The sequence below is a fragment of the Numenius arquata genome, chromosome 3 (assembly GCF_964106895.1).
Source record: "Numenius arquata chromosome 3, bNumArq3.hap1.1, whole genome shotgun sequence".
In the NCBI taxonomy this organism is placed as follows: domain Eukaryota; kingdom Metazoa; phylum Chordata; class Aves; order Charadriiformes; family Scolopacidae; genus Numenius; species Numenius arquata.
In genome coordinates this window covers 29916215-29984516 of record NC_133578.1, presented here as the reverse complement: position 1 = coordinate 29984516, position 68302 = coordinate 29916215, and the positions used below count along the sequence as shown (strand labels likewise).

Genomic DNA, 68302 nt, shown 5'->3' with positions numbered 1-68302 from the left:
CGGGGCGGGCTGGCGGGGGGGGTGTCCCGGGAGGGCCTCGGTGTGCAAGGAGTTGGGATCCCTGCGGCAGACAAGGAGCCGGGGGCGGATGCGGGGCGGTCAGCGGTTTGGCAGCACCGCCACCTTCTCACTTCGCCGCCCTCCTCCGGGCCGGGCCGCGGGTCTCCGAGCGCCGGCGGGCGGGGGTCCGCCAGGACGCCCCCAACAGCCGGGGCCAGTCGGGGGGGGGGCCGGCGCCCGGCGCGGCGGGGGACCGCGGGCAGCTCAGCGTCCCGGCGGGGCGCCTCGGGGGGACTCGGTACCCCGGGCGGGGGCGGCCGGTGGGAGCCCCGGCGGGGGCGGGGCCAGCGGCGGCGGGGGCGTTCCCGGGGCGGGGAGGGGCGTGGCGCGGGGCGTGGCGCGGGCGCGGCGCGGAGCGGGGGCGCCCGCCCGCCCCAGAGCGCAGGTGGCGGCGGCGGCGGCACTGGCGGCCCCGGCGGGTCCCGCTCCCGGCCCGGCGGCAGCGGCGGCGGCGGTGGCGGCGGCGGCAGGTGGCCGGGGCATGCGGCGGTAGGACGCGCGGCGGCGATGGGCGGCCGGGGGCTGCCGGTGCCGCTGCTGCTGGGGCTGCCGCTGCTGCTGGGGCTGCCGGCGGCGGGGCGCGCCGCCTCCAAGGCGCTGGTGTGCCAGGAGATCACGGTGCCGATGTGCAAGGGCATCGGCTACAACCTCACCTACATGCCCAACCAGTTCAACCACGACACGCAGGACGAGGCCGGGCTGGAGGTGCACCAGTTCTGGCCGCTGGTGGAGATCCAGTGCTCCCCGGACCTGCGCTTCTTCCTCTGCAGCATGTACACCCCCATCTGCCTGCCCGACTACACCAAGCCGCTGCCCCCCTGCCGCTCCGTCTGCGAGCGGGCCAAGGCCGGCTGCTCGCCCATCATGCAGCAGTACGGCTTCGCCTGGCCCGAGAGGATGAGCTGCGACAGCCTGCCGGTGCTGGGGGACACCGAGGTGCTCTGCATGGGTTACAACCACACGGAAGCCACCACCCTGCCGCCTTTCTTCGGGAAGCCCACGCGCCCGGCCAAGGACACGGCCAAAAACCTGACGCCCCTCGGCGGGCAGCGCCCCTCGGGGCCGGACTGCAGCCGGACTTGCAAGTGCAAAGCGCCCCTGATCCCCATCTCCAAGGAGTCCCATCCGCTGTACAACCGCATCAGGACCGGGCAAGTACCCAACTGCGCCATCCCCTGCTACCAGCCCTACTTTACCCAGGATGAGAAGACCTTCGCCACCTTCTGGATCGGCCTCTGGTCCATTCTCTGCTTTCTCTCCACCTCCACCACCGTGGCCACCTTCCTCATCGACATGGAACGCTTCAAGTACCCCGAGCGCCCCATCATCTTCCTCTCTGCTTGCTACCTCTTCGTCTCTGTGGGCTACATCGTGCGGCTGGTGGCAGGGCATGCCAACGTGGCTTGCAACCCGGAGCACCACCACATCCACTATGAGACCACGGGTCCTGCCCTCTGCACTGTGGTTTTCCTTCTCCTCTACTTCTTCGGCATGGCCAGCTCTATCTGGTGGGTCATCCTGTCCCTCACCTGGTTCCTGGCAGCCGGCATGAAGTGGGGCAACGAGGCCATCGCTAGCTACGCACAGTACTTCCACCTGGCTGCCTGGCTTATCCCCAGCGCCAAATCCATCGCTGTACTGGCACTCAGCTCCGTGGACGGTGACCCGGTGGCTGGGGTTTGCTATGTGGGCAACCAGAGCCTGGAGAACCTGCGGGGCTTCGTGCTGGCACCGCTGGTGGTTTATCTCTTCACCGGCAGCCTCTTCCTGCTGGCCGGCTTCGTCTCGCTCTTTCGCATCCGCAGTGTGATCAAGCAGGGTGGCACCAAGACTGACAAGCTGGAGAAGCTGATGATCCGCATCGGCATCTTCACTGTGCTCTACACCGTACCTGCCACCATCGTCATTGCCTGCTACATCTACGAGCAGCACAACCGGGAGGCGTGGGAGCGGGCACAGAACTGCTCCTGCCCAGGGGACCCCCACCGCCCTAAGCCTGACTATGCCGTCTTCATGCTCAAGTACTTCATGTGCCTTGTGGTGGGCATCACCTCCGGCGTCTGGATCTGGTCTGGCAAGACGCTCGAGTCCTGGAGGCGCTTCACAGCTCGCTGCTGCCAGGCCAGGAAGCCGGCGGGCGCCTCCGTGTACGGTGAGGCCAGCCCGGCGCTGGCGGGCAGGACGGTGCTGCCCAGCATGGCCTCCTACCACAAGCAGGTCCCACTGTCCCACGTGTGACCGGAGGGAGCCTCGGTGACCCCAGCCACAGGGAGGAGAGGGTTGCAAAGACCCCAGGCCACTAAAGGGGGGGGTGGCAGCTGGGCCACCTCTGGCATCCTCAGCCCCATCATGGCAGTGCTGCCCGGGACCAAGCGTGTGTGCCCACAGGGCATGGAGCAGATGCAGCCCCAGGCAGGGCAGGAAGAGGTGCTGCCAGTGATGTGGGGGCAGAGGGACAGGGAGGCCTGGAGCTTGGCATGGCCATGTATGCCTCATTTGGGGTCCCATGCCCTGTTTTAGGTCCTGGGATGCTGCTGGCTGCAGGCCAGTCAGGTGGCAGGCAACCCTTGAGCACTGATTTGTGTCCCACAACGAGCCCCTGGGCAGGTCTTGGTGATGCTGGGGTGAAAGGCAGAGCTGCAGCAGGCAGGGAAGGTGGTGGTCTCTGAAGCCCCGGTGATGCGCAGGCACTGGCACCCAGCCGCTTGCCAGAGCCCAGGGGGCTGGGAGGGGGCCAGGGAGAGCTGGCATGGGCAGGCTGCCTCCCTGCTGTGCTGTGCCCGGGCCCTCTGGGCAGAGCGGGACAGTACCCCCAGGGCCCCCGGAGTGCTCGGGCACAGCTTTGTGTTGCAGAGGAGAGGGATGGGGGTCCTGGGGGACGATGCTGCCGCTGCTCCCCGCTCGGGCAGCAGCACACTGAGCAGGAGGGAGGGAACCGCACAGGCCGGGGGCTTTGCGGGTGGTGGCGGTGCAGGAGGAGGGGGCTGAGGAGAGGAATTGCCACTCAGCCCCCGAGGTGGGCAGGGACAGGGTCCCAGCTGTCTGCAGTGCAGGTGGGGACCTGGCAACCCCAGGGGTCCCTTCTCCCCTGGGCAAGTGCGTGTTAGCTCTTCCCGGGCAGGGGGCTTGGGGCCGGGCAGGGGCTGGGGCCAGTGGGGCTCAGCTGTGGGGCACGGACTGCCGGGTTCAACCCGCTGCTCTGCAACGGGCAGCCAGCTCGAGCAGCTCTCCCCGGAGAGCTGAGGGACTGCGTGGGTGACAAGGCTGCCGTCCCAGCACTGGCTTCGCAAGGAGCCCAGGGCACTGCTGGCTCTGGCACCGAGAGCAGCCTCTTCCTGGGCTGCCAAGTGCTCTGGGAAGGGGTCGATGCTCCAAGCGGGTTACCTGGGGGGAGGCAGGCATCCCTGCCGGCTGTGGCACAGAGTGCAGCGGCCGAGCGTGGCACAACCAGCTCTAAAAGGGTAGTTGGGTTTCTACAGCAGTGGGCAGTGTGTGTGTGGGGGGTGTGTGTGTGTTTCTGAGCCAGGCAGCCGCTGGGTTTTCCAGCCAGCTGGTTTCAGCACTTCTTGCTGCTTTTTTCAAGGCTGCACCTGTGTCGGAGACAGTGCCGGGTTCGAGAGTGAGCAGTTAATGCAGGAAAACAGCAGAGCGCTTGCACTCCCTTTCCTCCAGCTTCCCAAGCCTTTTTCGCTTCCCCAGGTCAGGCAGCAACAGAGCACTGACAGAACCGGTGCCTGGCATTAAGTGGTGGTGACAGCTGGGTTTCAACGAGTAGAGTGATGGTGGGGGGGAACCTGTTGTCAGCTTCATTGACCGCAGCCAGGGTGAGGGGCTCCGACTGCTGCATGGGATGGGGCACAGCTGGTGAGAGGTGGCTGCCTCTGGCTTCAGCCTGCTTGTGAAAGTACCCATTTTGTTTTGTTTTGTTTTGTTTTTTTCCCCTGCCCTAAGTGGTGATCACGTATGTAACCACCCAGCCATTACTCGAGTCCTTTTTGCCTTCCTTCAAGCGTGGCACCGTGACCTGGCTGCTCGAGCACTGGAGAACAACTGCTGGCTTTGCTCCCACCGGACTGGAAGGATCCGAGGTTGCTCTCAACACCCTTGGACCACTTCAGTCAAGAAGGTTTCCGCCTCGTTTTAAAACCAAAGCCTGGGAAGTGAGGGGGGACACTCGAGTGGCACATTTACTGATAAAGGCACTGCCAAGGTACCGCATGAGTGTCTCTGGGGCGTTCTGGCCAGAGGAGCCGGCGGTGCAGGGACGGAGGGCTCGGGGCTCGGCAGGGACTGCTCAGCCGCACATATCAGCACTCTTGCGACAGAGGGCTCGCTCCCTCCGGCGTGTTGCAGTCCTCCATTGTGGACAGAATTGCACCATGTTGTGTTACAAACTGTAAATAGTTGTATTATAGCCTGGTTTGTACATACAGAAGCCGTAGCGACCTTTGATACGGGTTTGGGACAGGTGTGTTCTCAGCAGCGAGGCAGGTCAGGCGCAGAGACGCTGTGGGTAGTCTCGTGTTGTAATCCAGGGCATTAAATGACTCCAGCCTGCTCCAATCCACGCCTCGCCGGACTCCTCTCTTTCTATAGTGCCTTTTGTAGATACAGCTAAACACACATCATGCAATACAATGAACAAGACCATGTAAAAGGTGGTGTTTTGTTGGTTTTGGTGTTTGTTTTTTTTTCCAAAGTGCAACTGGCTGTGTAAAGCTTTTTTTTTTTTTAAAAAAAAAAAAAAGAAATCCAAGATCAGATAGAAACTGTTGCCTATTGAAAAATGCAAGAGCATTTTCAGCTTTGATCTAACGGTAGGTTAATACAATCAACTTGTGTCTGAGCCTGGCTTCTCAGCAACAAGTGGCAGGCGGGGGAAAGGCGCCGTTGCCGTGTGCCCTGTATGCTGTAGCCAATTTACATGAGGGTTTTTTGCCTCTTCCGTTACTGATGCTGTTAAACGTTGTTTAAATAACTGTACTATATTTTGCGAAAAAGCTGAAGAAATTTTATTCAAAGAGAAGTATTGAAATTAGTTATTTATGAGGCCAAAAAAAAAAGTGTGTGTTGTTTTCTTTGCTTCTGATGGAATATTAATTACCATAAAAACTTAACTGGGGGCGGGGGCTGGGGGCAGGGAGGCATGTGCTGGAGGGCTGTGCTGGGCTCTTATCACTCGGGATCATGGGGGTCTGGTGAGGCAACTACACAGGAATAGCATGTCCTCTGTGCCCAAACCCCACGCAGCGCTGCCCTGGGCATAGGGGATGTCACGGACCCGTGCCCTGGGCCGCCATGGCGTCCCAGCCTGGGTGCAGCAGCCCAGTTCTGCACTGGTCTGGGTTTAATCCTCAGGGGCTGCCACCCCGGCTGGTGGCCATGACCTTGCCGACAGCACGTTTCCTTGCCAGACCAAGGTCAGTCCTGGCTGGTAGAGGAGGGTTAACTATCAACTTTTATTGGCGTTCTGCAGTTTGTACAGTATCAGTCCCTCGCCTTGCACTGAGATCAGGCCCTGAAGAGGTGCCCTTTGATACTTGTCAGGCCAAGCAGATGACAGCTCTTAGCTGAGAGGGATGCTGCACGCCTGTTTTGAGTGTCCCTGTTGCCATCTGCTGTGCGCTTGCTGGCGCTGGGAGGAGCACTTCAGCAAGGACAGCAAGGGGTTAAGGCTGGCTCCCTGGTGACTAATGGTGCAGGACTGTGCTATCTAGTTAGGTGTGTAGGCACACACCAGGTCCCAGTAGATAGGATCTCTTACCTGGAAGCAGCATTCCAGCACTCAGGGATAAACCGTCAGCCGCAGAGACTGAGTCACCCGATTCCTCACCGATCTGCCCCCTCCCATGCTCAAGTACAGGCAAAGCTACTGTCAGGGGCAACTGTTTTGGGGTGTGGAGGGGACATGCACCATCTCAGCATGAGGTTCTGACTGAGGCGCTGCAGACACTTGCTGCCTGCCTCTGGAAGCAACTCCAGCACCTTGCTGGCAGCCTTGTTGTCATCCTTGCCTGCCAGGAAGCCGCCATGTCCTCAGCACCTCAGTAAATAGGAGTTTGGCAGAGCTGCCACCCACTGCCTACCTCGAGCCACTCTTTTGAAGCAAGGGAAGGGCCGTTACTGCAGGCAGCTGTTTGTGAAGCACCTGCAGGATCTTGTTCCTGTGAGGACACACATGGTCACACGCAGCCCAGCCTGATGCACTGCTGTGTCACTCCCATCCTCTCCCTGTCCCATTTGGTCAGCTTAGGCCACCCTCGAGGCAGTCACTGGGGCTTCCTGAGGGGTTGAGCGGTGCAGTTTCAGGCTGGGTGGCATGGGGAATGACACTGTCTGACAGCACAGGACCTGTGGCTTCTCAAATAGGTTTTAATATCACAGAGCAGAAGCCAAAGTGGTTGTTTTACCTAAAAAAAACCAACAACAACCACCAAACAACCCTTGTTCACAAAGGCAGCCTGAGACTTTTCTAATCCTATGACAAACAAGCCCATGTTCAGCCAGTTAAATGCTCTGTCCCAAGCCAGTCAGTTGATGGGAGGATGGGGGGGGGGGGGCATTCATAAGTGCACTCCAGTCACTTTGGCAGCACTTTGTAATTCACTGTATATTGTCAAACAACTTATTTGGTGCGAGTGCAGTTTTCCCAGATAACGTTATGGAACATCAGTCCTATGTAACACCACTGCACTGTTGTGCTGTGGGAAACACCAGCGCAGGACGGGGGCAGCAGCCCGGCCGGTGCTGAGCTCTGAACAGGGCAGCTCACCCTGCCCCACGCACGCCTGCCAACCCTCTGGGCAAGCTCTTGCCTCAATTGCTCTTCTGTCCTCCTCTTCTGCTTGCTCAGGCTATGCTTGACGCCTATACTCTTACCCAGAAGCGATGGTCTTGACATTTATTCCATCCCTGAAGTGCCTGTCCTCTGAACTGGCAAACCCACACTGAAGTAGTGCTCATAAAATTCCCTTAGAAACAAAATACACAGTCCCTGTACACAGAGGGGAAGGGCTGCTGAAGCCCAAGGGCATCACGTAGCCCACAAACACATCCCTGACTTCCTGCCCCTGCTGACTGCTAAGACACTGCTCCCCTTGGGGCTCACATTATTCTTGCCGGGCCATAACATAACTGTTGTCTCTGCAAACAGTACTGGCTGCCAGATGGGGAGCGCTGCCCTGACGCCAAATGCAGGCAGAGGCCACCTCAACGTAGATTAAATATTATTCAGCTGTTGGGTTAAGAGAAACAAGGTACCTTGATCCTGTAGCTGGTTGTTCTTCCCTGGGAGCAGCGATAGGTAACCATCTCTGCAATTCCAGTAGTCTAACTATGATTGCAATTTTTCTTTTGCCTTTTTAAGAAAAGAGCTGCCAACATATAAAGAATAGCAAAAGTCACAGGGCACCTCCCCCACCCCGTTTATCTTCCAGCAGAACCACCCAAATGTAACTCCTTCTGAAACACTATCACTGCTCATCCCTTCAAAAGGGATGATGTATGCTTTACTTTTTATTGTTTACCTAAGAAATCCACTAGCTGTGTTTTCCAGAATCTAACTCTTTTAGGGGGACCAGAATGTTAAATGCTAAATGGAATTGCTATTTTTCCCTCTCTTAAGAAGCTGAGTTGTCATTGAGCCCTGTTTAGCAGCAACTGAACAGATCAAAATCCTATTGACAATGTGCTCTGGGCTATGCTACAGTAAACCTAAAGTCAGATAAGGTTCAAGGCACAATTAAGTTTGGCGTGGCTGTCTCCTGCAGGATGTATGGCAGAAGCAGCCATCAGCCTCAGTTGTCCTTCACCTGCCACCCACATCAGCAGGAAGAGCCTCCATGGCATTTGGCAGAAAAGGTGAATGACTGCCGAGTTTCTGCAGAGCCCCGCAGCTGAACGGCTGCATTGGCAGAGGCCGTGTACCAGCCCGCAGCAAAGTGCATCCAGACCCATCCCACAAAGTTGAAGGCACCTGGCAGCCTTAAGGAAAGGAAAGCTCTTTAGCAATCAGGTCACAAGTCAATCCAGGAGTTGGTCACCTGTATCTTCCAATTTAATGCTCCTCAAGGGAGGACTTAAAAACCATCAGATCACCTTCAGAGAGACTGGCCCTACTTAAAGGCCATTTAAGTGCAAAGAAGCTATCAGTGAGTGTTTATTTGACCGGCCTGAGTCAAATTCTAAATCCAAAGGACATGTGGGAATAGCCGGGCAGCTATGCAAGAATCTACCACACCTTTAGCCGAAGCAGGCGTCCCGGGCCCTGCCCCACGCTGCTGACCAAGCCGCTCACAGTTGCCGGATGACCTCTGCTGCCGGCTGCACAGACATTCTCAGGTCACTCTGATACAATGAAGGGGGAATGGATTAATGCACACCACTGGGTTTTTTCTTTCTTTTTGGTTTCTTCTTTCATACTTGGGAGAAGCTGCACAGCACCGAATACTTGTGAGGGGGAATGGTATCAGACAGCTGTACAGAACACACAATTCACCTTTAACTTTAATTAAAATAGAGTTTATTAGCTTTTCTTTTAATACAAACATGAGAAAGGAAAAACCACCTGAAGATGTAGCGTTATTTTCAAAATTGAATTGTGATCAATACCTGAAGTGCCAAGTTCCATGGATTTGGGAGCCAGGGGCTGGCATATTTGCATACCGCAAAAGGCTATATGCATCATTTTAACAGCTGAGTGCAGCCAAACCGATGATTACACTCAGACAGCCCCACTCGCAAAGGCATATGGACTTGCTGTTCAGTGTAAGTTTCTGGACCTTGGCTGGAAGAGGAAGTGCACAAAATCCGTGCCATTCAGAGGGAGATCTGCTCCTAGGACAAACCGCCTAGAATCTATTTGGATCCAAGAAGGGAAGATACTACAAAGACTTGTAACAGGAAGAGTCTAATAATACTTATCCTGTTTAGAGTTCAGTTTCAGAGCCTGAAAATAAGCTCCATTCCAAAGTCTCAGAAAGAACAAAACCCAAGCCTATAGAGCAGTTGCACAAGATAAAATTCACTTGGCAGAAAAAAAAGGTAAAATTAAAAAATGGGTTTTTTAGAAAGCTTTTTGATAATTCTCAATTGAACACAATATTTTTCAATCTACCTTGTCAGGTAGTCCAGGATTCTCAAACTCATTACTGTCTCATTATGAACGTAAATCCCTCCCAGGAAACAAAAACCCAAGGAGAGCCAGATGGATGCACAATATGAGCTTTAGGAACTCCACTGTATATAGCACAAGAGATCTGCAGTAGAACTCAGAGAAGCAGTGCTGCACACACGCCATTCACCACTGGGTTGCTACACTGTTTGGGATGGTGATGATGTTTCCAGACCAACTTTCTCATTCAATGCCTCAGAAAAATACACAGATGGCGTCTCTTCCAGAGCAATATAAGTATTAGAAAATGAGAGAAGCACCATAATTCACAAGAAATGCAGCATGGACCCTATACATTTTAATGATACATAGAACCATATCTCTGCCCCCAGTCAAAACATTCAAAGTCTTTTGACAATCTCTACTGGAGTGAAGTTGTGGGTGCAGAGTTGGAATTCCTTCCTGCTGGGCAGCTTCTTGCTTATGAACAGATCACCAATAATAGCAGCTTTTAGTAGCCAAACCAGGGAAAAGCTGTCAACACATGTCTATGCTACTGTTTTCAGCTCCAGAGTGGCTTTATACTTTAAGAGTCCCATGTTTTGTTTTTGCTTTTGTTTGTTAACACTGCATCGACCTGAAATACAAATGCAGCGAGACTCTGGATGACAGGAGAGAGGAGGGAAGAACATTGTAACTATAGTCATGTGGTTAGTGTTTAAATTCTAAAATTTAAAACTACTTATTATTAAAAACCTCAAGAGTTCACAGCTATAGGCCTACATAGTAAGCAAACATCTGTGGGGGAGAGAAGGAGAGAAGTTTGTTTTTGCACCTGTGGATACATTAGAAGGAGGAGAGAGTTGATTTGACAAAGGTCTTGTCTCTTGCACCAAGTATGCTCCTCAAGCTCTGGGCTCCCTTGGCTAGTTTAGCCTCCTCTCCTCCTCTTGTGGAAGACACCATCACCGCTGGCTTGTGTGCATGGAGTGGTGGTATTCCTCCGATTCATATGGATGCTGGTTCATGGTGCTGCACCTTGCTCTCTCCTCAGGAGAGGATGGCATTAGAACGGCGGATACCAACTAAGTTATCAGCACTGAAAGATCGTCTCATAGCAGCTTTTGACAAGTCTTTGTATTTGTCTTCACACAGCCGGGAGATAGCCTGGATACCATGTTCAGATACAAAATGAGAAGCACACATTAGAAAAGTTCGAACATTTCAAGGAAGCTTTTACAAGTGTAATATCAACAGAGCAGGCACTCTGTAGCAGTGATGCTACGAGCTTTTTTACCTAGAATGACAGTAAATAAGAACTACTTTGGAGAGAAAATAAAGGGGTCTGTCCCCATGCTAACAAGAACCCTATCTTCATTATTTTTCCAGTCTCACTGTCCAATGGAAAACTTGGATCCATTTCAGACTTACGCATCTGTAGAAGTTATGTTCAAAATTGCACCCAGTAGCTAGGTCGGGTATATGCAGCGGCACAAAATTTTTTAACAGTACAAAAATGCCCACAGCTGTTTCTATGAGAAAAAAGATTCAAACTGAAGAGGTTTCTGCTGGCTGCAGATGAGCCTAGGAAGTGAAGTTCTACTAGGATGTCCATTTTGCCTTTACCTTCTTTACACCCTCTCCCCCACCACACTCTTCCTGGGATCACTCACATGATCAGGTTCCTGAAGAGGACTGAGAAGGGAGGGCAGCCCAGTGCTGGATGGCATGGCAATAGCCACGGCACTTTAATAGATCTATTAAATATCAGCACATGTGGACAAACAGTATTTAACTGCTTTTCCACCCATTTACTCGCTTGCCTCTGCTCTGCTTATCTAGCTAGTCAAGCAGCCTTTATTCTGGTGCAGCTATTCTAGTAACAAGCCTAATTATTTAAATCCTAGTAACACATGATTGTCCAGAAAACACTGTCCCCTCCTCTGCAAGGCCTACTTCTGATTGGAGCCTTCAGGCATTATCAATGCAAATAAATAAGGGTACTGGTTAAAAAAGGCTGAATTTCAGTCCTGAACATTCACTTCCACTAATAATTTACCACCTATCACCAGATGATCTTTCAGAGTCCTGTGATCAGCTACAAGCCTACACTTCCCTTTAAGGCTGCACCCATTCAGCGCAGCCCAGTGTTTTGGAAGTTCAAAAGGTGAAAACCACTCTGAGCACGAAGAAACTTCTAAGTGTATTTTAAAATAATTATTTACATTTATTTCTGCTGACCTTCTGGAGGCATACATTTGGCTCAAGAGTGGCATTCTTTGAGCCACTGGCTGCATGAGCTCCTGGTGCAAGACCAGACAGACTCTCCATCCTGTTTTAATGGTAACACATCAATCATAAAAGCAACCTGTGTTGACATATTTAGCCCCAGTCACCCATATGGTGTAAATCAGTTTTCAATCTCTGGAATACTAATTCACTGCTTCACACAGGCTCCTATCAACTGCTCGTGTGCTTCTAACTGAAAGGTAGAATTAAAAATTTTAGCAAATGGTTTAAGTATTTATGATGTTTTAGAACTAAAAATCAAAATGTTCTATATACATGCATTAGTAAATGCATTATGGCAAATCACATACTGTACTGCAAATTACTCTGGTTTTAAATACCAAGCCCCAAAATGCTAGCAAAGAAGAAACAAAACAGGCCCACAATCTGTAAATCATCCACTTATGCCTGGGCACTGAGCAGTTCAGTAAACAATTTCATGTGGAATATGAACTGCCTTACAACCACATTTACAATTAGTGACAGTGTTAGCTTAAAGTACAAGTAACAAGGGTGAGACAAAGCAGAAGAATTGCACTGCTTAACTTTAAATATGTGAATTTGTAGGCATATCATACTTATCATTCTAAAGGACCAGGAGGGATCACACTTATCCCCAAAGTTCAGCCACTTCTGGGACAAAATAAAAAACCTGGCACTTGGCAGAATTATGGGGAATGGACAATAGAACAATATAAGCCAAGAATACCGTAGCACACCCCTCTTTGAAAGGGGCTATGGTATCAGTGTACACAGGGCCTGCAGTAATGTCTTTGTTGAAAGGTCAACAAAACAACATGCAGAGTCATCAATTAAATCTGGACAGATGAAAGAACAAGACATTTTGCCGGGGAACCCAGGTAATTTAGATATTTTCAAAATGTCTTACATATCTCCAACAACTAAGATGACTGACTCTGCAAAAGTTCAAGTTTTAAAATGAGCTTTCATACCAAAGGTGGCTGCAGGGACTCACAGAAAGGCAGCCTTTCCCATCAAGCAGAAAAGGCCAGTAGTATTTACACTCCTCTGGACATTCTGAAGGACTCCTAAGAAGCAGCTATTCCAAAAGTTTATCTTAAAGCATCATTTCTTTGGAAAGGTGAGGTTCTAGAGGTTGTGAAAAGAAACATATTATTTCTGCAGCTGTCCCCAGACAAATGATTTATTAAGCCATGAGAGCAGTAAGAGTGCTCCCTCTAAATCTAAAAGCAGCTGTGCAGTGGGATGCAGTGGGAAACCTTCAGCTGGTAGTATTTAGAAAGGTCTGTGTGTGACTGTCTCTAGGTGCTTGGAACACAGACTGTGACCAGGGAAGGACAGACAATCCATTACATATGACACTAATCCTTTCAATCTTAAGTAGCCTAGCTGAGCTACGGTTCCCAAAATAACATCCATTTTATTTTGCAATCTGCTAGACTTCCGTAATCCCTGTCCCTTCTTTTCCTCAGAATACTAGCTTAGCCTAGGCATGGTTTTAGAAGCACTAACTGTAGTTATAAAGGGGTTAAATTAGCCTGTAATACACTAATCTAAAAGCTTTTTAGTTTTTCTAACTGCCACTTAACATGATTAGCAACAGATGCTCTTACTACACATACAGACAGAGTCCCCTGCTCAGCCAATCTCAGACCATTACCTCCAGTTTCTGTGCTCTCTCTTTACTGAGAGGCTCCAGCAGAAAGCTCAGGTTATTGTCATCTGCTAGGGAGCGAAGGTCGAAGTAGTATTTGGCGTAAACACTGGCAGGAACATTGATATTAAACTGCAGTAGCTCCAAGAAGTGCCTTTCCATCTCGTTCCTAGGAGGTGTAAGGGACAGAAGACAAAAGAAAAAGAGACTGTTTTAGCTGGCTGAAAACACTGAAGAGACCTCAAGCTTGTTTTTAAAACCAGCAACTTTGAAATAGTCATCGAGAGCTCTGCATTATTAGTTTCGAGAGACAGGTCATTCACTAGTGCTCAAAACAAGGTGCAGCTTTTGAGTCCTGGCACCTCCGGCTTGGAGAGAAAGGTAGTGCCCTGTCGTGCACTCGCTCGGCTGACTGGGGAGGTTCATTCTTCAGAGTTCCATTAGTGCAGCTGTACAATTCATGCACCATTCTCACTCTCGTACGGCCCCACACTATAGTGATCAGATGAAAGGAATGATGTATGCTGTTTATTAGCTCTGAAGAACTTGCAGACATTTTCACCAGGCTGATAACAGGAAGGGGGTTTATTGAAGTAGAGGCAGACTAACAAAAGGAGTAGGCAGATCACCACGGCAACAAATGGATCTATGAAGAGCTGCTGCTATTATCTCACAGAAAAAAGCCTCTTGAAGCAACATGGATTCATCTCCAATAAATAAATAAATAAGCAGCATTAGGTGGGAGAAGGAATTTTCTCCTCAATAGCATTAGGCAGGATAACAAAGTACTATGTCAAAGGGCATTGTCCAGTTTTTACTCACTCGTCTATTTCCACTGGGCAGAATATTTGGAGGAAAGTGGGGAGAGCACCACGACATGAAAAAGGCCACTTCAGCTACTGTACCGTGGTTAGCTAAGTCAAAGACGTTCTACAGAGGAAAAACTATGTTCCACAAATTAACCTAAAAGAAACTGGTGGTACCCAAACCAAGCAATTCAGTTCAACACTAACTTAACGATTGCTCCTACTGGTAGCAGACCTGTCTCAACAGAATTTAGCAGCTGCATAGGCCAACTGTGAATACACCAGACGACAAGTTGCACAAATTCAGTGCCAAGGCTGTTCCTGCTTTTTGGGAGCTTTTAAAACGGATGTTTTACCTATCAGAGGGAGGGAAATAAATAAAAGAATCATTCAGGTTGTGTCCTGTATTGGATGGCAGGTCTCAATATGAATAGCAGCTTTGTGCTTGTTTCTAGCATAGTGGACTTGAGTATCATTGAACCTAGTGCCAAAATTAATTTCCTGTTCATATGGTCATAAGCCTATAGAAATGTAAATCAGATAATGTTTTGATGATCAGCTGATCAGAGCTTGATTTACCCTGTGAATAAATGCTCTTCACTGCCCCTTTTGTACTCACTACGCTAATACATTTTAATTGTGTAAAAATACAATTCTTCATTGGATTAACAAGTCTATTAACAGTGGTTTAAAACCTGGGAAAGGATAATGCCAATGTGTTTTCTGTGCCTTATTTACAAATATATGTAGCCAAAAGAACGAACAGCATGTGTCCCCTTACAAGCAATCATAACAAGATTAGCAGCTGCACAGTTAATTTTTCAGTGATTATGGATTCACTCTTATCAAAGCAAGCAAGTTTTGACAAAGGATGATTTCCAAATATCAGTATAATTTCCTTTGATTTTTTTCCCTGTTAGAAATAAGTAAAGCAAAACACCCCCAAAAAAACAAAAGAAAACACCCTTTCAATAAAAAGTCCACCTCACCTTGGTCAAATAAGAAAGTGCTTGTGATAGAAAAAATAATATGAACACTTAACCTATGTTGAGTAGGAAGAGTCTAAGGCAAATGAAGTCATCTGCTAGTCATGAGGCCTGGATCGCGTATCCTTAACAAACTTTAACCCACAAGCAGTTTCTGCGAGAGCCACACAGCTCACACTGCTAACAGAGTTGTGAGGTGGGGCTGCCAAATGAGGGTCTTTAAGGAGAAAGTGTTTGATGGGGACAAGGTGCACCTAAGCTGCCTTTGGAAGAGGTGTTTGACTTGTACACATACACATATATGCACACACACACCGATTTGCAAATTGGGTGAATTAAACCAGATAAGATATAAACTCTTTTGCCCAGTTCCAGAGTGGTGTAACTCCCATACTTGGCTTGCAGTGGCTCAACAAGAGTACCTATCAGGTTATTCTAGATACACAGAGCCAAGAGGAAAAATCACAGAAAGTTGACAAAGCTTGCCACCGGTCCTCGTAGACAGGCCTTTACTGCACAGGAATGGTCCACCCCAGGAGCAATACCTGGTAAAGTCCTGCCAAGCAATCTTTAGCTGGGGAGCTGCTGGGGTTTTGGATGGATTTTTTGGCAGCATCACCAGCCATCTCCAACGTTTGAATGCAACCATGCCTGAAATCCTTTGCCAATTGTTTTCTCTCAGTAATGCTTGTATTCAGAATGCCTGATACTCACCATCAAGTGACCAGTTAAAAAAAAAACATTGGAATTACTAAAGCTGACAATTAACTATAGTACCAACTATTAATTGAAAGTAGACTTATAAACTTAAAACTCAGTTTTGCTGAGTATTTTAAGCAGTTTTCTATGGTCTTGATTATGGTGATGTTATCCAAACCAGGAGCAGTGAAGCCTGCCAAGTTGCAGCAGTGCGGGGCCTGAGATGGACACCCCTGGGCCACTGTCAGAAAGGGGTTGTACAGTTTCTGTCCATACCTAAATTCAAAGGTCTAAGTCATTTCAAATGAGACGGGATTCCAAAAATCCCATCTTCAAATTGGAGAAAAAAAATAAGCCTAAATTCAGTCTATTTTCCTTACCACCATCACTGCTTTGAAAATATAAGTACTGACAATTTCAGGAGACCCAGCATCGGCAATAGAGAATAAACATCCTGCTTGTTACAGATATTTTCAGTGCTATCAATTTGATTTGTCCCAAATAGGGCTAGAAGAAGAGACATCAAAAAGAGCAAGATGTATACTCCAGCACTCCTAGCATCCCTGACCCCACTTCAGCCATCTCAGAGTTATTTGCAGCAACGCTTCAAGTATGTTCCTCAGATAGATGAGCACTCTGAGCCAGGTTGAGTGAAGATGTACATTGTATAAAATCACTAATTATGCCTTCCTGAAAGCAGGGCTAGCACAGCTCTGCATTTGAAGACAAAGAACTCCCAGGCAAGGGGTAGGTATAAAACAAGGTACTATGTTTGTTGTTGCTGTTTGCGAGGTGATATAACTTGAATAACAAAACCTGTTTTGGTGCAGATAACTCCCCCATTTTAGAAATGCTGCCCCCCACCTAAGAGGAAGAAAATGGGATATTACTCCTCCTAAAGAGTCCCAGATAAATAATTACTTACTGTACTTTAAACATTAGCTTTAGGCTGAATCCAGGGAAGAGAGTTTGTGGCAAGAACAGACTCTCATAGAGGTAGCCTCCCGGTGCTGTGTGCAAACCTCCACCACCTCCGTCTGCTCCTATACTAGAATTGACTGTTACTACACAGGCCTGGACACATGCTCAATTACAGCACAGCAGTGTGATAAAACTCAAACGCACAGAAATCATGTCATGAAGTTTATTAAGGCCAGAAAGCCTGATATTCTAGCACTGTGATAATAAGGAAAATAGGGGAACAAGCTGGCGAGTGGAATTAAAACAATAAGGTTGACATCTCAAGGCTCTCAGAGACAGAACTTTGTCATAAGGAATTTAACAGAATATCTAATGGGCCAAATCCACTTTACATAAACACGCTTCTGGCCCATAGTATGTGCCTGGAGTCACAAGGAGGAACATCCTCTGGAACTGCAGAAATTGTAGGACTTGGAGCCAAGTGCACCAAGAAAAGACAGCTAATTCAAAATTTCTGAAAAACTGAAATCTACATCCGAGAGAAGAATATATACAAGGAACAGCCTTACATAAACAAGTAGTAGTGAGATAGAGGATTTTATTCTCAGCACTGTAGGCAAGTCTAAGAACTCACCCAAAGAGGAGGAGCTGTAGCAGAAGCTGGATGTAACACAGGTAAACCACAGATGCCAACACAAGTGACATCTGTCTGCCAGCAGCAGTGGCTACAAATTCAGATCTTGAGACATTTAGGCCTTAGCTGGATACAAGAGCAGACACCTAAGTCACAAGTTATGGCTTACCTTGCAATTTTTCAAATTCTAAACCAGAAAAGGCAGGGAACAAGTTTAGTTAACTTTTTTTTCCTTCCCCAAAATACTTTTGATAAGGCTATAAATTAGGTACTTTACAGGTACACCAATGCCAAAAAAAAAAAAAAAAAAAAAATCTGTGGAAACAAGCAGCCAGTCCCCATGGTTCATGACTGGGGTAAGATGGTAAAGAAAACTAACTTCTAAATTACTCATCCAAGTCACTAAAAATACTAATACAGATTTGTCTCAAAGCAGGTTTATCCAAAGTTTCCTAGGTTAAAAAAGGGAATGAGGCTGAACATCAGATATACATCATGTACATAATATCATAGCACCAGAGACAGACTTTTTTTTTCAGTATGATCACAAAAATTGCCATTAAAAAAAACCAAGCCCACCCAAAACCATAAGCCATCCAAAACACCCACTGCTGAAGATTAGCCAAACCTTGCAACTTACATGTCCTCAACAGTTATGTCCTTCAATATTTGGCAATAATCCACATTCCACACAGCCTGATCATCCCAGACTTTAGAAGCCAGCAGAATAGCTCCTAGGACTATCCTCTTCCAGTTACTAGGGCATATGTCAATCTCTGCATAGGTTAAGAGCCTTTCCAAGTAAACCTATAAAAAGGAAAAAAAAAAAAGTTTTACATGTGTAGTTCAGATCTGGAGCTGAGTTCTGAGCAGCAAGTATGCCAGTCCAATACAACTATTTTATCCCTTTACCATCAAAGTGTGTCAAAATACATATTAGTGAGAATACTACTTACACTTTATAATCTAAACTTTCAGGAGCTACAGGTTCCATTCTATTATAACACAAAAACTGGACCACCAAGGTATACAATAAAGTTGTATACCGAAGAATCAGTTCAGAGCAATGAGCACTGCTGTTTCAGGGAGACACTGCTAGAGTTCTTTCTGTCAAAGTCACGCAGTCCCTGACGGGTCCTCTTTAGGGTCCATCTAGAATAGTAAATCACTCAACATCACACTACCCTTTCATCACATTTAAGTTTCAGCACTTGTAGCTTAACAGGAAGTGCTAAAGCCTGCACTGTGATCTCTAGTTGTGGGACGAAGATGCATTAATTGCCATCTTTCCACAATGAAAGCTGTGATAGTGCTATTTCTACTTCATCCTGTAAAGAGCAGACTTCAGTCCTTTACCTACAATGTTATCCTCCACTTTCATCTACATCACCAACTGCTTAGTGAAAGATACCCAAGTCCAAAGAGGTCTTACTCTTTTACTCATTCCTCCTGTGTAATCTCAAATCAGCCCAAAGATGCTGAATCAGTCCCTTCCTTAAAAGTCTTCTTCAATTTCACACTCCTATAATAATCCACATACTAATTCTATTCCCTAAACTAAGTCCAAGGTCCTAATGAAACCTCCAATAAAAACAATGCGTGCAGGAAGCTGTTGTAAGGGTCTAGGGCAGGTCTAAGGAAGGGCAGGATCAATCTTTATTACTAGGGTCTCCCCACACTTTCTTCCCATCCTTTGCTTATAGCCTTCAAGTGGACTAAAGCTGTTCCTATAATAGCAGAGCCATCTAGTGGTAAAATCCACTTTAAAAACTCCATTTCTGTTTTTTTTTGTAAATAGTTCAGCTGGCTAGACTGCCCGGGGTTAGCTATCATGTTCTGTCAAAGTCGCTTGCATGGCTTTGGAAAAGCAAAAACCTCAAACTACTTTCAGCATTTCAATAGCTCTAGCTATCTGGCCTTTAAATTACTTATTTCCTTATTAAAGGGAGTCCTTCAAGCTGAGATTGCCTAATTGCCACATTGTTTTTTGGTGACAGTTCTCTTCTGTTCTCCTTCAGACTGAAGCCACAACAAAGACTGAAGTCTAGTATGCAACAAAGTGCAGTTAAGAGATTGTCTACTGCAGCAATTATATAGGTTGTGGTTTTTTTTCTTTCCCTTCATATACATATATGTATATGCATGTGCGTGTGTGTCTATAATAAGGTCATCAGTATCATCGTCAATTTTTTATATCCATCTTGCTTTCTGAAATCAAACAACAAACTGTAATGAGATCATTTTCTTACTATTGTTCTTAAGTTCCAAGTACCTGCATGCCACCTGGGGAAAAAAGTTATAGCCTCTTTGGTTTAATAAATAAAAAAAAAAATCTGATAAAAAGGTGGTAGCGATTGAAGGACATAATAATGAGAAAGTTCATCTCCTGGAGTTCGTACAGTATTGATCCTCAATCTCTTAGGTGATGTTATTTGCACTGTTCTGGTTAACATTAACTCCAAACTTTCACTTTTCCCTCTACACAACTGAAATAAAAGATGTCTTTGTGTCTTATTATACCACACTGTTTACGATGTCCCAACTATTCTCAAGCTTCTTCAGCAAGTTATATATTTTGAAACAAACAATATTTGATTGGACAAGTGGTTAAGCATTACATAGTCATATATAGAAAAGGTAAGATCCTTTTTAGTTTAACCACTTCTGTGAGTACTTAGAAATCTTCAGTAATGAACTTACTTGTACAGCATCTTCATTATTAACAAGGTTTCATGAGATAGTGTAACTATTTAAATGTCAGTTCAGCCCAGCTCACTCACTGAAGGGAGGGAGCTTCCAAAAGCTCAAGTTTCAGTAATCAGGCATCTCTTACCAGTGTCACTATTGCACATTCAGCTGTCAGCTGTGCAGCACTGAAAAGCGTTCGAACAAACCGGTAGATGTGCTTGTGATCAGGGTCATGCTTGTAGTAGTCATCTGGAACTTCTTCCCGCTGAAAGAAATTTCTCTATATTACTGAAAATCTGTCTTTCTTAATACTGGCTTTAAAGAACAGCCACACATGGTTGTTTCTTCTCACTGAGTAGAAGTGTATACAACTCTTTCCTGTCACAGAGACACAACAAAATCATACACTGAAAGCAGCAAGCAGCCTTGAAATATTATGAATATTCCAAGCAAAACACAATAGCCTGAGCTGGTATCTTTGAACGCTTTTTTGATCTGTAAGGCTAATGAGAAAAAGAACAAACTACGATCATTATTACAGGTGCTAACAATTGTCCATGGAACATTTTACAGACTAAAAAAAGATTAAAAAAACCCAAAAGGTTTCTCCCTGCAAGAAAAATCACAGATATATACACACCAAGGAAGCACTGGCTCTTCAAAAGGCAAAATTAAGAGACTTCACAAGATTCCCCTTCCAGCTGAGGAAGAGCTGAAGAACACGTCAATAATTCTGTCAGACAGAACTGGATGGTAACTTATGCTATATTCATAGGACTGTTCTTGAGATATTCCAGAAAGACAACAAAGCTAATGAACAGCGAGATTTAGCTTTGACACGATGCTAAACTATCTCTAAATACAGGGGTGAAAAACTTAGAAATAAAGTCTGTAAAAGCAATCCTAAAATGAGTGTTTAGGAAATCGACCCGTCCCCCCAGCCATTCTGATATTCAGCACTCTTTCTGGAGCTTCTGAAACTTCAAGAGCTCCAACTTTACCCACTGGTTCTACAAGAGTGATACTGAATAGGTTTCTATCTACAGACCAAGTTAGACCTATAGCATGGTTAAGATACCAGATGAGGAGAGCATACCTGCTTGACATTAAACAAACAGTCATAAGGTAAGAAAAGCAGCAAGCATTTTCATGTGGTTTTGTAGTTTAAAATAGCCAGGTAGAAGTGTCAAGTAAAACGAAGAGGTAAGTTAACTTGAAAATGAAGAGGTAAGTTAACTTGCAGGCTCAGTACAAGTCAGCAGTGTGCCCTGGCAGCCAAGAGGGCAAACTGCATCCAACACAGCATAATCAGCTGGTCAAAAGAGGTGACTGTCCCACTGTATTCAGCATTGGTGTGGCCTCACCTGGAGGTCTGTGTGCAGTTCTGGGCCCCACAATTTAAGAAGGATGTGAAGGTCCTTGACTGCATCCAGAGGAGGGCAACAAAGCTGGTGAAAGTGCTGACAGGAATGTCCTGTGAGGAGGAGCTAAGGACTTTAGCCTTGTCTAGTTTGGAGAAGAGGAGGCTGAGGGGCCACCTCATTGCTCTCTGCAGCTTCCTGAGGAGTGGAAGTGGAGAGGGAAGTGCTCAGCTCTTCTCCTTAGTATCCAGTGACAGGACGTGTGGAAATGATTCAAAGCTGTGCCAGGGGAGGTTTAGACTGGACATTAGGAAGCATTTCTTTACCGAGAGGGTGGTCAAACACCGGAAGAGGCTTCCTAGAGAGATGGTCAATGCCCCAAGCCTGTAAGTGTTTAAGAGGCATTTGGACAATGCCCTTAACATCATGCTTTAACTTGGTCAGCCCTGAATTGGTCAGGCAGTTGGACTAGATGATCACTGTAGGTCCCTTCCAAGGGAAACAGTCTATTCTACTCTAACTTTGTACTCTCCACACAGCCTCCAAATACACCACTAACCAATGGAGGTTACCTCCTCAAGGTGAGCATGCAACATAAGGAATAACATGAGCAGAATCCCCCTAGCATATTTCCTGTGCTATGAGCAGTACAAAAGCACATCTGGAAGTGCCTTTCTGTTTACTCGAACTGAGGAAGAAAGGACTGAGACTGCTGTTTGTGACTAAGCCCTGTGATGCTAGTAACTTGAAGTATTTACTTCTGCTACAAGGGTCAATAGATCCTAGATTTGGGCTCCTTGTGATTGAATCTTTAGGGGACAAGGTGCTCAGAGATTTCTCCAAGGTAGTTAACCTTTTTAAAGCAACTGTGGGTACCAGGCCAAAACCTCATTGCTATAGAACCTAACAAGCCATTTGAATCTTTCCCCTCAGAAGTATGACATAGAGCCACTACTGTATTTCTGCCTATATACTGCGGTAAGATAAAAGAGACCTTTAAGCGTTCCCTAAAGGACACAGTGATTTTCCTCTTTTCATACTCATTGAATAGGAGGTAAGCCATATGAAACGATCAAATGATATCAGTTTGCAAAATAAAGAAAATAAATTGTCTAATGAAGTGGAGTTCATCTTATATAAATAATTTTCAATGTGAGACAACAGATTCAGGCAGTTAAAACAGTTTTGGACCAGACTTTCCTCTTGAAGCGCCACAGTCCGTACAAGAAGTCTTCTATATATCTATTCTCCTGAATAGTTCATTATTTTTACTGAGGAAAGAGTTGTATTTATTCAAGTGTACAATTCCTAGCACAATGGGTCGCTTAGGGATGAAACTTTAACAAACTTATAATATTTAATTGTTTATTAAAAGCTGTTTATTAATAAACCAAATCTGTGAGAGAGATTAAGCTGCATTCACTCAGGTAAGGCCCAGAGCAAACTGAATTTCTAAAGCCATTAGAGTTTTGCTAAACTGATTTCAAATGAAAAACAAAGGAAGTGGTTCTGTAGGACAGTCACTAAGCTAGTAGTGCTCAAACTGGACATAAAAAGCACAAGCTCCACTCTTGAGCTTGCCTGTACTACGAGGTTTTGCATCTTAAAGATTGTCTAAAAAGGTGTACCAGGAGCAGTCATGTTAGAATCACATGCTGAATGCTCCTAGCTGTTACTGCAGGCAACATTAAGCATATCTGCTTTAAAATTTTGCCTTTCAGCTTTTTCAAAGACCAGACTCACTGTCTCCTACTTTGTGTGATGCTTCACTTACTATGTTCTCTTGTTTGCAGTCATTTAAAAGGTTAGGCACGTATCTACTAATCATGTACTTCTACATAAATAGGAAAGACTTTTAATTAAAGTAGTGTTACTGTGGGGAAGAAAGGAGTCAGACAAGAAAGTTCTGATACAAAACATGCAAGAATAAGCATATGCTTGCTTTTTATTTATATTCAGACAAAGCACAGAAAACCAAACATACTTCACAACATTCAGAGAGGCTGGGTTCTGTTTGTGATCTAGCTGATATCAGAAGTCCAGAGGACACTGCCTGCACTGGACTCTGCACAGGCAGAGGACACTGCCTGTTTTATATATAAAGATACAATTTAAGATCAATTTGCTCGTGACCTGGTACAAAGACATTTTTATGACTTACACAATACAAATCAAGACCTTAAAAATACATACAATGATACACATTCAGAGGATCAAAAAGTTACACTTACTGTGAGAGGATGAGATTTTTCATCAAAAATATCCAATGATCTGTCAGAATCTCTACAAAGTAAAAAAAACTGTTTCAGCAACAACAGTTAATTGGCAATTATATGCTCCACTAAAAAGTATTATTCATTAAAGAGGATAAAGGGACATATTTTATAGTTCAGCTTTTCCTAGAATATGATATAAAGTTATACTGTATTTTTGCAAAGCATTTAATAATGAGACCTTACACCTTAACATTCAAGCAGCTAAATAATTAATAGCTACCCATATTCTTATATTATGCTTAGTACAGTTCTCCCTTAAAATGTGAAACAGTCTCACTAATAGCATTTATTTTAAAAAGGCAGCTGTAATTTTGAAGCCGATGCTGTAACTAGCTATAATGACATGGGTTATTTGTACAGGTGACAGAGTGTTCATTCACCCATCAAAAGTAATCTGCACCTCTGAATTCAGGAAAAGCTAAACAAAGTCCAAAGGCTGATTTGTGGTGAGCTAAGTGTATTTTCCTCAATCCCTCTGTTTCAACTTTTTATGCTTCATTCTTGATGAAGCATATGCCATTGGATGGGTACTGACCCTTCCATGTCAGCTCAAGAGGGGCTACAAAGAGGAAGCAGATACAACATAAAGTGACAGATTTTTAAACTCCTTTAAATTATACTAGCTGTTACTGAAGTGACCAAGACCATATCCCCAACTCAAAAAGAAAATCGTTATATTTCAGAAAAAAAAAAGTTCACTCACCTGTTCTTTATATGGTAGAATATTGCTAATGTTACACTAAAAAAGAGAAAGAAAAAAAAGAAAAGACTTAACAAAGCACATTCTGTGCACACTATTCCACTGTACAAGCTGTTGTTCAGGGCAAAATGCTCAGAATCCATTATGTATTTGCTTGTTCTTACATTCTTGAGTATTCTGTGCCTCATTTCTGATGTTTACCTGCCTGAACAGAAACTGACCAAACCAAATTTGCTAGCCAAACTACTTTTATATTCATTGTACAGATATTTGTATCACAAAATAAATATTATAATGCATTTTAAACACACACCTTCATTGCCTGATTAAGTGACATTTATTGAAGAAGCTCTGATCTGTTGCAAGCTGTACACCACAAAATGGCACAAGCACCATCTTTTAGGGTTTTTTTCCCCTAGAAAAGGAGGAGCAGCATGCTAGATACCTCTGTTTGAAACCAAATTTGAAAGTGACAAATCAACTTAGATGTCTATTTCCAAAGTCTACTAAGTGTTAAAACAGTAAAGCCTTCTGGGCCTGAATCTACTTTGCCTTACTTTCCCTTCAAGCACAGTGAAACACTCTTCTCAATTCTCAGTTGGTATCGTCTTTGCATAAAGAACTGTCTCTGTGGTACTCAGAACAACAGGTCAAACAGCCATTTCCACTGGAGAATCAAGAAGACTAAATGATTATCAAACTCACTTACTTGAAATAACAAATATACAAAGAAAAATTAAAAAAGGCTACAACTAAAACCAAAGCCAGCAACATACTTTTATCCACAACTAGAGGGCAGACTAATACCGCTGGCAAGAAGCAAACACAGTCCTACAAACTTTTCCTGCAACTCTATACAAAACCCATTTTCCCAGATCGAGCTTTCAGCATGAAGATCGAGCTCCTCACCCCCAACACACACATTTAAACTGAAAATGCTGACACACTTCTGTACTGCCCCAGATTCTCAAGTGCACAACGATAACTACTTTGTAATACAACAGTACATTAGCTCTGTAACTCAAAAAAAACCAAAACCAAAAACCAAGCCCAAACACCTCACTTTAGCAGTCATAATTAACCAGACCTCTATACCCCTTCCATGCCCAACCTGAATAAGCAGTGCTGAGCTTCTCTCATTCAAGAGTGCAACTGGCTTTAGAACAGACAAGACCTCCACAAAATCCCAAATAAACCTTGCAGTGCTACTAAGCCCCTTGTTGATGACAAATGGTTCTTACCACTTTATTGTGCTTCTAAGGTTAGGTTGACTGACGGTGCTGTCATCTATAAATATTGTTGAGCATGAGCTGTACTTTTTCGTAAGCTGCCCAGGAGAAACCTTAGGGGGTTGGGGGAAAGAGGAAAAAAACAAAAAAAAAAGATAAATACATTCAAGAAGGGGGATTCTTTAAGCTTTGGTTTACCACACTAAATACTGGCTTTACATCTCAAGTAATTACTGCAGAGGTCTTTGTAGATGATTGCTCTTGCTATGTAAGCTACCCTACAGCCATCAAGTTCCTGAGTTCCCTTTGTGCAAGACAGGTTTATAAATCACCCCTTGTGATATACAACATGATGTTTTTATGTAAGTAATTCTCAGCAGAAATAGCTGCAGCTAAAGCAGCAAGTCCTCAAATTTTCTGTTTTCCTCCATTCCATTCTTGCCAGTTCAGGTCTCAGTCTTCCCTCTCCGATGTACATTATTAGATTTCCCTGGGACTCCGTAATAATTTTCTCCCTTCTTTTCTATCCTATGCCTTTACATTTTCTGGTTATCCACTATCATTCCCTGTAAAGACAGTTTTGCATTTGTCTTATTGTATTTTAGAAAAAAATAAACCTCTTCCTGACATTGCTCACTTCACTCATGTCTTGTTTAGTGTCTGGAATCTGGAAATAAAGTAATATTATTACCCTGACTGTTACTATTTAGAGCTAGCAATATGTTCCATCATCTATCCTGATCCTTTAGATTTTATAGTGTAAGAAATCTGACAGTAAGTCAGACTTCTCTGAGCGTTTTGAGAGAATGCCTTGCACTAGACCTAGGACATCATAATTGAGGGAGAAGTTTTAATCAAGCAATTCAAGATTCATTAGTTTCTGCCAGATTCTTTTTAAATGCCTTTGTCTGAAAATCTGAAAATGTTGGCACCCTTCACAACTCAGTGGCTGCCTGGAAATATCTCCCTTTCTAGCTGAAATTTGCCAGTAAAAACAATCCAATTACACTTCGCCTTGGTGCTGGCAGACTAAAGCTGGAACTGTAAATGAAAAAGGAAGAAAAGAAGGAAAAAAAAAAAAGAACCACCCCCATAAAAAACACTAAAAACAACAGACTTGAAATATCATTATCTTACCAATAACTTATCAGTAGACCATTCTGCTAGACAGTATTTTTAAAAATTTGTGTTAATAACTTCCATTCTCAGCTTTACTAGTTAATAATTTTTTATCCACTTATTAATGAGATTGCATCTTTTTTGTATGCTTTTTTTTTTGGTTAAGTGAAGTGTCAAAACCAACTAATACTTGTGGAAGAAGTTTAGAGCATATTTTCAGATTTAAAACTAATGGATTATTTATCATGTTGATTATAATGTTTGTTTATAATTCTCTTTTCATGCTGGATATATTTCTTACAGTAAGCCCTGTAGTAATGCAAGTCATTTAAGACTTGTCATCTTGGCAGAGAAGTTATTCCAGTTTTATTGCTGCTTAAAAAAAAAACAATGTAGGCAGTTTAACTTATATTTTCTCCTTTACTGTTCTGAAACGCTCCAGACTGATACAACAAAAAAATCTATTCTTATTTTTTTGACATCAGCCATCCTATGCTCTGTGACACTGTGCCTGTTCATTTATTTTTTAAAGACAGGCAAAGATAATTCAGTTTTATCTTGCTAAGGAGGATCTGGAACATGTGTAAGACTATATCCCTAGAACTAATATAGTTGTTCCTCAAATTTGTCTTTGTCCCAATATGCTAATATTATCCATATAGCTCACTAAGAATTTGTTTTACTTACATGATTGATGTGGTTACTCTTCCTCTTCTCTCGCACTATAGAAAGAGGGAGAAAGAATGTGAACTGAAAGGTTTCTAAAATACAATCCCAATTTATGTTCAATAAAGTCATTCTATTAACCTAGTCTTCTGAAGTACATGAGTATTAAAAGTTTCAAATTTGACTTTAGATGTCTGGAAAAGTAGTTTGAGGAAAAAATGCTGAATTTTATCACGCTAGTAAACTATACACTAGTTCCAACTATCCACAGGTACATTTAGGAACTACTTCAACCCATTGCACTAAGGGAAAAATGTCTCAGCTTTGAAAAGATGCTATGCATCGTGAAAAACTGGTGATTTCAGGTAGTTCCAGTAGACAATGTCCAACACCCAACAGCAACTGCTTAGCAAACAGATGTAAAAACATCACACACTGAACCTGCCAAAGACACACAAGGAGGAAGGTGCCCGGCATTATATATGTGTTGTCTCTCCTATTCACAGCAGAAGGTAAAAAGGTATTTCATTATACAGAAGATGCTGGTACAAACTATGCCTATTTATCATGAAACTGCAACCATGTTATTTGATCATTTTAAACTGCGTTAGCCTTTCAAAAAAAATTGTAAGGTTTAAGTTCCAGCTGTAACAGCAGTAGTAAAACAGTGCTGTTAAAGGAGATGAGAGTTGCATACATGCAGAAAGCTATACAAATGTGACCAGCCTGGACAGATGACTTCTCCAAAATTTTGACCAGATCATTGCCACTTGTTAGCAGGACATGTTCTCTTACATATTTAGAAAAAATTAACAATTGGAAGAGTATACCCAAAATTTGTCTTTTTGCATGAATCAAAATTCATAATCCTGATAACATTTCAGTGAGAGAGAACTTATGGGATATTAATTCTACTAGTTCTATGAAAGGTTACCTAAAGAAGATCCAGTGAAATTAGAAAATAAATTCTTCTGCCTGACTTGCCCATAAAATTACCCTGTAAAAATCAATTCATCCAACTAATACAAACGTCAGAGAATAGTTATCTCACCTAGCAGACCATCTTTCTATACGGACACAAGTGTATACATTTCCATACACTACATTTGAAGAATACCAAATCACGTTTAAAAGCAATACTACCCCTAACATGGATGTTCATGTAGTTTGAATGTTACTTGCAGCAAGCCTGAAAGGCTGTGCAGTGAAGCTGCACCACAACATTGAAGAACTATATCAACTTGCTAACTGCAACTTAAGCAGCGCTCATCCAAGAGGTGTTTGAAATGTGCAGGATCCTCAGTCTGTTTGAAGCAGTCTTCATTTCTTTGGTATCACCTCTTCTGGAAAGTCATGATCATGCTAGTACTTGTTTCCACTACACACAGATTATCTAAGCATTGCGAAGCTGATACAACTGACAATTTTACTACTTGCTGTAAGACTCTAAATAGCAGGACTGCAACTGAGAGATCTGTCAAAATAATTCTACTTTTCTGTGGCAAAGCTATGCCAAGGTAGAAGATGCACTGCAGCTTTCCATCAACACATCTAATCTCAAGTGCAACACTGTCCTAGAAAAAACAGCACTTCAAACAAGAACCGACTATAAAAAAAACAGAAGCATTTTTAAAAGAACGTGTCAAACTTCTTTTTAATTGCAACTTAAAAATTTACTGTTGTCAGAATTCTTTTTTCTTTTTTATTTGTGCAATACGGAAATGCTTTCACTTTTGGATAGCATTTTGAAATGCACAAGTTATAGTAATTGTTCAAAATTGACTTCAGTAAACAAGGGATCTGCAAAGAAACTGAAAATCTCAATACACCCATGTAATTAAAACCAAGATTCAAGAATAATTATGCTACCAAAACTATTCAAACTGTTTAAAGCAATGTATTCAAAAGTAATTGATATAGACTTATAGGCTATAGGCTTATTATTCCTTACAGAAAACTGTCCTTCAGTAGTATTTTTTTTTGTTGTTTGTTTTTTTAAGATTTAAAGCAATATTAAAAACAGCCCTTGGTCATAAAAAACCCCTACCACTGCTTGAAGCTTGGATTACACTAGTGAAGAAAGCCTTGCTCCTTCAGACTACTAGGATCCAGACTCTGAAATCTCCTGATATTTAAGTGTTTAGTAGAACAAGTGATTTTAAGTGTTAAGTGAAACAGCCTACAAACCCATTTCTGTGTAAACATGCAAATTATTAATGCCTATGCTTTGAAAGAGTTAAAGCAATTTAAGTGTTCTTGAGTTGTATAATTAAAATAGGTAGTTATTTTTCCAGGTTTTCTCCTGCCTTTTTTTTTTAAATTGGAAAAAACTTAGCTTACCATCTGTTTGAGACTTGCTCAGGAAAATTGTGCTTGCTCTGGGATGATCAGATGGATTAGATTCCAAGGCTAAATCTGAAACAGAAAGGACAAAAAAAAAAAATAAAATAAAAGGGAGACACCTTTAACAGAAAATGATTACTGCAATGATTCCCACCAAGCCTTAAAATGTTCAAGCACAGTGACGGAGACAAGATCAGAAACATAGAATGGGCTGTCTCTCTAAAGCAAAACCTTACTTTTGCCAAGATAAATAAAAATCTGACATTTTCCCCTCTGAAAAAAAGCTGGTGGACTTAATCCTACTGTTATGAAGCTCTGAAGTAGTTTATGGTTTCCATCAAATCAAAACGAGGGAGATCTCAGAAAGCAACACACATCTTCAAAAGTCAGATGCCCGTCTGCATGTTAGGATAGCTGGATGTGTAGCTGTGCTCAGTAGAGGGCAGAAAGCTAGAACTTTATCAAGAGCATAATTTAAAAAAACAAACAAACAAACAAAAAAAAAGACACTGCTGATCTTTGTCTCTATACTTTAAGTAGCCAGCAGGAAACAATCTCTGTGGTCTTATAAAAGAACCTAATAAGTAACTTTTACAGTCCTGATAAATGTCAAAACATGGATCTTACACTATTCTTTTCTTTTGGAATTTCAAGTAAAACCCTGTACAGCCAATATATAATTATTGAAATGATTGCTTTAATCCTTTGTCACAGTGTGATGACATTAGATGAGGATATATTACTCCCTTAGATTGAGAAGGGAGTGATCACTAAAAAGTTTGTTGCTGAAACTGTAAACATCATGATGAAATTTTGAGCTGCATTAGCTTTGACAGAAGAAACAGCTGTTCTGAGGAAGTCACGCCACAGACACACTGACTTATGTGAACATACAAACAGAATAATATAGTACTGTGATCTTGTACATCCTGGAAAGAGCAAATTCACATCCATTTACATTTGTCATTCTGATCTTCCTGGGTGCTACTTAGGCCATGCTAACCACGAAAGCGTGCAAGCTTACAAATTGCACGTTAGTGTTTCAAGGTGGTATGTCAATTCAGTTGCTACACCCTTAACAGTCGTCTAAGAATCACCATCAACTTTTAATGAAAAAAATACAAATCTTAAGGGCTTTTTATGCTCTCAACCAACAGAACTATGGCTAAACAACAGCTAAAGTATGCAGAAGCTGTCTTGGTGCTGGAAGTCTTAACTATGTGAATGTTTCGTGCTATTGCACCTAATCCATAGCACAGCCCCAGCCCTCATGCGTCAGCGAGTGAACGTAATTGCAAAAGTACGTGTGTCCCCAAGACTTCTCATTCCAGATTCCCACTGGTACACAACACTGGTATCCAGACCTGGATGTTTTCCAAGTACTTGGCTTACAACATCACTGATCTTAGTCCAACAGTATTGCTCTGACACTCATCCAGGATGCAGACCACTGTAGTTTTAAATCTCTACTGTGTAAGGTAGCCAACGTCTATTTAGGAATACAAAGATTGTTCAATCAGGAATTTCCCCCCTCTCAAAAAGGCCAGAGTCAGCTATGAAAGCAGACTATCTCCAGCAGTTTTTAAAAGCTAACTTACAAAACCAGTATTTCTATTTTCACCTTACTGTGCTCATTCACTGCACACAGATACCTGAATTTAATCATGTAGTTAAAATGTAAGAAGTCCTGGTTTAGAAGCCCTAGAACGGTATTTGCCTTACAGCTCATATCTGAAGAACCACTAATACATGTTTGATTCTCTGAAAAAAAATCCAGCACACAATAATATGCCATACTGGCACATTTTAACTACCATTTATAAAAAAACAGCATAACTGTTTTGTTTTTTTTTTTCAATTTGTCCACATCGAGAATTTCCTAAGACTGATTTAGTAAAATCACCTTTAACAGAGTATCAAGACCAACTCTAGTTTCTAATGTTAGTGGTCTATTAAAAAAAAAAAAAAGCACAAACAAAGCCAACAAACTTCAACACAGACCAAGGAATTCACTAATAATGGCAAGTATTAAACAACCTGTTAGATTTGAGAAAGGAGTGATTCAGAAATGGAGGTATTTTGCTAGTCTATCAAATAACTTAAGTATCATCAATAGGCAGAACAAGACTGCAATATGCAGATTTAAAATACAGATTGTCAGTAGCAAGTTATGATGCAACAAAGAACTCGGAATTTATTTACTTACAGTTCAGCAGAAACTTTTAGAATAACTGGATGTCAGGTTAGAAAGGACCTCAGGAGCTCTCTAGTTCAACCTCTTGCTGAAAACAGGGTCAGCTACGAGGTAGAACTAGGCTGCTCAAGGCATTATCCAGTTGACTCTTGAAAATCTCCAGTGAAGGTCCACAGAACCCAGACAACCTTGCCCACCACGGGGGACTAATGCTTACAGAGCTAGGGGACTCATTATGGAATGGTAGGGAAGAGCATGTAGGACTGTACAAGCCTTGTGTAATATTTAGGGGACGGCAGCAAGGAAGACAGGGGGAACAAGCACAGGAAAAGAGGAAAAAGGGCTACTGAATTCAGTAATTCCTAATATAGGACTTTATGTTTCTCCTTGTTGAATTTCAAAGGGTTACTGCTGGCCCAATTATCCAGCCTATATAGGTCCCCCTGAATGAGCAGCCTTCAGCCAATTGACTGCTGCCCAGTTGGGTGTCATCTGCAACTTGGGCACACCCCATTGCCTCCCCCACATCCTTGATAAATGTTAAACAGGACAAGTGCTTTTTTTGAGGGAAGAGACAGTAAGGGATAATGCCCATCCTCCTTTACCCCATTAAAAAAATACACTAACACCTTGACTCCCCTGATGCTTTGATTTACTTTGAAGCTATATGACTTGTTGAAGCTCACTTCTTACATTATTTTTGCCTCTTCTTGTGCTCTGCCAGTCCCTATATATATCTATGCTTTTTAGATGTTAAAAATCATGTCTTGGGATAAAAGCACCACAAGAATTAAACACATGCAAATATAACCAACTTTTATCCCAGACAAAAAGGGTCTAAGATCCACAGTACTTCAGGATGCACCAAGAGACACAATATTGACGGCCATACAAGTCAAACTTGCTCCCCCTTAACCCAAGCAGACCCATACTTTTGAGGAACAGCAGTGAAGGGAAAATGGACTTTACTGGCTCCAGTTCCACAGTGGCTCTGCCAGACACAAGATGCTTTCTGCTGGATGAAGCCAGGAGTATCAGCACCTATAGCACATTAAATCCATAACAGATTATACAACCAGAGTTATGTTACGGTACTAATGAAGTCCAAGACACATGTGCAGCCCCCGCTACAAAGTCCCCACAAGAAGTGATCAAGACCAACTGTACCTAGACTTCTTATCCCAGAAAAATGTGGCATTACTAGCAACAGTACATCTGCTTTTGTCTTGCAAGAGACTGTGAAGAAAGAAAGATGCGTTTAGAAGACCACCTCCCTGTAGCCTTCCCTTTCTAAGCAGCCAGAGAATTTTGCCTGACCTTTCTATGCTGTTCTCCCTGACTGTTTCTTTTCCAAGCAATGGAAAAATCAGTCATATGATTTGCTTTTCCTAAACTGCCAGTGTTGCTCATGAAAGACCAAAAAGCAACAGCCATACAGCTGATGAAGGAAGCATAAGGCAAGAGGCAGATAAGAACCTGAGAAGAGGGAAACATGGCAAAAGAAAAGCCAGAGGAGGAGATCAATCTGTCTGCAAACAATTTGACTCCCAGACAAGCATAATTCCTAATACTTCCATCCTGGCAGCACTTACAAGTCCAAAAATCAAGATACCTAGCCCTGACAATAAGGGTAAATCTTGATTAGGAGCTACATCAGAAGATGCATGACAGAAAGCTCAAGCTTCACAGAAAGTTAACAGAAAAAGAGAGCAGCACGGTATGGCACAGGATGAACAGAAATAATGGGAACTAAAACATGCAGAAACAGGAATAAGAGAAATGAGAGCAGGAACAGAATGATATAAAAAGAAAACAAAATATTTTTGTTCTAGAGGGTATCAACTCAATAGAAGTCAAAACACATTTTCTATTGGACCCTCACACTTAATGATAAAGAGGTGAGAAGGGAAGATTCCCACTAGAAATTAAGTCTGTGGGAGCAGCACAGTAATGTTGCCATGCTAAAACTGCCCTCTACCTCTCTCTGAGAGCTGCGTATTAAAAATAGCCTGCCCCTTTTTCCTTTGCATCTCTCAGTGCCATTCACTCATGTTGTACTACCAAGGTTGTCAGATCAACCCTGCCTCCAACTGGAGCACAGACACCTGAACTTGCTTCCCTCTCTCACCATTCTCATTTTAAAGAATCCCTTGCAGCTTGCTTGCCCTTCAGACAATCCCAGCTACCTCTGCTGCTGCTGCTGCGCACTCCATGTGCCGATAAGAGCATACAGTCCCCCAAAGGGCAGCTCATATTACTTTTAAAAGCAAACCTCTGCCCCTAGCTCAAAATCTTATATCCTTTCCTCAACACAAAATCCACATAAAGGCTTCACTTTCTCTCATCTATTCCATCTAAGAACGCGTGTGGGTTTTAGGAATTTATAATGCTAGCTACTTAACTACTGTTTTACACACCTCCACAGGTGATTTCTAATTATTAAGAACACATTTCACACACTGCATCGTGCTACATATATTATCTCATGAATAACGCTGACAGTCGAAGACGTCACTGTTACTAAGTAGCAGCCCTTTGATGATTTCACTACTTTAGAACACTAAAATATTGCATTTCTTTTAATAGTTTTAGCCCCATCCTCTGCTTTACTAGACAGCAGTCACATTTTGAAACAGCCATGTTTAAAGCATTAATCATAAAATAATCTCTTTGTAAATTTTGTAAATTGAGTTTCTTCCCTTGCTCAGTGGGTTACTAACTTTGATTAAGGTTTGAGCTTCCCTTATATTTCATTACCTTACAGTGTGAAAAATGCAAGTTACTTAACACTCCCAATAAATATTTAAAAATTAAGAAAAATTAGACTGACAAATTTTCCAATACATTTCAGAAAGTCTGTTACTCCTAACAATAGTTTCATTGACACACCTGAGGGATGTGCTGCCATCCAGAGGGATGTTGAACAGGCTTGAGAAATGGCCTCCTGTGAACCTCATAAGGTTCAACAAGGCCAAGTGCAGGGTCCTGCACCTGGGTCTGGGCAACCCCCAGTATCAATACAGGCTGGTGGGCTGAAGGGATTGAGATGAGCCCTGCCGAGAAGGACTTGGGGGTACTGGTGGGTGAAAAGCTGGACACGAGCTGACCATGTGCACTTGCAGCCCTGAAAGCCAACCGCATCCCCGGGCTGCATCAAAAGCAGCAGATTGAGGGAGGTGATTCTGCCACTCTACTCCACTGTGTTGAGACCCCACCCGGAGTACTGTGTCCAGCTTTGCGGCCCTTAACATAAGAAGGACATGGACCTGTTGGAATGGGTCCAGAGGAGGGCTACCAAGATGATCAAAGGGCTGGAGCACCTCCTATGAGGACAGGCTGAGAGAGCTGGGGCTGTTCAACCTGGAGAAGAGAAGGATCCAGGGAGAACTTATCGTGGCCTTTCAGTACTTAAAGAGGGCTTGTGAGAAAGATGGTGACAAACTTTTTAGCAGGGCCTGTTGTAATAGGACAAGGAGTAATGGTTTTAAACTAAAAAGAGTGTAGATTTAGACTAGATAAAAGGAAGAATTTTTTATGGGTGGGGAAACACCGGAACAGGTTTCCCAGAGAGGTGGCAGATGCCCCATCCCTGGGAATATTGAAGGTCAGGTCAGACAGGGCTCTGAGCAACCTCATCTAGTTAAAGATGTCCCTGCTCATTGCAGGGGTATTGGACTAGATGACCTTTAAAGGTCCTTTCCAACCCCAACTATTTTATGATTCTATAAAATGATTTGTCCTTTAAATTATGTTATTCTATTTCTCTTCTCAAAAACTTTCTTAAAAGTTCCAATTCTGGTTTCTACATTCAACTTACGTCGTTTACTCCTCACCAACCACACCAAACACACCACAGAACCCAGCACAGATAGGTTTTCCATTTGCCTTCTCCTGTTGTGTCCTCAGTTACACACAGGTTAGTCTATCCTTTAAAAGCTTCATGGGTGGCTTCTTCCCCAGATTTGGACAGAACGAAAGCACTATTCATCTTCAACAGAAAACACCTCTCTTCCATAATGGGATGGACTCAAAAGATACAAGACTTGCTCTGTTTTCATAGCTCACATAAACAAATTTGAATACATAAAGGGCTGCATGTGTTGTGTAATGAAGTGCTTTCAAACACAACCAGTTCTCAGAAAGGAATTCTACTTTGAGGGAGAATCTTGGTGAAAACAATCTTAACCAACACTTCCATAAGCACAGGTCTCTTAAAAACACTCCTAACTCCCCAGAGGAAATAAACTATTTATTTAAAAAGGAAAACAACTAAAACCCACCCACACAGTTGACTTTCGTTCACAGAAAGACAGAGTCATTGAGGCTGGAAGAGACCTCTTTAGATCACCAAAGCCCAGCCCCCTGCTCAGGCAAGGTCAGCTAGAGCGAGCAGTCCAGGACTCTGTCAGTCAAGCTTTGAGTATCTCCACAGTCAGAGACTTCACGAACTCTCTGGGCAACTTATGCCAGTGTCTGACCATCCTCATTGTTAAATGATTACCTATAGAGATCATGACTTTACATAATACACACAGAAGGATGTTGTAAAGCTATTTAAAATCTGGCAGTTGTTCCTTATGACACTTCTACAAGAACAGCAATATCATTACTAATACCCAGCTAACACCTAAGTGCACTGTGATGTTTTAGAAGGTTGCAGAAATTACTTCAATATACAACAAGACTTCTTAATTAAGAATTAATTATTTGCTCCTTTAAACCACACTCCTGAGGTGGGCTGGTTTAACAAGAAACCGACATAGTAAGCATTTCAAATTCTCTATGAAAATCAGAATTTAGAAAGCAAAAGTGTAGACCATCTACTAAATACTGTGGTTCAAGTTTTCTATTAGTTTCTGTGGTTTAAAAAAAAATTTAAAAATCAATACAGTATTAGTGTTGCACTTAAACTGCAGGAGGATCCACACCACTATCACTGGCCTCCACAGCAAATCCCAACATGATACTATTGCACTTAGTTCACAGCCCCTGTTGGGAAACATGACTGAGAGATCTGTTCTACCACACAGAGTACCTAGTCTTTCTGGGACTGAAAGAAGTTGAGTAGGCTTCCATGTGTTTCATGATGGGTTATAATCACTTCTACACATTTTAGCTAGGGAAACCAGCAGGATGTCAGGAGTACCCCAAATTCCAGAGTGAAGGCAGGACCAGTTAAAAGAGAGGAAAACTAGGTGTCCCTAGGATTTTATGTGGGAACTAGAAGGAAAATGGTAGTTCACAAGCTAGATCTTAAAAGTAACTAACTAATTTTTAGACATCTGTTTCTCTATTGCATCTAATGCAGGACCATTTAGAAAGACAAGGAGAAAGAATTGGTTCCATGCACTTTTTGTTCTCCACACCAACCTTCACATATAACATAATTCAGTACCACAAGAAGCTAAAGCAGAACTCCACAACTCTAACTTTTTACTTGATAAGCCAAAATAAAAATTTCCAACTTTACACATTCAAGACTGCTCTCTACAACTGCCTGAAAGGAGGCTGTAGAGACGTGGGGGTTCGTCTCTTCTCCCAAGTCACAAGCCATAGGGCAAGAAGAAATGGCCTCAAGTTGCGCCATGGGAGGTTCAGATTGGATATTAGGAAAAATTTTTACACTGAAAGGGTAATAACACTTTTAATTTAATAAATTAAATTTAAATTTAATTTATTTATTATTTAATAAATTAATTTAAATTTAATAAAAAGGGTAATAACCCTTTTAATAATAAGCACTAGAATGGGCTGCCCAGGGAAGTGGTTGAGTCACCATCCCCAGAGGTATTTAAAAGATGGGGAGACATAGTGCTTAGAGATCTGGTTTAGTGATGGTTTTTTGTCAGTATTAGGTTAACGGTTGGACTAGATGGTCTGAAAGGTCCCTTCCAACCTAGGCAACTCTATGATTCTATGAGTCTATCAACCAAATTTTCCATTCCTGTGTACTGTGTGTTAGGTGTCATATGCCACCTGATGGACTGGCATATGTTAAGTTTTTTCTCCTCTTCCAATTGCTCACATCAATGCAAACTTCATTTGAAGTTTGGGCTTTTATGTAAGTTAACAGTTTCATCAAGTTCTGTGCCATTTTAGGCACCAGCTCGAACACAGTCACTTTTTACAGTGGCTTTGTGGATTCTCAGTATACCTGCAGTTTGTTCAATAAAATTAAGTAACTTATCCCCATAAGAAAACATGTCCAACAGTTTTACAGAAAAGCTTTTTTTTTTTCCTCTTTGAAAGAAACTAGCATTCGATAGTTTATTATCTGAGTCTGACTGACATGTCTGATGACAAGCCAGTGTTACTTTTCACACTAGAAAAAAACCTAACAACTATGTTTGATTACTGCAATGACTTCAAGACTCTTTCAGAACTCCAAACAAAAGCAAAGCTGTGCTATAAACACACAGCTCATCAGACACTGCAGAATGCTACCTGGTTGGCAGTCGGATTTTTGTGTAAGCTGTTCAAGTAACACTGATATTTGCATCACTTGCAAGCATGAGCTTTAGTTTTATTCATCGGGCTTTACTACACACATAAATAATTAATGCATAGCTTTTTAAGCCAGTTGCATCTTTGTCCCTTCAAGTGGAAACATTCAGCACTTTCTTCTGAAAACATGATTTTTCTAGCGAGTGAAATAAAAGTGCACATTCAAACTCTTAGCTGTAACAAAGAAAAAAGAAATAAAACAGGTTTAGAAATCTCAAGATTAGCTTGTTGGCAGGGATCTACAGATCCAAGATCTGGGTTCTTAATGTTTGGCAGCATTTTCCTCCTGCCTCCCACAGTAACTTCTTCCTTCTTCCTATATGTAGAAGAAACATTGTTAGAAACCTTAATTTAAGGTGTAACGTAAATTTGGGAGGAGTAGGTTTTTGTGTTTTGTTGGCTTGTGCAAGAGTTCATTCCCATGTTAAGTCAGCTTTTCAGTATGACCTCACCACACTGATTGCACATGAGAGAACAGATACCTCCAGCCACAAAACTTCTGTTGCTCTACAACATCTACTCTGACAGGAGGGAAAAAGCAAGTCTCCTAAAGAGCGCTAGAAGAGGAAAAGATCCTAGAAATGAGTTACACGGAAACCATAGTGAAAAAACAAAAAAGTCAAGATGCAAATGAATTCAGTTTCAGTAATTCCATAAATTTCATCAAAATCCTCAGGTTAGCCATATATTTCATACAAGAGGATCATAGAATCATTTGGTTGGAAAAGACCTTTAAGATGATCGAGTCCAACCACTAACCTAACACTGCCAAGTCCCACTAAACCATGTCCTTAAGTGCCACATCTACATGTCTGTTAAATATCTCCAAGGATATTTAAAAGACTTCCCTGGGCAGCCTGTTCCAGTGCTTGACAATTTCCTCTCAGTATTTCCCATTTTATGAAAATCTCTCTGTTATAATAGCTGTTATACTGGAAGCCTAAAGAAACATTCACCAAACAAATAAGTTTCCTTCCATATGAGCTTCATGTATATATGTTCCACATCAACTATTCTTAAAAAACTAAGGCTTACATAAGTTGCTCGCTGCAGAAGTCTCCAAGATTTAGTGAAGCGAGAAAAGAAGATTTCTTAGCTGTCAGCAGTACCCGAGCATACAAACAGAAATACAGATACTACATGATGGCGATGGTTTCCAATTCCCAAAGTTGTAGATCAATTTGATCATTGTTTCTGATCAACTCACTGATTCAGTCATTTCCACTACAGGCACGTTACAGATAATTTTCTAAATGCCACGACATTAGGCATCTTAAGCCAACAACATGGAAGGTGTTTCAGGCTTGTAGAGAGTCTATTCTCCCACATTTGTCAAGATCACATACTATTTGTAACTGTGACAAATACCTTTGTAATGAATTCCTAGCCAGTTATAGTAAAGAGATATTGAGAGTTCTGGGGAAAGAAAGAGGAGAGTAAGTTAGGTGAAAAACTTGGCAAATACGAGAAAAAAAGGAGAGGGAACACCAGAACAGGGACCAGAGCATCAGTTGGTTTCCACCCCAAACTTCACATTCGTTTAACTAGACAATGGTATTTGTCAGCCTATGCAGCTACAGATTGTCAGAGAGGCACGAAAACCAACATGAGATGGTTAAGCTTTTCTTGTGCTGAAAATTGCTGGCATCAAAAACTTGACTCCTTGTATCAAAGTATTCATTTTTTTTTTTTCATTTAACTTACTAACATTTTAACCAGCATTTAAAAAAAAAAACAGGAAAAAAAAACCCTCCACCCACATGCTTGAAGTAAGCTGACATTATATAAGAGAGGAACAAATGAACCATATTTAGACCTTCTGCAAGAAGTTTTATAGACAAGCTGTTAATGAAATCAGATCACAGACAATCAATATATTCAAGTGTCTGTTCATCTTCAACACTGTTTAATAACTGCGGCATGCAAGCAACGTGAAGCTTGCCCCTTTCAGCATGGCACAGCCTTTAGAAAGCCAGGGGGCTATTGAAAAAAAAGAAAAGTAAGCTCACAGGTGCTTGAAGAGTTATTCCAGGCAGTAGTCTGTCTCAACCTGTTCAGGAAAATCTCACTTACTTCATTCTCTATTAACTCTCCTCTTTTAAGTCCCCTTCTGTTTGTTTTCCCATCTAACCTCTGTGTGATGACCACATTCCACTCAGCACCTCTCTTGATACCATTTGCTGTTCCCTTTCATCCCCGATTGTCTTTTCCCTTGTTATTCTCCATCCACCCACCCCCCAGTTCTTCATGTGAAGATACCAGGTCATTTTGTCCCACCAGTTCAGTAGGTCAACAATCTTCCCCTACGTACGTGTGAATCAGGCAAACCTCTGCTCAAAACTGCTGAGCTCAGCAAACAGCAGTGGCGGAGGGAGATAATGTTTTCCAGTACAAATGAGAAAACTCTGCCAAGCAAGGCCTTGTTCTAGTTTTATCCAAGGATCATAGAATTTATGAAAAATTAGATCTACGTTTAAACACAGGGATTTGGCAAGAAAATGTCAGCCATAAGAAGTTCTCCCCTCAATAACCAGAAAAAAATCGCAGGAAAAAGAAGCCCAAAATAAACATTATCAGACTCTCACTTGGGGAAAAAAACCACAAAACCCAAATAAAACCCCAAAACCCGCCAGTAATCGGCACAGCCTAAATGGCACATTTAAGATCAAAGAGCTGCTATTTCTAAACCTGGAGAGGAAAGCCGCCTTGGTCAATTCAAACTGCTTTGGACCATTGTTTGCATGCTGGAAGAAGGAACACTTAATGCTTAGCTGAACTGTCAACTAGCAGCTTTAGCTTTTGATATTTAACATTAACAGTGTGTGTTATCTCCATCCCATTTACCACTTCTTTTTTCTCTTACATAAATACCACCTCATAACACCCCTATTTTAAGAAAGTGAGATTTTTCTTGTTTAATTCTGATCTGATACAGACAATCTAAGCAGTGCTGACTGTAAAGCAGTGTCTGTTAAGTAGCGTGCTGGAGAAGCTACAGAATAATCCTCATTTAAGAGCATAGACCTGCGAGGACCACATTCTACTTGCTATGGAAAACGCAAGTCAAAACAATACAAAACAAAAAGTCCAAAGCTCAGTTGGTAACTTCTGCATTCCCAATAGAACCAAAACATTCAATTTTAGCAAAACAATTTTAGCAAAACAAGTGTAAAAGTATTAAGACAGACTTAAGAACAATAAACAACTTAAAGACAGAAATTTAAGGAATGAAGTATCTCCATCACATTTGGATGCTAGTTTTCTGATATATTTAGCTGTGTTCTTAGAAACTCCTCGAACAGAGCAGCATGCAACAAAAATAGCCAAGATGATCTTGACTTTTTTTCCCTCCAGCTTTCTTTTTTCCCCCTGCCAATGCATTCAAGAAAAGGCCAGTCAGTAGTTTCCCATCCTTCTGTTATTGACAAAGTTGGCATCCTAACTAACTTATGATATTACACATTAATAAATTACAGAAGTAATATTTATCCCTCAAATGAGCAACAAACTAATGCTCTGTGGTACTCAGCAGTACAGAAACATGCAGGCTGCTTGCATGGTTTGGGAATGCTTTCATATCCCAGAGTTAAGAGGGATAAGCATAGCTATCTGGTATATGCAAGTACTGTATTTATAAATTTATTGTTTTCATAGAAGGTCTTAAGTTAAACAGTATTACTTAAAATTTCATTATAACATCTGTTTCATAACACTCAATTTCAAACTTAGGGAATCATAGAATGGTTAGAGTTGGAAGTTAACTGCCCCAATCCTACCCAGGTAGCGCTTCACAATGTTAAGAAATGAACACAAGAACTTTTACTTCTAATATTGGCCATCCAGAATTGTATTTTCATAAAGATATCAAACTTTGATACTTTTTGCAGCCCTAAACAGTTATATCAATCAAAAAACTGTACACATCATTTATCATTTATAGCAGATCTGAGCCCAGGTACCACTGTAAAAGTGATCTTTAAATTCACCTAAAACATATACGACTTATGCAGTTCTAATTTTAGGACTACCTCCTGTCTCAAGACTAAAGTTTCCATAGCCACAAAAGTAAAATTTGTAATAGCTATATCTTATTCTTGGACTATACACTTTTATTCATATTTGCAAATGAAAAAAATTCAGTTTTCTGAATTTCTTCTACTTCAAGACCAGTTCTGACATTGGGATGGATTCACAATTAAGTCTACTTACTTACCACTGCTGACAGGATCACATACTAGAGATTCAAACAAATACAACCCTTACTCCTGAGCAGATTTATTTAGCTTGGGCATTTTTACTTGGCTTATTAGAATCTTTTAGAGAGTTTAGCTCCTCCTCTCTTAATGAGTATGGGAGAGTTGAGACGTTTCTGTAATATCTTCTCACAAAAATAAAGTTTTATTTCTCCTAGGTGGCAAATATAATTTCTCTTACTGCTGTATTGCACAGCTGTCTCAAAGGAGATCCAAGGGGCTGACTGTTCCATCTCGTTTCTGTAACAGCTGCACCATATGGTGCTGTGCAGAACCATGCAAGTCTAATAATTCCATTTCTGAAGGTTTCCTCACACTCTTTTGCAGTCACCTTCCCTACAATAGCCAAAATTTTTTTCTTAAGTTTCAGATGAGTACATAGAGCAAGTGATAATTGTTATTGTATGCATCATACATTAAAGATGTCAGACAGGCTATCTTTTTTCAACTGAATATATTTCATATAGGTGTGGTTATAATTATGGAAAGGAATAGCAAGATGCTTGTTAATTAAACTAAGTTTTGAATATCACAAGCTATTACACTGTGCTGTATGCTTACAGTATCACGTGAACATACAGACAGACAGGAGCACCCCTAACCTGTTACATGTTGTCTCGGTAACTCACTGCAGCAAAAAAGCTCTTCCTAGGCATGTCTGAAGGGGAGCTGCATTACAGAGCAAGTCTGTGTGACACCAGTGCTCCAGGTATAACTGGAAGGAATCCAAACAGCAAAAACATACTTTCCCATGAGCTCAAGGAAAGCACATTGGGAACACTGAGAGCTACATGACAAGGAACCTCCGTGTAATGAGTCCAGTTATAACCCAGCACCCTGCATAGCTAGATTATAAATTACCCACGTCCAGCCACAATGATGTCATACACACACAATCTTTGTAATTCTTCCCTTATTCCCCACACACCCTCTTCCTTCCTCCTGTTCAACAGAGACTGGAAACGCAGCAGCTTTTGTGAACTGTCTGAACATTACGACTGAGTCACGACTCCATAGTTAAGGAGAAACGAGCAGCCAGACTTCCACCGCAAACGGGAGCAGCCGGGCGCTCTGCAATTATTCTTTCGGGTTCCCCGACCACCCTCTCCAGCGGGGCAGCCAGGGACCAGGGCAGGGCACCCCCCGGGCAGGGGGGGAACCGGCCGCTCCTCCGCCCTTGGCCGGTTACTTGTTAAGCGGGCGCGGTTTGTACTTCGGGAAGAGGTCCCGGGCCCGCAGCCGATGTCCCCGGTCCGGCGGCAGCAAGGCGGCCGTGCCCGCAGAAACGCCCGGCGCTGTCAGAGCACTGACAGCCCCGGGGAACTTTGCTTGGGGCGCGGCGCGGGGCCGGGCCCCGGCAGGCCGTCCTCCCCACCCCCCCTCCCGTCCCCGCCGCGGGGCTCGCCGGACCGCCGGCTGCCCCCGCCGCCGGGACAAAGGGTACGCCGCGGGCGGCGAAGCGCCGCGCCCCGGGCCGCCGGTCCCTCCGGTCACCCACCGGCGGCGGAGCGGGGCGGGGGCACCACGGGGACACAGCCGCCGGCGGGGCGGGGATGCGGTGCCCGGCGCTCCCCGCCGCTCGCCCCCCGCTGCCGCTCACCATCCGGGAACTCCCGGTCGCTGATATGCTGGAGGTGGGGGCCGCCGCCGCCACCGGGATCCGAGTCCCCCGACTCGGCCTCCGCCGATCCCGAGCCGCCGCCCGCCGCCGCCGCCTGGTACGCGTCCACCCAGCGGTCGGGCCCCGGCGCTGCCCCGCCGCCGCGGGCCCGGCTGAGCTTGGGGCTGGCGTCCGGCGATACGCAGCAGGTGACGGTGTTGCCCATGGAGCTCGGAGCTCCCCCGCCGGGCCCCGGCTACGCGGCTCCCGGGCTGGGGCGGGGGAGGGGGACGGAGGGGGAGCCGAGGCGCCGGGCTGAGGGAGGGAGGGAGGGAGGGACGGCGGGGCGGGCCGGGCCTCAGCGCCGCATCACCGTCGCCTCCGCCCCGGCCGGGCGCGGCCCCCGCCCGCCCCAACGGCCGCACGAGCCCCCCCCCCGCCGCCTCCTGCGCGCGGGCGAGCAACGGACCTCGCGCGAGCGGCCACCTTCCCCCGGGCCGGGGGAGGGGCGGGGGAAGGCCGGGGCGCGGGGGTGGGGGGAGGCCCGGCCCCGCCTCGCTCCCACCCAATCACCTCCCGCCGGGGCGCCGCGTGACGCCGCTCCGCCAACGGGCGCGGGGCTCGTCACGCGGCCGCCGCCGCACCCTTCCGGGCCTGGCCCCCTTCGCCTTCTCCACGCGCACACGCACACGCACAGCCAGCGCCGGCTCTCCCCCATTGACCACGCCCCCCCCGCGGAGCCACGCCCCCTGGACACGCCCCCCGGGGGGCGCCTGGCTCGCGCTGGCGCGCACATGGAGCAGCTGCAGCCGCAGCAGGATAATAATAATAATAATAAAAAAAATTAATAGTAATAAAATAATAAATAATATAGCATAAGTAAAGAATACATAAATAACGGTACGGTTGATATCCCGCCTCCGGGGTGGCTCCGCTCAGCAGCCCCGGGGAGGGATGCAAGGAGCCCCTCCCGTGTGAGCCCCCCCCCCGTAAGTTTAGGAGGGTGTTTGCGGGTCTCGCCGACTCCTTTTCCCCCCTTTATTCAAGGTTTTAAGGGCGTCCCGGTTGGTCGGGGGTGTTCTGCCCGCCCGTCCCCGCGGGTGCCCAGGCTTCGAGGGGCCGCAGCTGCCGGTGGGGAGCTCTGGGGTCGGCTCCCGGTGACTTCTCGGTGGAGCCCCTCAAGGCCAGGTGATGCTGCATCTCGCTGCTGGCTTAGGGTGTCGGATTTGCTGCTCTGCGCTTCACCCGCCCGGGCGGCCGGGGGAGGCGAGGTTGCAGATGGCGCTGGGGCTCCCAGGGGCTGCTCTTGGGCTGGGGTGAGAGCCTCCGGCAGTTTCGGCTTGGCGAGCCCCAGCTACCGGAGAGCTTCTCAGAGGGCTGGAATGCTCAGATGCACTCCAGGGAAGATGGATTAGAGGGGGAGATACCCTCGGAGGCCCTGATAAACACAAACGTACGTCATTCTGCAGAAGATCACCTCACTATCACTACAAAAATTTAACTCTGGCCCCTGATAAGAAGAATGGCTCTGCAAAAGTCTTAGGAACACACAAAGTATTACAAAATGCCACTATCGTGCTGGCAGTTTTTCCAGAGACAGGCAGGCTCAGGGTTTTTGCAGGACAAATCCTAACATTGGCTCTCCCATGTGATTGCAGATGCCGAGTTTTCAGACAAAACCATGCCTAGCTTCTTTGTAGAGAGGAAGTCGTAGGTGCTGCGTTTCTAGAACCCGTACAACTTAATCCCAGGCACAATAAAGGGAGGAACTAAGTGATATAGTCTTATATGAGTATTATTCCCTCAGACTGATGAATTATACTTTTTCAGTTGCCGGCAAGTTCTGTAAGCTGTGTTGGCTAAGCCTCTCTACACGCTACTGACAGTTTGTAAAGCCTTGTTACTCCGGAGAAACCTGACCTCGCCGTGGATTACACAAGGGCCTTGGAGAAGATTTGCTTTCAGCACTTTTTGAACCGCTTCAGCCCGACATCCCTCCATCGCCTCTGTGCTCTGCTTGGAAAGCTGCAGGACGGCGGGTCCTACTCCCAGGTCTCAGGAAGACCGGGACTCAGCTGTCGGGGGCAACGAGAGACTCGCCTGAGTCAGGGAGGGAAAAAAAGGGGCTTCACACAAAACAACCATTCAGGAGTTGCTGTTTTCTTCCCTCTGGCGTTGCACCGACTGATTTTTGGTGAGGATGCGGGGGGGGGGAGAGAAGAAAGCTGGAGGGTTGGTGCGGTTTAGTGAAGTAATTAATTCTACAGCAAGAATAAGAGCTGGCTTGCATCTGCTCTATTTAATATTAAAACTGGCATAATTTACCCTCTTACACCAGAAAAGCAATACCTTGACTTGTTTGCACTTGGCTGACTGTTTTAAAAAGTGGCAGTGGCTGAGCAAGCTGCACTCCTGCTGCGCTGCCGGGCCCCATCCAGCAGCTCAAATCCGTGGGAGGTGAGCCTGCTCCATCCGGAGCGGTGCTAGGAATCACAAGGCAAATCTGCGCATCTCAGCCAGACAGCCATGGTGATGAGTGTCCGGTTCTGTGTCCGTCTCATTCCTTGTAACCACGCCAGCACGGGTGAGGGGGCTGCCCAGCTTTGGTGGAGGGAGGTACAACCATAGCAAGCTGGGACCTCTGCTAAGTCTGGGCTTTGGAGCAGCCTCAGGGAACCCTTTGCCAAAGCTGCGGTTTTAGGCGGTGGAAAATCCTTGTTCAAGGGTGAAGAAGAAGTGAGCAAGAGTGGCTCACCAGGCAGCTGAGTGCCAGGACCTGGCCGTCGAGGGCAACACAAAACCTCACATACTTGACCCGATAGATGAAAAATGCTGGGAACTCAGAGTGGCTGGAGTATGTGACGTGTCTCACTGCTATTTGGGTGTGAAGGTTTTGGTTCCTCTCCCTCCCAGAGGTTGAAGTTTCCCATGGGCCTCATACTTGTTCTCGGTGTGTAATGCTGCAAAGGGGAAGAGACGAGAGCTGTTCTTCCCCCGCGCTGGCGCTGCTGTAGAGGATCAGGATTTATACAAAAATGCAGAGGGAGGAAAGAAATCAGCAGTCTGTTTCCCTGTGTAGCCTTATTCATGTAAGTCTTAAGCAAGAGGAAGCTGACTTTAATCCCTGGAAATCACAGAAACAGCAAAATGTCCCACCTCCCCGTCATTCCAGGAGAATTTAAGCTTCCGCTTCCACATACCTCAGTACACCAGTAAAGAGTATTTTTCCATATCTGTGCACGTTTCCCTGTAGCTGCAGTAATGAGCAATATTCATTTCCCCCTCCATTTTGGCAAAGTAACTCTTAAAATCTTAATACAGATCTGATTTATCAGGACAATATGACAAAACCTGTTGCTGTGTGCATTTTCTGCAGAACCAGGCAATCCTTTTAATAGGTACAGCCTGAGCAACACCCTGCAGAGATGAAACACATTATCTTTTATTTATGCAGCTTAGCACTCTATTGACTTACTGTTATAGCAATATACTGAATACCATCTATCATGATTTATTACCGGTCCTGGTTCTCTCCCTATTTTCCATCTTGTCTTTCTACTGTTTTGCTTGATTTACCCCAGTGAATCATCAGACAGTTTCCATTATAAAAAAATCAATTACTTTGGTGTACAATGGGCAGCACATACCTAGTTCCACATTTTGCATGATAAGTAGGCATTTTGGATGGCAGATCTTGGCAATAACAAAAGCATAAGCTGAAAATAGCTTACTATGAACCGTTGAGATTCAGCCCCTTTTCCTCCCACTTGGGGAAGAGAGGTCTGTGCCATGGGACCTTCAGTCGCTGCCCTGTCTCTCCGAGCAGGACACCCAGTGGGCAGGAACTCCCCCGTCACTCACAGGCACCAAGTACTGTGCTTTTACATAATGCGTTGGACTGAATTGTTTTCCCACCCTGCTTGAAGCATTTCCCTTTAGTTGCAGTGTTACACACACACACACACACGCCTGGTTCCAGGGCTGTGCTGGTTCACCAGAGCTGTGGCTGAGGCAATTCACAGTGCAGATGATAGTGCAAGGAGTGGGGGTCAGTTTTATTGAGCTCTCCTGATTACAGGGCTGGCCCATAAAGAATAATAAGTCCTATTGCAGAATAGCAATAATTATGTCCCAGGTAATGGGGGAGAATCTCAGCTCTTCCTGGGTAGGAGCTGAGGGTGATACAGGCAAGCGCCAGTCCCACCGATGGCAGCGTGCCGTTTCTGCACCTCGGCCCACTTTCAAGGTGTACTGGGTGAAAACTGCCATGAAAGAGAGACTTGCAAGTTGATGGGAATGGGATTCACGGGTGCATTTGCCTCCTCACTTCAAGCCAGAGGCAGACACTTAGGAAGAAGCCTGATCACGAGCTACAGCCTATTCTGAATGGGGCTCCAACCTGCATGTTTGCAGACAAAATTCAAACAAATCAGAAAGAACTTGTGTCATCCTCTGCACGGGGCAAACACTTCTTAAAATGGTGAAAGCTTTTTCTTATGGGATGAGAAAACAGTTTATTGCTCAGCTTTAAATGCATGCGGTATTTGTAGTTTGGATTAGCGCTGAGCACTCATGCTCAATTAACCTCTTAAGGATTACGTTTATTTTCATTTGAACGCTGCCTGGGTGCTGCGTTCAGCCAGGATCATTCAGGCAAGGAGGGCACAGACCGAAGCCCTGAATTTTAGGCAGGTGTGATCCTCAAATGAAGGCGTTCTGGGTTTTCTAATTCTCTCTCTTGTTTCAGTTGCATGCCTAACAGGTTTCAGTGACTTGCTATGTTGAAAAAGGACCAGCTCTCAGTGCTGTCCTGAAAGTTGGCACATAAAAATATGCCCCCCCTCCGCATGCTGGCCAGCCTCTGAGCACAGAGCAGGGTGATGTTGCCACTGCGCTGGGTGCCGTGCCCGGCTCAGCTCGGGGAGAGCATCCCCTGCCACCTGGCAGCTATTCCCTACCAAGGCAGCCATGCCTTAATGTGAAGGCAAACGTTTCCTGGCGAGTGTGTTATAGCAGGTTTTCTTACAAGGTGCCACCCAGCCGAGCTGCAGCAGGCAGAGAGGGGATTTGCAGCCCCCAGAAAATGGAGAGATGTGGTCGGGGCAGGGACAGCGGCCCTACAGCTGCCAGGGGTGGGATGCACCTCTCTGGAAACCAAGGGTAGGAGTAACTTCAGTCGGGTCCCTAGGTCTGTTCCTCAAAAGCATACTGCATCTTTCTCCTGGGGAACAGAGTGGAGCAGTTTTTGACTTGTTCTGGCATTGTAGCTTTGACTTTTTTTTTTCTTTTTTCAAAATGGAATCTTGCTTTTATGAAGATAAAAAGTAATTCTCTTGCATTTGTGTTTACAAAGAAAATATGACCTAAATGTAACCTACAAAGTAATAGCTCAAGGGTACTGACTCCCGAATGGATTCCAGTGGGTGTTAATGCCAGCGCGGATGGGAGCTTATAAATTTGACACTTAATGTCATTATTCCCTAAAGAGAGCAAGTTTGTTATAGTGTTATACAGGTCTTCATTCCTCCCCCAAGTGATGGCTCATGTTTAACTTTTAATAACGTGTGGTAGGGAGAGGTTATGTTTGCCTTAATTTTCAGAAAAGGGAAAGCGACTTTGCAAAATGTAGGAAACGAATCCTAATTTAAGCCCTCTGGGGAAGTTGCTGTAATTGCCAGGAGAACTCTACACAGCCTTTAAGGAAGGCCAGGCGGGATTCTGAAACAAAACCTAAATCAGATCATGGTGACAGCCGAAGGAGGAGCAACCTATATTCCCGAGATGCAGAGATGAAAAAGACCTATGATTTATTCTGAAATACAAAGGACCAGACTCACTCCTGATGTGAGTCTAATGAGGTCAAAGGATCTATATCAGCGAGGAACATATCCTGCCAACTACTGAATGCAGCTTCTGAGATATAAGATTAACTATATGTATAGTTGTTTGCAGGGTGCATAATAAATGAAGACTGCCAGGCTTGACAGGACTAATATTAGTGCTACCAGCTGTGTTTTGGCTTGTGGGCTCACAGGGGAAGGTAATTCTGTCTCTTTACTTGGCGCATTTGCCCCATACACGAGCCACTGTCTGTTTGTGTTCAAAGGAACTCCACTTCTCAGACAAGTCTTTACATTTCCCGCAATGGTTACTTGTAGGTAGATTTGTGCATGTTTTTATTTAACTCCCTCTCTGAAAGCTTAGTGCTTGCATTCATAACCACACAACCTTGTAGTCCCTTGTTTCGTGATGCAAAACCAGGCTTCCCTTCATCTGTTAGCAGCAGTATCCCTGAGAGGAGACGTCTGAAACCATAGTTACCAGTTCCTATCTGAATAACAACTCTTGAAAAATTCCCAAATCCAAGGGTATATTCTTGCCCACACTAATTGCAACAAGAAGGTGAGAGTCTCCCAAAATTAAAGGATTTTCCGTAAGCCATCCAGCTTCTCAGTCACCATCAGTCCCAGAAATGGAGAATGGCTCCTTGCAAATGCTCAGTTGTGCTTCACAGGGCCAAGAATCTTAAATCCTGTAAATTCTGCTGCTGTCTTCACCTTGACTCAGTACTGTACATGCCTTTCCAAGGCCATTTGCCTCCTTGCTTGTCTGCAGGGCGATAACACCAGCTCGTGTTGTGTTTTGTTCAATTTCTTGCTTCTTAGAAAGTGTCCCAGCTGTGGGAGGAGTGCTTTCTGATCTTACTCTCAAGCAGTCTATGGATAACTTGGAGAAGAGCCAGGACTTTGTCTTTTCCTGGAAACGTGGCTGCAGGAAGAATGAATCACCAGGTTGAACCTGTATAACCAACTGAAAACAAAAGCTCAGACTTCTGTGTCTCACTGTTGCAAATAATGGGGGGAAAAATAGGCATCCTGTTTTGAAATCCACTACCAGCTGACAGGACAAAAATATTGCATGCATGATTGTCTTTTGAAGCTGACAAGTAACATAAGACTATGGCCATTTAAGGGAAAAAACCTGAAGCAAAACGGTAGTTAAGGAAATAGAAATTTCCAATGTTTTAATGGAAGAAAGTAGCCAGCAAGGTTGTTCAGAACACATGGGGTGGATATTCAGTAGCCCTGAATTTTCACACTTTTAAAACATCTTCTGTACTACCCTTGGCTAGTGGTGAATACATGCAAACCGGGGCCGGGAGCCTGTGTTTCATAGCATCAGGACAGACTGCAGTGCTGGTGTCATTGATTAAATCCGTCCTTTTGTCTCTGCAGCAATATAAGATGTCATTACAGGCAATGCAGAGGCTTCTTGTCTTGCATGCAAGCATCTGGATGGCTGCAGGGATACCAACAGCACAAACATAGAAGAGTTAACATGTCTTTAACTTAGTTTCTCTTTTTCTCTACCTTCATTCTGTCTTGAGAAAATAAAACTAGCTTTGCAGTTTTCAAAGGCTAAGGTAGCGCTAATGGAGACTTAACACCTGAGAAGCGTATTCGAGGTGTGATGCTGCTGCCAAGAAAGACCGAGGCCTGCAAAGCTGTACTTCGTGCGCTCTTGGGCAGAGGGCTGGCAGAACGACTATTTTGATGTATCAGGTGTTGGAAATAGCTGTTACTGCAGGTCATGGATATAAATTTCCTATGAGGAAAAGGAAAATGCTTTCCAGTATTTTAACACAAACATTAACATGGATACATGACTTCATTCAGAAAAGTCAAATTGCATGCATAAGCCCTGCAGCAAGTTTGTTTAGGGCAAACTTCTAAAGGTTTAATTCAAACCCTGGGCCACCAAAGCCTGGGGGGAGGCTCTGAGGAGCACTTCCTATTAGCTTTAAGGTACCTGAAAATGCTTAGACTAGACTCTTCTTTCTTCTCCATTGTATTCTAAGGAGTAGAGGAGAGAAACAATACCATTAGAAATAACACTAAACGCCCCACATTCCACTGGGAGAAATACAGAGAAACTGTCTGAGTGGCCAGGAACCAGATTAGGCAAGCTAAAGTCCAGATAGAATTAAATCTGGCCAGGGACATGAAGGACAACAAAAAAAACTTCTGTAAGTATGTCAGAGATAAAGGCAAGGCTAGGGAAGATATGGGCCCTCTCCAGAAGGAGACCTAATTACCTGGGATATGGAAAAGGCTGAGTTACTGAATGACTTTTTCGCTTCGGTCTTCCCTGGCAAGGGCTCTAACCACACCTCCCAAGTTGCAGAAGGCAAAAACAGGGGTTATGAGAATGAATAACCGCCCACTACAGGAGAACATCGGGTTTGAGACCATCTAAGGAACCTGAAGGTACATAAATCCATGGGACCTGATGAAATCCATCCATGGTTCCTGAGTGAGCTGGCAGATGAAGTTGCTAAGCTGCCTTCCATTATATTTGAAAAGTTGTGGCAGTCTGGTGAAGTTCCTGCAGACTGGAAAAGGGGAAACATAACCCCCATTTTCAAAAAGGGAAAAAAGGAAGACCCAGGGAACTACAAGCCAGTCAGTCTCACCTCTGTGCCCAGCAAGATCATGGAGCAGATCCTCCTGGAATCTCTGCTAAGGCATGTGGAAAATAAGGAGGTGATCAATGACAGCCAACATGGCTTCACAAAGGGCAAGTCATGCCTGACAAATTTGGTGGCCATCTACGATGGTGCTACAGCATTGGTAGATAAGGGGACAGCAACAGACGTCATCTACCTGGACTTACGCAAAGCATTTGATGCTGTCCCGCATGACATCCCGGTCTCTAAATTGGAGACACGGATTTGATGCATGGACCGCTCGGTGGATAAGGAACTGGCTAGATGGCCACACTCAAAGGGTTGCGGTCAATGGCTCAATGTCAAAGTGGAAGCCAGTGACAAGTGGCGTTCCTCAGGGGTCAGTACTGGGACCAGTGCTGTTTAACATCTTTGTCGGAGACATGGACAGGGGGATTGAGTGAACGCATCCTCAGCAAGTTTGCTGACGACACCAAGCTGTGTGGCATGGTCAACACACTGGAGGGAAGCGATGCCATCCAGAGGGACCTGGACAGGCTTGAGAGGTGGGCCCGTGCAAACCTCATGAAGTTCAATCAAGCCAAGTGCAAGGTCCTGCACATGGGTCACAGCAATCCCAGGCACAAATACAGGTTGGGTGGAGAATGGCTGGAGAGCAGCCCTGAGGAGAAGGACTTGGGGGTGCTGGCAGACAAGAAGCTCAACATGAGCCGGCAATGTGTGCTCACAGCCCAGAAAGCCAACTGCATCAAAAGAAGCATGGCCAGCAGGTTGAGGGAGGTGATTCTGCCCCTCTACTCCACTCTTGTGAGACCCCACCTGGAGTACTGCATCCAGCTCTGGAAGGACGTGGACCTGTTGAACGGGTCCAGAGGAGGGCCACGAAGATGATCAGAGGGCTGGAGCATCTCTCCTATGAAGACAGGCTGAGATAGTTGGGGCTGTTCAACCTGGAGAAGAGAAGGCTCCGGGGAGACCTTATAATGGCCTTCCAGCACCTGAAGGGGGCCTACAGGAGAGGTGGGGAGGGACTCTTTATCAGGAACTGTAGCAATAGGACGAGGGGTAACGGTTTTAAACTGAAAGAGGGGAGATTTAGATTAGATATTAGGAAAAATTCTTTACTGTGAGGGCAGTGAGGCACTGGAACAGGTTGCCCAGAGAAGTTGTGGATGCCCCATCCCTGGAAGTGTTCAAGATCAGGCTGGATGGGGCTGTGAGCAACCTGGTCTAGTGGGAGGTGTCCCTGCCCATGGAACTCGATGATCTTTAAGGTCCCTTCCAACCCAAACCATTCTATGATTCTATGATTTTTTGTAAACTTGGATTCTGCTTGGTTTTAAAAGAGTAATCTTTGCACTGAGGCAGAGCTCTTGCATCTATATGAATGCTATGGCTGTTGTCTGCCTGTCCAAATAATTGTTTTAAAATTTTTTAAAATCAGTTGTTGTTAACTAGTTTTAAATTAATAGAGTGCATTTCTTGCGCTGTATTTTCCTCTCCAATTATGTAACACTGCACCTATTGAGCACATCAGAAATTTGGCCACCTAACATTAAGCCTCTAACTCCATCCTCAGACTCCATAAAAGGGTGGGTTTTGAAGCATTTTCCCCTGCCCCAGTATCCCACGCGCCAGACAGTCATGTTACCCTGGCCTACAACCATCAACCAGCTCCAACGAGTACAACAGAAGTTGCTGGTGGAGGAGGGAAATCACAGCACTGCACCACAGTTTCCCTGCCACAGCCCCACGCTCACCAGAGCACTGCTGGAGCAGCCCTTTCCAGTATCTACCCGTGTGCACACTGATGCCCACTTACGTGTCAGTCGTGCTCCGGTGGCTTAGGGACTCTCCTCTCACAAGACCCGGCATGTGGCATCTCATGGCTTGGAAGTCCATTGACTGGAGACACGGATAAGGCTGTAGGTCTGTGAACATCTGAAAGTGCAGTGATAAGTGGAGGAGGTTTCCAGCAAACGAAGTGCAGCTGGAGCTGCAGTGGCTGCTTGTGAAGAGCTTACTCATTTTGCTTTTTGTTCCTTAATTAAAACTTCAGAATAACGTCAGCTTTCAGACCTGCATGGCCTTTGAGAGATCAGTCACATAATTCCACTAAAAGCTAAGTGATCTTTCTGTAACAAGACATTTTAATAAATGTGGTGATTATGTATGACAGTTTATCAAGATGTGAGGTTGAAGGCGTGAATGTAATGTTACTGACGGGAACTATTCCCTCTTCAGGGGCTCCAGAAACTTCCTGCGTTTCAGCTCAAGCACTTACGAAATTATACATCTTCATATTTTTTATCATTACTTCCATTGTTTAATGTAACTCTGCATGTAAAGGAAATGACACGCTAGATCAGACCATACATTTACTTCAATATTTAACTTTTTTGTTTGCAAGGATCTTGCTGAAGCAGCAAGTTGTAAGGTCTACTCATAACCTGTCGGTTTCTGCAGAAACTTAAGTTTTTATTTTTAATTCAGCCCATCGGTTCAGTTCAAGCTGAGGCTGTCTTGATTCCGCAACTGCAAACTGTCATAGCCAAATTAATCTTTTAAGTCCCATTTATCTCACTGGTGTGGAGAATCTGGAAGCTACCGGTGAAGGTGAAAATGTAAAAATTGTTAAATCCTTTCACTGCTAGTCATTTGAATGGCCACTTATGGTGATATTTAGGGAGAAAGACTGCTTTCTTTTCTGGGTTTTTCTCCAAGCTTTGTGTTAGCTCCTGTTTGTTTGGTTGATGAAAGCTCTTAGCAAAATAGATATTTGTCCAAACTTTACTTCAAAGACAGCTTTTGTACTTCAGTGGATTGACAACCAGAAGTAGCTGCTATTTATTTAGAGAGGAAAGGATTAAATGTGTACGACCAGAAGTTTCTACAAAAATGTAGAACAGAACCATTTGGAATAAGGCGTTGCTGTCGGAGGGTTATCAACAACACAGATTTCTAGATAGTGTTTGAAAAAAAAAAAAAATCAGATTGTTTCTATTTATACCTGCCTTTGCCTTGGTAACCAGAGACTGCGTGAGGGATGCAGTATTTTCCCCACCTCATGGATGGCTCCAAAATCCATGCGCAGCCATGCGGTACACGCAGCGGCTGCAGAACTATCACAAGAACCGTCATACTCATTTCTAAGAGAGGATTTTAAATATTAAGCAGGAAACAGAAGATTTCAGAAAGGGAGATATATTAGTATAGCTTCAAAATAATTTGCTCTCATTTCTGTCTCATTTACTTGATTCTTTGATCTTCTGAGTATTACAAGGACCATTGCTCTTAAACACTTTTTCTTAATAACCCCAAGTAGCTTACCTGCATCCAGGGTAGCAGGATTTACTTATAATTGGACACATTATGCCTTTGCTTTATCAAGGAGCTGAATAAGATAAGAATGGACTTGAATTGGTGTTTCTTTAACTCATTCTTGCTTACTCTAAATCAGCTACTCCCTACTTTGCAAGTTTATCTGCAGCTTAGGTGCCCTTGTAGGCTTCTGCAGGGTTTAAAAGCTGAACCATGTTATGTTCTTGCAACTTTATTGTTGTGCTAAGCTCCTACCCCGCTGGGAGAAAAAGCATTTCAGTTCCGGGCAACTGTTTTCGTTATAATTCTTTGTTGTTGCATTTTCCTTACCCTTTTACTGTCAGGATGGGTGGAACAAACTAAGCCTCTTTCTCTGTCATTATAATACTTGGGTACTGTACCTTCTTAGAAAATGGATTTGGAGATGGGAAAAGCAGGTAAATATAGGCTTAGGATGAATATGGGGAATCAGGGCCCTTACTGAACTTCTAGTGGGCTTGCTTCCCTTTTAAAAGCTTCACTATCCAGTTATGACCTGGAAAGTAATTGCTATCTCCTGTATAAGACTCACAGAAGTCAGGGCCAAAGCAACATTAGCAAGGAAGGTGAAATAGTTCTGGGAAGCGGAGCAGGATTGGTAGCGAACCTGTTGGGCTTCAGAGATAGTCAGGGATATCTGACTTACAAAAACATGTTCTTGGGATAAAAGCAGTCATTGCATTATCATCCCTGAAAACCAATGTATAAATTTTCACATATAGCCTTCTTTCACTCTCGTTGCTATTTTGCCAGACCCTAGGTCTTACAAAATACTGAAGAAGAATACTGGGAAGAAAAACGTTCTAGGGGGAGGAGAGGAGACAGTTGAGAGTGCTGGAGCCCTTGCTCCACTCCTCCACATCTTCTCGGCTGGAGATCCCAGGGCTGGCGCGTGCTGCTGGAGGTGGAGGCAAAAGCTTTGTGCCATTTGGGAGTTTCCCCTTCGTTTGTCTGATGGTGTAGTTTAGGCACAGCGTAAGAGATTCAAAAACTCATCCAAGCAGATTTCTCATTTCAAGTGTAATCGCTCTCATTGCTTTTCCCACACTGCCTATATAAATAATTAAAAAAATAATAGAGATAATAGCACAAGCAGTTTCAAACTCTCAAAAACAGGAGTAGTGGCAAGGGACCAGCACTTTAGGACATAAAACCACAATAAGCTGAATCATCGCACCTGCTCTGGCATGTTTATGAGGAGAAGTCTAAGTTGCCATAAGACAAGTATGAACTGGTTTGGGGCAAGTGAAATTCTGATTTCCATTCCCCTACAGTAGCAGAACCCTAAAAACAAGTTTCTGCTACCCCTGTGCAGCCTGTAATGCTCCTCCACAAAGGCTTTCATGAATCTTGAGCCACTCTGTTGAAATCAACAGCTTTCAGATGTAACCACATTTGTTCTCATCTGCCAGCCAGATTCGCTGCTCCCTGTGGGAAAGAGCAGGGATGTTTTCTGGAGCTGGTTACACTCCCCAACTTTGAGGGCCGGCCTCGCCCCATCGGAGGTGACACTGGGAGCTGCTGACCCACACAGCCACTGGAGAGGGGTGCAGGGAAGGCATGCTGCTCTCCTGCCCTGCTCCCTCATCTGTGTGGTCCTTCACACAGGAGGCCTGCCCCCTTGTAGGGGCTGAGGAGCACGGCTGGAGGTTCTGTGCCTTTGGTGGAGTACCTGGAGCAGCACCTCCAGGCAGGCAGAAAGGCCCTCCTGTGGCCTTTAGCAGTCTTTGGAGAAAGTTCAAGTAGCTGGAGAAGGAGACACACAAAGGAGAGGCGCACTGTGTTGTTTTGCCAAACGAGATTAAACAGAGCCAAAGGTGAAGAGAAGCCCATGAACAACTCCGCAGGAGCGTTACCCCCGCTCCACCGCCTGAGAGCAGCTTTGGCCTTGGTCAGTGCTCTGACCCAGATGCACAAGAAGTGTGACGGTTACCCCGTTATTGAGGGATTGCTTCCAGGCTGGTGATGAGCACTTCCAGGGACAATGTTCACTGTGCTGGGAATGGAGGAGGCGGCTGGTGGGCTGGACAAACACCTTTCCTTCGCACCGACTCTCAAAAACCTCTGAAACAAAAGCCGTGAGCTGGAGCCACAGTGAGGCCGTGGGGACAGCAGACAATGTCCCACAGGGCGTCTGGCACCTCATACCTGTTTGCCTGGCAACGTAGGTCTGAAAATGCCAGAAGGCCCCCCGGCCTCAGCCTCCTGCAGGAAGCAGTGCCACGCTGTTCCCCCCGGGGATGCCATGAGGACCTCCCAGGGCCGGGCGCGAGCACAGCTCTGACCCAGCCAGCGGCCCCTTCTCTCCCGCCCTGGCTGAGGGGCAGGAGCGCTCTGGAGACCTTCCAGCCCCCGCCTCATCCCTCATTACCCGGGATTTGATCGGCCCCCCGGCCTGACCGCGGGAGGCCGCTGAACGCCGCCGGCCCCACCGCCGTTCCCTAGCCGGGCGGCGGCCCTGGGAGGCCGCACCCGCTCCAGGCGGCGGCGCTGGGGGCCGGACCGCCCTCTTCGCCGCGGCCCCGGGCCTGCGACGCGTGAGTAGCGGGCGGGCCGGGCGGCGAGGGGCCGAGCCCGGGTTCAGGCCCAGGGGAGAAGCCGGGCCTTTCCCGGCGGCGGCGTCCCGCGGCCTTCCCCGACCCTCGGCTCGGCCTCGGGCAGCGGCGCGGTGCGGAGAGGGCCCTGGTCCCGGCGGCGGGCAGGGCGGGCCGAGGGGGAGCGAGGAGGAGGCGGCGGAGAGCCGGGACGGCCGGGGCTGCGCCAGCGGATCGGGAGGCGGTGGGCCGCCGGCGGGATGGCCTTGGTGCCCTACGAGGAGGGAGGCGGCTGGGGAGCGCGGCAGCTGCACAGCCCCTGGGCCACGTACCGCTTCGCCGGCAGCACCATCCGCCTCCGGCAGGACTGGCGGCGGCTGGGGGTGGCGGCCGTGGTCTGGGATGCGGTAGGTGTTCACGCCACACAGAATGTTTCTGTGCTCGATGGCTTCCCTGGCTTTCAGAATCACCACAGAGAGTTATTTAATACGGAATTATCATAGAATCGTAGAATGGTTCGGGTTGGAAGAGACCTTAAAGATCATCGAGCAGGGACACCTCTCACTAGAGCAGGTTGCTCAAAGCCCCATCCAGCCTGGTCTTGAACACCTCCAGGGATGGGGCATCCACAGCTTCTCTGGGCAAATTGTTAAGGGAAGACATTTTTCCTATTTTTTTTTTTTTCCCCTCTTAAGAGATCCTGGAGGATGGCAAGGGAAACGGGCCACCTTAAACCCTGCACGGCCAGTGCCTAATACAGGAAATATTCTGGATCACTCACGGAACTCTCACCCATTTCTTAACAGTGGCCCGTGATGTTTGCTTAACGCCCTTTGGAGTGCAGCAAGGATGCTGCTGCTTGAAGCCATCAAGAAGGACTGCTGATAGACTTTATCTTGGGGATAAGAACCATCTAAAACAGAGGGGTTCGTGGTGAGCCCAAGGCTGCAGGTCGCAGTATCGCTGTAGGAATCCAAGGGCTTCCCAGTTGGTTGTGTCTCTGTCCAGACACAAATTGCACTTTTACCTCTAGTTTTAAAGGACAAGCATAGCAATTTTAGTAAACTCCTCACATGAATCAGCACACAGGGTGCACAGACATCAGCTTTGACAGAACTTGCTATGGAGAGAGTGCCTTATCAAGATTTCTGTAAAATATAACACATTAGATACAACCAGATTGAAGTGTTCTTACTTTACGCTCCCTATGTCCTTCCTGATGACATGCCAGCGTTGTGCAGAAACCTTTTGAAATACCACGTTAGATACTATGAAACCTTACCCTGGACTTTCGCAATATGGTGTTCATTCACCAATGTTTGATACCCTCCATTTTTTTCTTTCCAAATGCAACTCTTTCTGCCTCCTGTTTATGTTTGGGGATTCATGAAGCAGTGTTACCACATCCAAGTTGTAGCCTCTGTGGTTCTTTTTTCCTTCTGCCTGTAAGGGTCTTCCATAAAATTCATAAGAAGACCACATGTGCACACAGGAGGCAGAGAAGGCCTGAACCAGGTCTTGCTGCAGACCTGAAGTGCCCGACCTTTCCCATAACCTTCTCTCTCAGTGTAAATCAGAAATCCTGTGTTCAGTATGACTGAAATGAGCCCTGTGCTTAATTGCCGTTTTCTTTTGGCTTAGGCTGTTGTCCTGTGTGCTTATCTGGAGATAGGAGGCATTGATCTCAGGGATCGGTCTGTGATTGAGTTGGGAGCTGGAACTGGATTGCTGGGAATAGTGGCCACATTATTAGGTAAGGGCTTTTTTGTTTGCTTGTTTAAAGCAATTTACAACTGTAGTAAAACTAGCACTTTTACATCTACGTGCCTGGTATAGAAGCTAGCACCAAAGCTACACGTGTGGACTGTCATGTTGCCTGTCTGAGTCACCTTCCGTTAGACTTCAGAGCCTGCTGTGTTATTTATTGTAGCGATGGTGCCACTGCAGTTTACTTTATGGTGGGACCCTGTTAAGGCTGATACCTGTTACCATGGTGCTCAGCTCAGCTGCATTCAGTTCTGCAGCTATTCTCCCCCAAGGAGCAAGTGCTGTTCTTCCACTTGTCATTGTATGCAGCACAGATAAAGCTACAGACAGAAGCCACTCTCTGAGCTTGTGTAAACCTTGTTAGCTTATCTTGCAGACAGGGGAACCAAGGTCTGGAGAAATGAAGTGATTTGCCTGTGATCTGTCTGTGGCGGAAGCGGGGACTGGGTGCTGTGTTAAGTTTGTGCTAACTGTCCCAGGTTAACTTTCTAATTCAAAGCTCTTGTGGCTGTGGAAGGTGCCTATTGAAATAATAAAAACAAAGCAGTTTGACAAAATACAATCATGACATGCAAAGTCACACAGGCATAACTTTTGTCTGATCTGTGAAAGGCTCTCTAGCTGCCTCTCTCCCACGGAACAAATACAGAATTGGAGCAGGTTAATTGTAACAATCCCTGTAACTTACTCTGTTGTCACCTATGGAAAGGCAGAAAGTAACTCCTTTACTTTCATGAAGAAAAAGCTCCAGAAAACACTTTTTGTTCCCTACCTAACAATCTTCATGTGGAGTACACTTTATATTCTTAAGTGACGGTTGAAGGGTAGGATGTATGTAGATAGTGGACTTTTTGCTTGTTTTGTTCTTTTGTTTGTTTTTAATCAGGCAGCTCAGGGGAGTTGTTAATGTTTAACAGGAACTAAGGAGCCTGCTTGACTTATTCCAAATGCTGTATTTATGGACATCGATTATTTGTCTGAGACATAGTCTCCTGTTCCACGTAGGTGCTCGCGTTACCATCACAGACAGGGCGGCAGCACTGGAGTTCCTGGAGTCAAACGTACAGGCTAACTTACCTTCTGAACTACATCCGAGAGCTGTGGTGAAGGAACTGACTTGGGGAAAAGACCTGGGTAATTTCCCTCCAGGAGCATTTGACTTCATCCTGGGTGCAGACATCGTTTATCTGGAAGAAACTTTTGCAGAACTGCTTCAGACCCTGGAGCACCTGTGCTCAGAGAAAACTGTGATTCTTCTTTCCTGTCGTATCCGGTATGAACGGGATCACAAATTCTTGAAGATGCTGAGAGGCCGTTTCTCTGTATATGAGGTCCACTATGATTCCAGTAAGGATGTTCATATCTACAAAGCACAGAAGGGTAGTCGCAAGGATGACTTTTGACTGTGTACTTTGTTAGTAAACCACTGATGCTGTTCAATCCTCCCCTTGTTTCTACTCAATACACTTGTTCCTAAGCATATAATTGCAGTTGTGTTATTTCACTGGCTTCTTGTTCTGATGGTCTTGTCTGATCACTTGGGTCTGATACAGCGAGGATTGTGCTTCCGTTCTGCATACTGAAGCTCTGCTTCGTTTCTCAGTAGAGTTGCATAGGGTTTCCACTGACTTTTTATCAACTGTAATTTTTGAAACTGATTTAAGTTGCAGAAATCTCCAGGCATCAAAAATGTCATCAAAAGATCTGTTGTTTAAAATCAAGCCACACTGAATTTCTGTGGGAACCAGAAATAGCTTAAAGTGAGACTTTTCCCCCCTTATCGCTTCCTTAACTCTAGTAAAGTAAAAGTGGATGAAATATAAGCTAAGACTCCAGCTCTAAATACTTTAACTCTTCAGGCCTTCTACATCTTAAAAGTTGTGGTAAGAGAAGCCATTTAAAGGGTAAAACCAGCAAAGGCAGCTGCTGTAAAGTTGTTCTGTTGCTGTCACTGCTGCATTGAAGAGGCACAGGAAACAAAGAGCAAGATCTGTGTGTGGGGTGGGTTGGGAATCAACTGCAGAGTAAGCCAACCTAGAAACAGTGGTGTTTTCACCTGACTTGCAAGCCTGGAGGCTGCGCCTGCAGTACCAAAGCTGTCGTGGTTCTTGGGTTGTCCCTAGCAAGGTAACTTTCCCTCGCACAGATCAAGGCTCCTTGCAGCAGATACACATGCACATGTGCCAGCAGGGAAAGCGAAACAAGTAGACTCAAACTGTTCTTTAGCAAGTCATTCCTTGACTCTCAAAGTACTGCTAAATAATGTTCTACTTTTTGCCTTTGTGGCTCACTGAGAGCACTTATTTAGAAGAGGCGGGTGCTGCTGTAAAGTCTTTGTAGCTGGGGGAGTACTTGTTCTTGTATTACTGGGGACCTTGGGGCAGTGTCTAGATTTCAGCATGCTTCCTGTGCACAGTGGTAGTTAGGTGCTGTTCTAAGTAACTGATTTCATACCTTGAGCTTGTAAAAACACCTGTGTTTGTTTATCCCACAAGATCCTATGTGAAAAGTGCTGCAGCCTGGAATCCAGCTTGCACCAGCAGCAGACTTCCTTCTCTTTTTAGTGCTGGACGACTGAAACTGGTAAAAACAAGACGGCTACACTTCTAAATGCAGGAATTGCTACAGTACTTTTCTTTGGTGGATGTGGAACATTTTTTTCCTTTGAACTTAATTTACAAAGCCCCAGGTCAGGCTTAGGCTTTAAGCGTGTGCATGTCTGACACCGGCAACAGCAAACACCAGCAGCTGCTTCAGGCCATGGATGTTAGGAGCTCTTTATCACTTCTGCTTCCACCCAAGTTCCTAACTGGAAAAGATGCAGAGGGTCTGTGGTCCAGAAGCGGTGTGCAGACTGTAATCTGGAAATGACACATTTATCATTACAGCTCCCATGAATGAGGCCCGAAGGTCTTGTGCTTCATTCCTGATGCATCTCTCACGTGTTTTCAGCTAAGTTTCTTGCTTGGCTCTGGACTTGTCCTGAAAGTTGCTGCTCTAAAACACTTACTGCTTACAACAGTATCCTGAGAAGCCACATGGTGTCACTAAAACAGTACTTAGGCAGCTGGGTGGTAATCTGCAGTCTGAAACTATAGAGTTGAAGTCCCTTTGAGGGAAGGAAGACAGCACCTTTAATTAAAACCAGAACATAATAAGAGCTTTAATGTGCCGGACATGGCTTTTTCTGTCCTATTAACTGGGTAAGCAATGGTTGAAAAGCTCTCCCCACTCTCTACTTTTCAGAGAGTGGCTGTTAAATTCTCACCACTCCTCTTCCTTTCCTCCCCATGGGTGTTTCCTTGTCTCTGAGCTTGTCTGTGGTCACTATATGTCAGGCTCCCCCTGGGCTGGAGCTGGCAGAGAGCAGCGTGCTGGTGCTTGGGCTTGTGAGAGTGTGGGACTTGGTGCCTGGGGAAAGGCTGCTACCTGGTTGCACTCAGCCCTCGCGAGAGGCTGCAGCTTGCAACGCTGAGAGCCTTAGCAGCTTGTGTTGTTGCCATAGTAGGAACATGCTTGAAAAGCCTGCTTAAATGGCACAGAATAAAGCCCAGTGTAGTACAGAATAAAGCCTAGTGAAGCAACCTATACACTTGTAAGAAGGGGGCTTTGCTACAGGCCTTGCTTTGATGATAGGAAAAGTTTTGTACTTTTCACTGAATTTCACTGAATTTTTAGAGGTGGAAGGGACCATAAAGATCATCTAGTCCAACTCCCCTGCTGAAGCAGGATTGCCCAGAGCATGTTAGAGCATGTTACTCAGGATTGCATCCAGGCGGGTCTTGAAAATCTCCAAAGAAGGGGACTCCACAACCTCCCTGGGCAGCCTGTTCCAGTGCTCTGTCACCCTCACTGTGAAGAAGTTTTTTCTCATATTTGAGAATTTATTTTAAAATAAATCCGTTTAATTGCATCTCTTTCTCATTGTTTAGCAGCTCTCAGTGTCTGCCCGTAGCCTTCCTGCAAGAGGAGGCATATGCTGGAAGAGACCAGGCTTGGCTTCTTTTGCTGTGTTGCTGTTGCACAGCAGCTGTATGCAGACCTGAGGAGAATGTTTGAAGGCTGAAGCAATGCTCCTGCCCATAAGTAAATACTTGTGGAGAAAAGTGTGAGATGACCCTGGCAGCTCGGGTGAATGCCTTGCCCCTGATCTGCAGAGCCAAGCTCCTGGTGGCCCCTCCACAGCACAGCAAGTGGCACCCCATCAAGGGGACACCTTCTCCTCTGATTGCTGTGGGTGTGGGCACTCCTTTAGATTCAGCAGACCAGACCCAGGAATATTGCGGTTAGGCCACCATCACAAGCACATTTAGTTCTGGCTGCTTTTTAAGCTACAGCGTTTAGGGGCAGGCACCAACCGTGAGAATGTAACTCAGCTGTAACCTACAGCCCCTTCCCGCTGGGCAGTGCTAACACGCACCAGGCACTGAGCAGTGCTTTCTGTTGCTCCAGGTTGGGCTTTGCAGCTTTTTTGCATTCCCAACACACATTGCTTCAAGGGAGATGTCAGGAATGAATCACGCCAGAAGTGCAAGGAGAGAAGCAGCAGAGCTGTAACTGCCCGGTGAGTGAGCACACACAGAGCAGCCATGGTGACACCTGCAAACTCTGGTGTCCCAACCAATTGGTCCCAGGTGAGCTCCAGTATGAGATGATACATGGTAATGCTTCAGCAGCTGTTTGGCTACTACCTACTACCCTAGCACCCTGCCCAAGCGCCTTTTGTCACCCTGTTCGCCCCAGCACTAGAGAATCACAGAATGGTAGGGGTTCGAAGGGACCTTCAGAGATCATCTAGTCCAACCCCCCTACTTAAAGCAGGGTCACCTAGAGCAGGCTGGACAGGAATGCATCCAGGCAGGTTTTGAGTATCTCCAGAGAAGACTCCACAGCCTCACTGGGCAGCCTGTTCCAGTGCTCTGGCACCTTCAAAGTAAGTAAGTTTTTGTTCATGTTGAGATGGAATTTTCTGTGTTCCAGTTTGTGCCTGTTGCCCCTTGTCCTTTCGCTGGACAGCACTGAAAAGAGTCTGTCCCCATCCTCTTGACACCTGCCTTTTAGATATTTATAAGCATTGATGAGATCCCCTCCCAGTCTTCTCAAGGGTAAAGAGACTCAGGTCTATCAGCCTTTCAAGCCAGTGTGATTCTTCTTTGGGTGGTTCCATTGCATCGCTCCTGTTTTGTAACAGATGCGCACTCATCTGTAGGGAGGATGTGTTTGGGCATGGGTCCCTGAGTAGTGGGGCAATGTGTAAATAGTCTCTTGAGAAATAAAATACTCACACTGGGCAGAGGATCCAAGTCACAGGGAAGTGCCGGATAAGATGTGAAACCATCCCTGAAATGTGCCATTCTGCAAGGGAGCAAACTTCTAAACTGTCATTGCAACTGAAGTCATGTTTGATTAATATTAAGACATGGAGTACAAATTTCAGCTCTGTATCTTAATGGATGAAGAGCTTCAAGGTGCAACAGTGTTAAGAAGAATGAGTTTACCAGCTGGGCTACTGACTGCACAGGGATGTGTTACCAGATTCCTTCAGCGCAAAATTCAAGTCAAACTGCATTTTTCTCTCTGTTTGGGATTCTCCCTCATTACTGAGACGTAGATTTTTCTGAGCACATACGTGAATGGCATTATGAAAACACACAGTTGTGAAAACCACAAAATCCCAGACATAATAAGCTGACCTTTCTGCTTCCCCTTGATTTCACTGGAGGTGTGGTTACCTCACTGCTGAATTTGTTCTTCTGGCTTTCATCCCAGCCTTTGCATCCGGCCTGGCAGATTACATAATGGGGCTGGGATCCTTGCAGTGTTCGCTGCCTTCTGTTCTGTTCTGCTCCATTATGAACATCAGTAGGTACATGGTTTACAGGAATGCTTAAAAGTGGGAAAGACAGCATATTTAAACTATGAAAGGAAAAAATCTTTCACACATTGTTAAACGATGGAACTAACTGCCACCAGAATGGATACTGGAAAGCAGGTTTAAAAATATCAGGAGTGGAAGAGAAACTTCGTTTTCTAGGACTTAATCTCTCACTAATATAATTAAATTTAATTAAGATTAAAAAAGCCTTGCCTTTGGGGAAAACACCTCATGAATACTCACAGCAGGCCGAAGATCATGAGAGGACACCACAGTCTCCGTACAATATGCCTTTTCCCATATTCTTATCTAGCTATCATTTGCCACTAAATTAGTGTAAAGGGAGCATCCTGCTCAAAAAAGAGACTTTGTAGAGTTTTTTAAAGCATGTTTATGTGACTGCACATAAATGTTTGTGTAAAAAGGGAGTTATGACAGTTTATACCACAAAGGTTACAGTAAGAAAAAGCACTTCTTTATGACAATTATTCACAAATTCACAAGAATCACTTTAATATACAAAGCAATTACTACCATTCTGAAACACAAAGCAGCTAATATGTACATAGTGTTAATAAAATGCATTATAACCCAGTACATTTTTTTTTAAACACAGATAAAGCACAAAAAATTAAGTAAAAAAAAAACTAAACCAAAAACGAAACCCCAAAACAAAACAGGGATGTTCCTAGATTTTTGGGGAAATGTAAATAAGAATTTATTTCCCCCACTAATGGATTTTCATTTAGTCTTTTAACTTCCACAAGTATGTGGGAGTCGAACTAAAATACCCTGTTCTGTGCTGACATGGTTTGGGTAAAGAATCAGAAACGCAGATGAGGTGAACTTACTCTTTCCAGCTTACATTACAAAGAGAGAATAACCCTCGCTCTGGAAGCTTCCCTGAAAAACACTGTTCCAAAACAATTTCTAATTATAAATCCAGAGTAGAAATAACTCATTTTTGAAGCAAGCAACCAGTCTGTGGACAAGTCTGTGGAGGGGTTGGCTGCCAACTAGCACCTCTTCTTGCCCTGTTCCCCATCCCATCCTTGGAAGTCCATGTAAGCAGCACAGTTTCAAATCTCATACAAAGTTCTAGAACTTTTAAAAATTAATGTTTTAATATAAATAAATGTCATTACACACACAAAAAATGGAGTGGCACCTGGATAAAACACAACTTGTGGAGAGCACCCAAACATCCTTAGTTCTTCAGAGCGGCCATTTCCAGATAACTAACTGGCTGAAGGCCTTCCCTCCCCATGCCCTCACCCAGCTATCCCCTAATTTAGAGAAATACATAGCTGAGGCCGAGTGAACCGATGGCTCCCAAGTCGTGAGTACAGTAAATGGTCAGCTTATGAACTGCGCCAACTGTGGAGCATTCCAGCCTGTCCCTGCCCCTCTCCCTGCCAGCACACAGGTCCTGAGGACAGCTGACTTCTCCTGCCTCTCGCTGGTGAAAGTGAGACCTGGACTCACCAATTTGTGCTACGCAAACTAGCCCAAGCAAGTCTCTTTGCGGACCAGAGCTTACGTACATTTAAAAAACACATTCCAAGGCAAACCACTTGAAATGCAAACCCTCTTTGCCAACTGGATCTGGTCCCTTTTCCCCAAAGGTGTACAGATTTAAGCCATATCCATCCACAGACCTGAACCTGTCACAAGCACACAGTAGATAGGTTTCCAGCACCCTGTTTCTCTCCATCAGTCTGGCCTCTCCCAGACCGACTGAGCTTCACGATACATTCAGGTTTCTGCAAAATCAGTGTCTTTTACAGCTAGCAAATTCAAAAGCTCAGGAAAACAAGTTCCCAGGCACAGTACAGAGAGCCATCAATGTACTGTATGCTTTTAAAACCTGCTCACAGTGACAGATTACAGGGTTATAGCTAAATTATCATTGTTCCTGCAAAAAAAAAAAAAGGTGGTTGTGCTTTTTTTATCTTTTAAAGCAGGGTGACACATTGTCAATGTACCTTTACTTCCTGGTGTCAAAGAACTGGAAAGCCTCTTGATTTATTTTCTTGGAATGCAGCTTGTAAAATTTGCAGCAGGGGAATAAAGTGACGGAAAAATACTTTAGCTTTCCTTCCAAATTAACCTCCCTTTCTCACTTGGGATCACTGAACTAGTTCTATTCTAAAAATAATTTCCCATCCATCCTGTACATACTACTCTGAGACACCACACACTTAATTCTTTCCAATCTTCAAT

General features: G+C 44.8%; 3 protein-coding genes across 4 annotated transcripts; 2 read left to right on the top strand and 1 right to left on the bottom strand.

Annotated features, from left to right (window-relative positions):
• Positions 1–567: 567 nt before the first annotated feature.
• Positions 568–2298, top strand: FZD5 (frizzled class receptor 5). The gene has a single exon (XM_074145036.1). It carries the CDS (start codon positions 568–570, stop codon positions 2296–2298), a length of 1731 nt encoding a protein of 576 aa, XP_074001137.1.
• Positions 2299–8561: 6263 nt separating this feature from the next.
• Positions 8562–44302, bottom strand: CCNYL1 (cyclin Y like 1). 2 transcript variants are annotated; one of them, XM_074145138.1, is made up of 10 exons: positions 44077–44302; positions 29523–29597; positions 27204–27238; positions 25410–25510; positions 24172–24207; positions 23424–23475; positions 19977–20096; positions 17784–17950; positions 13104–13266; positions 8562–10339 (listed from the first exon to the last, which is right to left on the bottom strand). In XM_074145138.1, exons 1-10 carry the CDS (start codon positions 44300–44302, stop codon positions 10223–10225), a joined length of 1092 nt encoding a protein of 363 aa, XP_074001239.1. In that variant the 3' UTR covers positions 8562–10222. The 2 variants fall into 2 exon arrangements, with proteins under 2 accessions (XP_074001239.1, XP_074001240.1); XM_074145139.1 differs by lacking the exons at positions 23424–23475; positions 25410–25510 and having other exon boundaries at positions 8568–10339.
• Positions 44303–58697: 14395 nt separating this feature from the next.
• Positions 58698–61607, top strand: METTL21A (methyltransferase 21A, HSPA lysine). Its single transcript, XM_074145602.1, has 3 exons — positions 58698–58844; positions 60079–60190; positions 61210–61607. The coding sequence occupies exons 1-3, from the start codon at positions 58698–58700 to the stop codon at positions 61605–61607; spliced, it is 657 nt and encodes a 218-aa protein (XP_074001703.1).
• Positions 61608–68302: the final 6695 nt, after the last annotated feature.

Bases quoted from the DNA above. Each gene is read 5' to 3' on its own strand.
- FZD5 (XM_074145036.1), top strand. From the start codon at position 568: ATGGGCGGCCGGGGGCTGCCGGTGCCGCTGCTGCTGGGGCTGCCGCTG.
- CCNYL1 (XM_074145138.1), bottom strand. From the start codon at position 44,302: ATGGGCAACACCGTCACCTGCTGCGTATCGCCGGACGCCAGCCCCAAG. The intron at 25,511-27,203 runs GTAAGTAAAACA...CAACCCCCTAAG, and splicing joins AGAGTAACCACATCAATCAT to GTTTCTCCTGGGCAGCTTAC. The intron at 17,951-19,976 runs GTAAGAGATGCC...TCCTTTTTATAG, and splicing joins AATGTGCAATAGTGACACTG to GTTTACTTGGAAAGGCTCTT.
- METTL21A (XM_074145602.1), top strand. From the start codon at position 58,698: ATGGCCTTGGTGCCCTACGAGGAGGGAGGCGGCTGGGGAGCGCGGCAG. The intron at 58,845-60,078 runs GTAGGTGTTCAC...CTTTTGGCTTAG, and splicing joins CGGCCGTGGTCTGGGATGCG to GCTGTTGTCCTGTGTGCTTA. The intron at 60,191-61,209 runs GTAAGGGCTTTT...TGTTCCACGTAG, and splicing joins AATAGTGGCCACATTATTAG to GTGCTCGCGTTACCATCACA.